The sequence below is a fragment of the Lytechinus variegatus genome, chromosome 8, assembly GCF_018143015.1.
Source record: "Lytechinus variegatus isolate NC3 chromosome 8, Lvar_3.0, whole genome shotgun sequence".
In the NCBI taxonomy this organism is placed as follows: domain Eukaryota; kingdom Metazoa; phylum Echinodermata; class Echinoidea; order Temnopleuroida; family Toxopneustidae; genus Lytechinus; species Lytechinus variegatus.
Window position 1 is genome coordinate 26,366,277 of NC_054747.1, and position 72,089 is coordinate 26,438,365.

Here is a 72,089-nt window from a genome sequence, read left to right on the forward strand (position 1 = left end):
CGAATCCAAGCAATCCGCGAAGTGACGTCTACGGATTAGATCAACGCCTCGAGATCGAAGACTAAATACAGCCGTTCCCAGTATTTTGAAAAGCGGTGGGTATATTAACATCGAAATGTGACTGAGAGACCTGTAATGACATTTGGGAACAAATTTTGGTGATGAGGTATGCTGGTATTCGGCCGGTGCAAAGCTGAATTAGCGCCACTTTTCTCTGCATAATTATTGCAGCCTCTGTAGAAAAATTGAATTGGAATCGTTTGTCACTCTGTCCAGTCACAGTTCCACACACAAAGTGCACATTTCACCATTGAAACAGTATGTGCCATGAGTGGTGTGTACAGTATAGCTTTATTATAGGAGCTGCGTAGCCTTTATCATTTTTTGAACTTTAGGACCCCTACCATGTTTCACCTCCATTTTATCTCATTTACCAACATCTATCAACAACAACAAATTAGGCCTATAGGCCTAATTCCAAAACAATATTTGTCGGCAAGTTTTCAATTTCAGTGAATGTCTTGACAATAGCATTAACAAATCATTCATTCATGAATTCAACGTATTCAGAGATGGTTTTTGTAAAACATTGACAATAAACATCAGGCAATATGAGCGAATTACTAATCTATTCAATGCTCGCCGAACTAAACTCGGCCAACACAAAGCATAAGCACTCCTTATGCCTTATCGTCATAGCCACGTCCCGACCCGTAGAGCAGCCGCCAGCGCCAACGGGGCAATGGCGGTGGCAGTGCAGTGGTCGTGGCAGTACACCGACATATAACATTTTGAGACAATTAATTGAGAAATAAATCAAAGAAAATTGTTATAGAACTTACTGTTTAGCCTTCTACAAATGACTTTGAAGTCGCTGTCCGAATCTGACCAGTGTTCCTTTAGTTTTTGATGAATTATCGACGGACTTATCAACAGCAAAACGGTGGTCCCGGTAGATGGAGTTTTCTTTTTCAAATATTGCAATTGGCGGTTAGACGTGCGCGCGCGTGCGTGCGGTAACAACACGTATAATATGCGCTAGCGTTAGCAAGCAGCCTAGCGGCCCTGCTTGCCAACGCATATGGGAGGGGGGGGGGGTGAATTAAAACCAAATCAGGGGTGTCTTCTTTTTCCTCTCGATTGGTTCTGGGTTGCAAACCATGATGGCATGAGTGCCACTGTTTTCCTTGGATCTTGGAATCTATGAAAAAAAATTTCGATCCCTTCACTTTTTTTTCCTGTTCTCTCTCTTATTTTCGTTGTCTTTTTTTTCTTTTCTATTAATCTTTGCCTTTTTCTTTTCCCGTTTTTTCCCCTTTATATATATTTTTTACTTATTCCTCTTCCCTTTTAATTTGCTTTTGTAATGATTGAAATTGAGATTTCATTCAGTAGATTTCTTTTCTGTTACATTGTACTATACCCTGTATGGCGGCAGGGAATTTTGATAGGGGTGAGGGAGCAAGACAATATGGATAAATCATTTCAATCAAGTAATGACCGGCCTATAGAATAGCTCTCCTCTTTATAAACGCCGTCAAAAGTGGGAAAGAAAAATTAGGGCCTAAAATAGAATTAGAATTTTGAAAATATCATTTGTAAAAAAAAGAGAAAAATAATTTATGATTGGAAGCAGCTATAATAGCGTACAAATGGGTTCAGAGGGGGCTTTTGACGTTGCAGACAGACCAAATCAGGAATTTGATAGAGGTTGGGGGACCAAGACAACCAACAGTGAATTCAATTTGAGCAAAATAATGACCTATGGGCATTGCAAGAAACTTGCAATCGAAGCAATCGAACGCAAATCAATTTCAGACTCCAAAATCAATTGAGAGTCATACTTTTCATTGCAAACTTGCAACTGATCCATCAAAAAATCCAAATTGATATGTTCTATAAACTTAATGTATCATCACCTGTAAATTTGCATCTGAATTTTGGGATTGATTGCAAATATCTTCTTGGAACACTCCATATATAGTTTTTATAAATAGCGGCCATAAATAAGCAAAATGATTATAAATATAGAATAAAAAATTATTAATTGAAAATTAAAACCCTTTTTATAAAAAAAGATTTCATTGACCGAATGATTTTATTTTTGCACCCATTGCATCATATTTAAATTTAGAAGGTAATATGTACAATTTTAAAATATTACAAATTTATAATATTGCATTAAAACCACTGGATCAATAATATTTAAACACATATAGACCTTTTACTTAATAAGGACAAAGACAATTTAAAAAGATGCAAGAGACTATGTTTACAATCATGAGCGATTACACTTGATTTGGGGAAGCTGCTCGCATAAAAGTCACAGCTCAAATATTTAATTAACTCTAAATACCTTTTAATCTTTGATATATTTTCTTTAAATCTTCGGAATTATGTTAATGGGTAATGCAATTGGGCATACCATTCACCATTAACACAAATGGCATTCATAAGGCAAACACCACTAAACCACTATGGCTTTACAATTATCCAACATGATTATATATACCACTAGGCACATACTACTAAGACACCATATTGGGTATATGGTATACCATTGATACCAATCATACCATTATAGAGGCACATATTACTGAGACACCATTGAATACCACTGAGACACCATTGCATACCACTGAGACACCATTGGGTATATGGTATACCATACAGTCATACCATTAGAGGCACATACTACTCAGACACCATTTGACACCACTGAGACACCATTGGGTATATGGTATACCATTCATCATACTAGTCATACCATTGTAGAGGCACATACTACTGAGACACTATTGAATACCACTGAGACACCATTGTATACCACTGAGACACCATTGGTGTATGGTATACCATTCACCATACCAATCATACCATTATAGAGGCACATACTACTGAGCACCATTGAATACCACTGAGACACCATTGGGTATATGGTATACCATTCATCATACCAGTCATACCATTAGAGGCATATACTACTGAGACACTATTGAATACCACTGAGACACCATTGTATACCACTGAGACACCATTGGTGTATGGTATACCATTCATCATACCAATCATACCATTACAAGCACATACCACTGAGACACCATTGGGTAAATGGTATACCATTCATCATACCAATCATATCATTAGTCACATACCACTGAGACACCATTGGGTATATGGTGTACCATTTACAATTAAATAAACTACCAATTACCATTAACAACTTACCATTGAAACACCACTTAAATACCATTCGCGTACCATTTACCATTCAGATCACCATTCAACTACCATTCGGCACCATTCAAATACCATTGGCGATTTTTATAAGGGCAGAACCACTACACCACGGCGCTTAGCGAATTAGGAAATCCCTCGCTTCGCTCTGGAAACAGCCGCCATGGCCTCGACAAGAGGCTAACCTTTTACATGCAACCTGATTGCTTTCATTTTCGCTTTGACTGAAAAGGGTCAATCCGTCACTTGGAAGTCTGTTGCTGGTCGAAAGCAACGCCGCTCCATGCTTATTTTTATTGAGATAGCTCAATAGGCGTGACAGATGGTATATTTTGATACATTCTGAAAATTAATCTGGACTCAATATACAGGAAGCAGGATGAACTTCTCAGTTCATGTATCGGTCTTTAACCTCTTCAGTGTTTCTAAAACATGTGGGATGAATGTTTCTACCTTTCGGCAGAACTCGGATATTATCCCGGTTGTTGGAAAGAATATAACTCTAGTTTGCGCCTTTAAGCCCCCATCCAAACATCGTGTTTTGTCTTTGCTTCATGTGGAAAACAGAAACGTGGTCATAGCAAGGGATACAGGTGACGGGACAGAACCTACACACGAGAAAAACATTTCAGATGCTTCGAAGTACAGTTTGATGTCTGATTCCTCCAGCGTAAACCTAACAATAAGTTATCTAGGGGTAGGGGACAGCGGCAGATATCGTTGCTTGGTTGCCATTATTGCTGATACATTTCCAAGTCCAATTAAACTGAACATAATGTTACCAGGTAAAACATTTTTACAGGTTTTTTGGGGGGTTTTCTGAAAGTTTGAAAATTATAGCCATATCCGTATTGATCAACATGAATCAAACAAAAGGGACAACACAATATTCCACAAACCATCGTAACGTTCAGAATAAATCATTATGCATGTTATGAAAGTGGTATTAACTATCGGATCATAGCAATGCATGTAGAGTTTGAATTACGACTGAAAATTGTTTCGTCTCGCTTGAACCAAGTTCGGTAGAAACCTAGCAATCACTTTTCCTGTTGGTCTGTTAGTCCGTTAGTCTGTTCCAAAATGTTAAATCTTCCTGAACTTACTCTTTTTTCTTTGTTTCTGCATAAATTTTGTTGACACATGATCTTAGGGTAATACCAAAGAGTTTTGAGGAGACCCTCTGCTAATACTACATGCGTGTACACGAGGATGGTGTGGTCAAATGTCATCTAGGGGTCAAAATTTCAAGAATTTGTTCAAAGTGCTCGCATTGATCTATTTTTGCATCAACTGTCTTTACAATAGTTACAAATGACCAAACGGTATAGCACACGTGTGTCCATGAGGATGATGAGGTCAACAGATCATTTTGCAAAATTTATCGATCGCGATATCAGGCTAGACTCGTGGTTCGTGGCCCTTAAATCACCTGTGTTTTTTGCATGATGCACGATAATCCGGCTTAAGTGACATTTTATTTGGTAGTAAACACTAAATTTTACATACAGATAAATATTTCCATGACTATTCTCTTTTACTTTCAGCCACACCAAGTTCGGTGGCGATTAAAGACAACCGCTCGGTCTACACTGATGGAGAATCAGTAACCCTTACCATTGGCCAAATCCACAACCTAACGTGTACAGTCGAAGGAGCTAGACCACCTCCAGAACTCGAGTGGCAAAATCATGGAGGAGTAGCGATTGAAATAAAGGGTCAGTACGACACTGTTAACGATGATACCTACACGTCTCGTAGAAGTATTTCTATAACACCGTCTAGAGACGATGATGGGAAGATTCTAACTTGTCTTACTTCACATCGGGAACTGGATCGTAATCTCAATTCATCTATTTGTTTAGAAGTACAGGGTGAGAAAAATTAAACTTAAAGGGCTTTCTCCCCGTCACAAACAACCACACACCCAGTCACACGATCTAATTATATACTTTTGCGTCTGTCTTATAATGTTAAGTATTGACATATGAAAATGAACATCGGGATTTGTTTGCTTTACTATACATAAAAAATCATTCAATTTAATTGACGGATGATTCTTTTGGCAAATTTGATTAACACACCTTCGCGATGTTCAACTTTAGATGATAGAAATGCTTGATAGTGTTTCATTGATCTTCACTCTGTACAGTCAAACTCAAGGGTCAAGTCCATCTCAGAAAAATGCTGATATGAATCAATAGAGAAAAAAACATATAAGCATAATATGGAAAATTGCATCAACATTGGATGTATAATAAGAAAGTTATGATGACATTTAGAGGTTCGATTTTTTTTTACAAAATAGTTATCTGTATAATTTAGTCACATGCAAATGCGAGAATCGATGATGTCCCTCACTTACTATTTCTTTTTTGGTTTGTTTGAATAATGCAATATCTCTTTTCTAAGATTTGACAATAAAGACCAACGTGACTGAATCATAAAATGTTAATCAATGGTCATTCAACATGTTCGGTGAGAAATAAAACATTTTATTCACAGCACGATAATGACAAAATTATAATATTTCCTATTTTATATCATGAAATACAAAAGAAATAGTGAGTGAGTGATGTCATCACCTCCCTCATTTCCATACCGACTGAGATGTAAATATAACTGCTTTGTGAAATTAAGCGAAATTTAAAAGTGTCATGACTTGCATATTTTACATTCGATTTTGATGACATTTACAGTGTTGTGCTTGTTCGACTTTCCTCGTTTTATTCAAATAAATTTTTTACTGGGATGGACTGTCCTTCAAACACAGTTTGATAGAAACGGATATCACACTTTTCTGCTGTGTCCCTGTATACCCATGGGTATACAGAAGCCTGAATCTTTCATCCTAACACTGTAAAGAGAAATTTCCATGTTGCCTATGGTTGTCTGGTTGTCTTGTCATTCAACACTATTTTTACATAAACATAATTCAACGAAAATATAGGGAGATAAAAACAGCACCAGAATTGTATTCATTTTATAAATGATATAGATATGAAAACAGAACAAGGAATCAAATTCATTTTTGTTTTCATTTTTTATTTCTTTTCAAAATACAATTTATTTTTGTTCGGAGAAGTTTACACTTATTGCACATTTAAAAGTCAAAACGTATTAGATAGCCTGTGATAAATCTTATTTGATAGCAAGATTAAGGCTTTTCGTTACATTTGCAATACGGGTATTGTTTTCTATAGATATTAACTATAATTTATTCTTTTTAAAGAGCGATTAAATGTCGGCATTACATAGCCAGTCATCTGATAGCAACGTAAAGGACTTCTTTGAATTTTTTGTCCACTAAAGTTCATCAAGAAGATACCCCGATTTCGAGTGTGTCAAACATTAAATGTTTGACACAAATGTTTTCTTTTTAAATGTATGTAAACATTAAATGTTCGTCAAAAGACGATATCAAGTCTAAATGTAATGACCACAACATCAAAACTTCTCAACTCCATACAGCCATCCCAGATCCACCTTCTCGGCTTATCGTAGACCAAAACAAGACAACATCTTCAAGCCTCTTCTTCGCTTGGCAACCAGGTTCGATGGCGGTTTCAACAGACGTTCAACCTTGAATACTGTCCAAAAAACACACTGGCGAAGGAGGAAGAGTGTGGTGTTGTCACCAACTTGACACAAACATCTCTCAGTCTTGATGGACTGAATCAATTCACATGGTACGAGTTGTCTCTATGGGCACAGAATAGCGCAGGAAATAGTAGCATGTTGACAACAGTGGCTTCTACAGCTCGTAAGTTATGAAGTTACCAGTTTTACCACCTACTTCGTGTGTGAGCTTAAATCATTTATACACGTAGCTTTAAGGCTGATATTCTCCTATGGAAAGCTGGAGATGTGTATTCCCTTGCATATCTCAGGTACTGAATTATGTTAAGTTTAGACTCTGTTGATAATGTTCGTTTTAGACCAAATATTGCAAATCATCTTGAAGACCTTTTAATTCTTTCTGAAAGTTGTCATTCCGAAAGTTCATATGCATGTTTTTTTTTCTTTTTTGGGTAAGAAACTTTTTCCTCCCGAAAGTGTGTTCAGAACGGAAGCTTGTGTTTCATTATTGGTTCTACCTGAAATGTATCAATAATTATGTTACCCAGTATCAATTCTGACGCTTGGTTCATGAATAAGAAATATTTTACGTATTACTTAGACATGCATACAGTAATACACTATGTGTAATTTCTAGCGCTATTATCTGCATTATGAGTAATCTATGCATTAGCTATAATACACTTCATTCGAGTGTGATTAATAATAGAAAGAAAGACATACATTTGTTGTTTCAGTTAAAGTGATTGTTTAACATTGGTTTGACTTTTAAAAAATCTGAGCTAGAAGGTCACACTTGTCACATGTGTCTAGGATATGTTACAAAAATGAAGCCCAGAAAAAATTGCGTTTGAAAATGATTATTTAGTGCTTCAAAAATTGAAATATAAAGTGACCGGAAACACCATCTAAATTTCATCCCATAAACTTATGTGTACTATTCAGGCGTCTACAAGACGCCTATTTACAAAATCGGGCTTCCCCTTGTAGTTTTAGCGTTTCATTCTCAATAATGGTTGTTTTTAGGGTTTATTAGTTCTAATACATGCACCGATACACAAGTTTCATCTTGGTTTGAGAATTTTTTAAATCGGCTGCTCACAAAGTTAAACAATACCTTTAATGATAAAGCGCGTCTACTTGATATTTCCATCTCTATCATGTATATAGTCCATTGTAATGGAAAGATAACACATCATAACCTTACAATATTAAAACCGCTTATGAATTGTCATTGAATCACTGTTTTTATTATAATTTTCAGCTTTACAACCAGAGAACTATGGTAAGGATATGTTTTTTTTTATCATACTTACACAATAAGTATTGATATGCAAAATAAGTCAATACTAAATATTTTTGATATGCAAAATAACTTAGATAAAATAAAAAAAATGGTATGACACCCATCATCTTACAATTAATGTTGATAAGACAAAAGTCATGATAGATCCACCGATAAACTTCACTTATTCATTGACGATAAGCCAGAAGAGCAAGTTTAAACTATTATATATCTTGGGGTAGAAATCATGAAAATAGACGAAAATCTATAATGGAATTCACATATTGCTATGTTGTCTAAAAGTTAAGCTTATGAGATATTTTCACTTGGTAAATAACGACATATCCTTAATGAAGACCTATTAAATATATTATATAAATCCAATATACAACCCTGTTTTGACTATGCCATATCGTTCTGGGGAAATAAAATAGGTTCTAATGCCCTCTCAAAACTTCACAGACTTCAGAAACGAGCTGCCCGATACGTTACTGGTAATTTTGATTTTATAAATTATAATGGGGAACAGATCGTTAAGGATATTAAATGGACATCTATTGAACAAAGAAGGGATCATTTTTTAGCAAACTTAATGCATTAATGTATTCATGGAATGGCCCCATCTCGTTTATGTAAATATATTGAAAGGGTATATGAAAGACATGATGTTAGAACACGTAATTATAATACACTTAATGTTGTTCACCCTAAACCAAATATTGAATGCTTCAAAAATTATTTTATGTTCTGCGCCGCACGGGTCTGGAACAATTTACCAGATTCACTTCAGAATGCAGTTTGAGTAAATTCTTTCAAATTATCCATTTAAAAAAAATGTATTTCCTATGATATCATGTCAGTTTTCGACTCACAATGGCTGCCACAATCACTATGAGCATATGATTGCATCTCTATTCTTCACCTCTCCTTACTTTCATGTTACCATGGTTAATACCGATATTCCTATACTTCTAAATTCCTTTCAGATAGTATTAGTAATCCAATGATTTCGTCCATAACAACCCTTACTTATATTTCATTTGTTGTAACATACAATTCCCCTATTCCTCTTTAACATTGATGTTACGTTGCTTGTATTTGTAATGATCTTAACCCTTGATATCTTATAGTTAGACATACATTTATTTCACTCGATTTTTTTGTGCCAGAATTATTTCATTGTTCATTGTTTTTATCAGCAAATAAATTATACAATTAGTAGTCTTATAATTAGTTACTGTTCCCTTTTAATAATTTAAAATATTTTAGTTTGATTCATATTATCATTTAAGTAACAATATTTGTTTATTTATGTTACTAAGTATTGTTATCTTTGATTTAGATTTTGACTTTATTTTCATGTATACTTTGATGATTTATGTTGTTCTTTATGTTTTCATCAGGTCATTGATGAAAAACAGTTTTATACTGATCTTTTTACCTGATTAAATATGTTTTAATAAATAATAAATAAATAAATAGGTTTTTTATTTTCTTTTTACTAGGAAACCATTCGCTTTCTAAATACACATGTGGTCGTTGCTTTAACATGGCCTTTGTAATTCATTTAGAAAACTATGATCACCTTTAATTTTCTTCAATAAAATTGCTTCTGTCACTACTAAACCTAAATCAAGCACATTTCTTTTTTATATATTTTTTCAAATCAATCATTTTTTGTACGGGGAAGTTTACACTATACTCTACATGTATTATCTTTAATTTGAATTAATCAATAAGGCCTTGAGCAGAAAAAGTTGAAAAGTTTCACTCGACTTTAGTTTGACATATTTGTAACCATTGATGGTTCCTCTTTATTTTGTGTATGCGATAAACTTTATTTCAAAGACAAGTCCATCACATCCTGTTAATAAGGGTAAAGGGAGCGATTTGTATTTTTGTGTTCATTTCGTTTGAACCGACACCTGTACATTAAGAGCATAAAACAACTTGCATTACCTTCTTTTGTAAGGACTCGCGTGTTACAACATTAGATTATACCCTATTCTATGCATCTCCTTTGTTAAAATGTTCAGTTTTATGTTTGCTGAATTATTCCTGTTTTTATTCGAATCAATTCTTTATTGGGATGGACTTGTCTTTGAAATAAAGTTTATTAGAAACAGAAATCGCACTTTTCTCCTGTGTCCCTGTATCCCAAGAAGCCTTAATCTTTCATCCTAATGACCATGTTGTCTATGGTTGTCTTGCCATTCAACACTATTTTGACATAAACAGTTTTCAACGAAAATATATTGCGACAAAAACAGCACCAGAATTGTATTCATTTTATATATGATATAGAAATGAAAACGGAACAAGGAATCCAATTCATTTTTGTTTTCATTATTTATTTCTTTTCAAAATACAATTTCTTTTTGTTCGGAGAAGTTTACACTATAAGAACTTTACATTTCTTCATCTTTAACTAGCATTAAACAATAAGACCTTGGGCAGGAACAGTTCATACAAGTTTCGATAGACTTTATTTTGACATTAAATTTGTAATCATTGATGGTTTCCTCTTCATTTTGATTGTGTATGCGATATCCTTGATAGCAAGACATCTATCTCCACTTTCAATAAGGGGAAAGGGAACGATTTGTAGTTTATATATTTCCTTTATTAATATGTGTTGCCAAATGCGGAATGAGCCATTTTATTTTGTGGGGTCTTTTTTTCGGGGGGGGGGGAGGAAGGGAGCGCCGCCCAAGCACCCCACCCCCATTTATAACCTCACATTTGTTTTGTTCAATGTCTTTCTTTTTTAATAATACTATAAAAATATATCTTTCTAGACTTTAACATTTGAACTGAAATTCTTATTTTAATTAGTTAATGATTGTAACAAAATAAATCTTCTTAGCTAAACTTTAGTTCTCTAAATGATAAATTTCTTCTAAAATAGAACAGATTGTATTATTTGTTATATCACATTAATATCGTAGTATTGAGGAATAATTGGACCTATAACATAAAATAATCTCTTTATTACATCTTACAGGCGTAACAGTCGCTCGACAAAAAGAGGGCCAATTACTGCAATTGTCAAAGGCGAATCAGTCATTGGGTGATGCCTGCGTCATTCGGAAGGCCTCCAAAGAAAGTTGTCTCCTCGTGGATGAATCATCGTGCATTGACCCTGGGACAGATATCAGCATCGACCCGGATGATGACGTGGTTGTGGTGACATATGGGAGAGGTTTGTGCAGTGAACCAGCCAATATAAAAGGTAAAGACATATAGTCACCATATCTATTCGTTTTTCTATCCCTTCAACCTTCGCATTTTCATTAGAGATTTAATGATGTAACATGTTTAAAGAACACTTTGAAGTCCCATCGATCACTGAGTGAAAATGGAAGAATTAGATTTGAAAGGAACATCCGAATAAATGGTTGCATTTTTTATGTAAATGCATGTCAATAGAATGAATGTAATGTAGATGGACAATGGACACATATTAAACAATGACTGTGTCATTTAACCCCAATTGGTACAAGAATTAACAAAATATGCAGATGGATGTATGTGTGTGGGGTGTGTGTGTAGGTGTATGTGATTTTTAATTGAATGTTGACACGCATGTGCATTTGCTAAAGAGTGTTTGAACAACACAAAGGCTCATGATCTGTACTCTCGGATGAAAGAATTTTATGTACAATTCTGAACTTCCTGACTAAGATGAGACTTTGGCCTCTTCAAAATGTGTAATTGAACTTATAATTAAACTATAATGGAAATTTATACACTTGTACTGGAGATTAAATTGCTAAGATATCATTGTATTGGGACAAGAGGGTGTTATCTCTCCCTGAACAGATGCTATTGGTGTTTTATTGTTTGATTCTAGATCAACCGCGTCAAAAAGGTTCATCAAATATTCCAAGCAATAATTACAAAACAAATGCTCTTGTTCTTATTGCCCTGGTCGGTTTCATGATACTAATGTCAGTTGGTCAGATCCATTTATATGGAAAGTGGTGTTTTACCAGGCGAACATGGCGAAAGAAAGGTATGTTCTAACTACATTATCTTTCCCTCACATTCGTGTTTATTACAAAAGTAAAATTCATATATCAATTTTCGAAGTTTCAGTAATTTCTACCATTGTGGATTCATAATTCTCAACTTTCCTATTAATTTGCAATTTTGTCACTCATTTCACTATTTAGTTTGTTTTGTTCTGTCACTCCATTTCCATTCTTTTATTCAGGGAATTCCAACATCTGATAGAATTTAAATTTGTCATTGCCAGTAGACATTTTGAGCGTGTGTGAGTGCGTGTGGTTTCATTGAATATAGGGTATTTTTAACATCCTACACTGCGGTGACCACACATGTGTGTTTTATCGATACAAGGAACGTGTGTGTGTGAGGGTGTGCGTGTGTGTGGATCATTCAGGGTGTATTTCCACAAATCCGTGACGTAACGAAACGTTTATATATTTACATATATAAGAATATCAACTTTTACATACGATAGATGAGAAGGACAAGCATTTTGAATTACGAAGGTTTATAAATGAAATGTTTTGGTGTAATGATATGAGAGGGTGTGTTATTCTCAAACGTTGAGAGTGTGTGTGCCAGTGTGTTCTAATGCATTGTGTGTTTTCTCTGTTTAGGGTTTACATAGTTTTCTTGATCTGGTATTCCCCTTGTTCTAATGGCTTTTGACGATTTCAGATTGTTATTTGTTTATATTTCGATCTCTTTAGCTTTCCATCTGATTTGCAATTATGTCTTCCAACTTCGAATACAAACTGTTCATTTAGCAAGGAATAAGTAAACGTCTTAATATCAATGATACATGTAGTTGTGTGGTAGTTTGGGGTTACAAGCTTGTCAGAGATATAAATATATTAATTGATAAAAAGTCGAGACTCAAGATTCATATAAATAGGACATAATAATAATAATAATAATGATAATAATAATACATAAGATTTATATAGCGAACTTTCCATCTTGATTAGATGCTCAAGGCGCTTCAGAGCAGAACAACAAAAACTATTTACATATACATGTAATACATGTCTGAACAATAAGTCAATGTGTATCTAAAAAAACACTTTAATACAGGTATGTTTTCAGGTTGCCCCTGAAAGTGGTCACTGAAGTCTTGGTTTTCAACTGTGTGGGAGAGAATTCCACAGGCTAGGTCCTGCATGAGCAAAGGCCCGCTCCCCGCATGATTTCTTAGCAACTGGAATTTGTAAGAGATTAGATGAGGATCGTAAATTTCTTGAGGGTTGGTAATGATGCATCAAAGACCTATTGTTCCATTGACTGTATGAAAAATCAAAAGAAGGATTTTAAAGACTATGCGTTCCTTCAGGGGCAACCAGTGAAGAGTTTTCAATATAGGGGTGATGTGGCTGCGCTTGCTAGATAGAGTTACAATACGCGCAGCTGCATTTTGCAACCTTTGCAATTTTCCAAGTTGAGAATCTGGTAAGTTGTAAAGGAGGCTATTACCAAAATCGAGTCGTGAAGAAATGAGTGAATGTACCAGTTTCTCTGTTGCTGAGCGAGTGAGATATTTTCTTATGAAGCCAATATTGCGCAATTGATAACGAACTGATCTGCAAATGTTTGTAATTTGGTTGGACATGGACATGTGAGCATCAAAAATAACTCCAAGATTGCGACATGATTTTGACATTTCTCTCTCAGGCAATGTCATTGCCTGAGATAGAAATGTAATCAATGTTGAATTTGTTAAGTTGAAACTTTGAGCCAAAGAACTAAAAACTCACATTTACTATGGTTTAAAAGTAACGAGCTAGACATCAACCAAGTGTCAATGTCCATTATACATCTTTCAAGATTACTCAGGGCTTGTGTGGCACTAGTTTGATCGGGTGAAAACGTTACAAAAATCTGAATATCATCTGCATATAAATGATAGTGAACAGAGTGACGTCTAAAAATATCTTGAAGCCCTGTCAAATAAATGGAAAACAAAATGGGCCCTCCAACAGTGCCCTGGGGGACACCGCAGACCAGTGGCCGAGATGAAGAGATAACGCCATTTATGAGGACTGACTGTGAATGGAATGAGAGATAAGATTTCAGCCATTGTAGGGCCTTGCCCTGAACACCTAAACTAGTCAGAATTTTAATAAGTAGGGTGTGGTCTACGGTGTCAAATGCGGCCAACAAATCTAGCAGTACCATTGCTGTGACAGATCCACCGTCCATTTTCTGTAAGATAAAACAAAAACATTAGTGAGGAGCGTCTCGACACTGTGATGAGGTCGGAAGGCAGACTGAAATGGGTCAAATAGATCATGTTCTAACAAATAATTTGTGAGTCTTGAAAAGACAACCCTCTCAAGAATCTTGAACAAAAAAAGGAGATTACTAACTGGTCGGTAATTTTTGAGTGATTCACAATCTAAAGATGTTCTTTTTCAGTAAAGGACGAATAAGGGCTGTTTTCAAAGCTAATGGGACAGTGGCCTCATCTATGCTTCTGTTTACAATATCAGAAATTATTGGAGCGAAAGTAGAGGCACAATCTTTTCAAAGAATTGTAGAGATCGGATCTAATTGGCAAGATTTATATAAATGGGATTTATTCAACCCTTTTCAATTGTCAGTTGTTGTATTCATGAATTCATGTCTAGTATTTGTTTTTGCATTCCAAAACAGCTAACCGAAATGCAAGTCAACTTCAAGACAATAAGGTATGTTCATAATTATGACCATATTTTTTTTTACATATGCTGAATAATTGCTTTACTATCAGATATTGTTCTAGTTTAAAAAAAACATGGACAAGGAAAATCATAAATCATATAAAAATAATCTGACCTAATGTGACTACATGTATATAATGATATTTAAAGTTTAGATTTTAATTTTTTAGAGTTTAATCTGCAATACAAAAATGGATTGTATTAGTTTCCAAAATGTTTAAAAATCCTCAGTATATGTCCGACGATTTCATTTCTTACGGCATTGGACATTCGTCAATTACTGATTTCCATTGAATATCAATATTATTTAATTTATATGATTTCACACGATATTTCCTTTTCTTGACATTTCCCCCCTCAGGATTAAACCAATTTGTACTAGGTTATCAGTTGACAACCTGCACTCCAAAAACATATTGTCAAGGTTAACTAAGTTAAAAACTGAACAGTTGTTATTAGAATGCCACACTCAACCCCTCGTAATAACATAAAAAAAGAATACCCCCCCCCCCCAAAAAAAAAAAAATAATAATAATAATTATAATCATTTTCATTTCATTATCATGTTTGTTTTGTAGAAAGGGGAGGGTAACTATACTGAACTCACAGAGGACAGGCCATCGCATTCCTCAGGGCCAGGTAAAAGTTATTACATGGACCTGAAGCCTACCAATCCTACATCAACCGCCGAAGCGACCTCCGAAGGCACGGGAGACCATAACTACGATACTCCCGAGGGTTCTAATGCTTTGTATATGAATACAGACATGACAGATGGGCCAGTCCTCGAGGAGAGATCTGACCATGTTTACGTAAGCCCCGGTTCTTTTCCCAAGGGGTCTGAATGTCATTACGTGAATGCAGACGTGATGGTGTCCAGAAGCGAGTCAGATGACCATCTATATATCAACCAACTCCCGTCCGAAGGAAAAGATGGGGATTGTACTACGGCTCATGTTTATATGGATATGAAACCTATGCAGATTCCTTCAACTTCTCTTAGTGAGTATTCCATGGAGGATGACCTTCCGGATAAAGAAGAAGCTGTGTATGCCAACACATGAAAAACGATGGGAATTTGCGATTTTATGAATTTTAGGATATTTTGTTCTTTCGTACGAATTAAGAAAGTGTAACTCACCTAAGATTTCCTCTGGATGGAAGAAGAAACTTAAGGTAAAAAAAATATAAACAATTTTTTTCCCCAAAAATTAGTACCTTTAAATCATTATTTGTAGAGTTATAAGGGAATTTTACTTAAATATACTATTTTTAATGCTCCTTTAAGCCCCCACATGCTGGTTTCATCGTGTTGTGGTTCTTGAATATTAGACAATACTAGTTAAACAGTAGCAAGCAGCTTATATAGCTGTATCCTTTTATTCCTCTAAATCTTGGTTTACACTGTATAATGTATAGCCCGAATGGATAATTTGCTTTTTATTTACTAAGATATATTTCGCAAATATCTGTAAAACCCAAAGTAGAGGAATGAAAGTAATAAAGCTATAGGAATTTGCTTGCTATTGTTCAACTTGTATCATCTAATATCCAAGAACCCAGGACCGATGAAACCTACTTTATGACTGAAAAGGGGGCTCTAAAATTGGGTAAAACTAGTTAATATTACCTTTCAACTCTACAAATAATGGTTTATAAGTACTAATTATAGGAAAATCTAATCGCCTGTCCCCAAAACATATGAATAGACACCAAAGCCAGAGAAAAAGACCACCCAATAAAATATTTTGTGGCAAAAACTTTGATTTTTTTTTTTGGGGGGAGGGTGGCGTCCATTTTGGATTTCTGCCCGGCACACTTTTTTTCTGACCCGATACAAAAAGAAATATCGTGTTGAGATACATTGCAAGGGATTACAATAAAAATGTTGCCATATTGAAATGACGAAAAAAGTATGTTTGACCAATTTATAGCTTTCTTCTTATATAAGGAAAAATTACATAAATGAAAGGCAAACCTTGCCAATAAAAATAATACATTTTATTTTTAAAAATTGCAATATTTTGAGAGATTATTGATCGTTTAGTAGGCTTGTTTATTTTTTCAAAATTATTTTAATTTAGTTTCTTACATTTAGTGTTTAATATCCTGTTTATAATCTCATCTTTTAATATAGAATGTACTACAAGATTATTATAACCACTCTGTACAATTTCAGTTTAAGTTTTTTTAGATATTAATGGATTATTATTCATGCTATTTGTATTGATATGTTGTAGCATCATTGTATTAATCTCTTATGTATATGAATTTAATTTTATTGACAATTTGATGACGATTCGGGGTCAATAACAACATATTTTTTATGTAAAAAATTGAAAATAAACTATGCCTAAAACGATAGATCATAATATTTGTTTTGATAAGATTAGATGCTTCACTTATCCAAACAGAAAAAAAAACCTTTTGAATTTGTATTGCTGGCAAAGTTTTATAATGTTCCTTTCAGAGATTCAGAATATTTCATTTGATGCTACATATTTCTACCTTTGGAACAAGTATATAAATACATCTTACATCTAATGAAGAAAATCCTGTTTTCACATTCAATCTCATTTTACACCTAATTTTTCCCATGATTGAATCACATGCATTTTATGATACTTTATTAAGTTTACGATGAGGAACAAATTCCATCCGTATTAATTCTATTGATAGTGCCGGACACTTTTTCTACGAATTTGCTGATAAGAAAATGTAGATTATGACATTGTTTTAATTTAATTTAATCACACCTGCTTTTCTGTATAGAAATCCTTCGATTGTTCATCTTAGTTCGTTCACTTAAGGGTAAGGTACGATATTCAGAATAAAATTCATTTTGACGCATCAATGTAAACGTGTATATAGAAAGCACACACACACACACAATTATTGTCTAAATAAAGACGCAATGGGAACATGTTATGGTTTCGAAGGAAACTGATATTCGCATAGAAGTTTTTACTCACTTTGTCTTTTCATGCAAGTCATAAATACGTAATATAATGGTGAATTGTAATATCATTATACTGTACTTCCATGGGTTTACAAGACCCCTTGTATCAACCTTTACAATCTATTTTACGTTGATTATGAATATTATTTCGAATTATGATTCGTGCAGATCAGTTCACATTTTACATGAATCTATTGTAGATAAATTTCTATTGCAGAAACAATATTTGTTATAGTTAACTTATCCAAAAATCATTCACTGTATTACATTAATCAATATAGTCATATTGACAAAGAGGATAACTACAAATCTGTTTTTAATGAAAACAACTATTCAAATTAACATATTGAATTATCATAAACACCACCATGCAAATAGACAAGATAAAAGCTTATAACACACTGTAGTTTTAACTTTTCGATTATGTATTCTATTCATATGTCTCTATCATACTGGAGTTGGTAAAATTTTGATCATTAATTCATATAAGGAATACGATATGAGGTGAAAATCGTTGTTTGTCTAACAATGCCCAGTGTCAGATCCACTCTTTTCCTCCCAATTGGATGCGAAAGGAATCACCCTTTCTACTATTATTCTTTGACAGTCATGAAAATGTGATTTTTTTTTCGAATAGATTCAATTTTCCAGTAATGATTCTGAATATCGGGAACGAAAAAAAATGAAATTAGAAATAAATCTCCGTAGCGACTGTCCAGTCCTAAATGAGCTGTGAGCCAAACAGATGCAAGTACTTCGTTAGCTTATAACAACTATTCCGTAAAATCACTTACTATATATATGTATCAGTTTCATGAAATGTTACCCTGTTCCCCATCAGGTATGTCTGAGAAGTATATGTTCTATACTAATGACTTAACATTTTGATAATATGCATGCATTGTAACCCGATTAGTAACTTCCGTGTTTTTTTACTGGATCAGTATCGCTTAAGATATCCAACATATTTTTTAAAGATAATACCATTATCATGTGTGACGTACACGTAGGCCTATGTAAAACACTCAAATGCACTAATAAAATTTCCAAATTTCACCTTAGAAATATCCAAATGACTAATTATTTGTGTTGACTCATCCAATAAGTTTCCTTTGTACCGAAGTAAATTTTAGCAAATAGATTATATTTCATAAAGAAATTAGCATGCTTTGTTTACCATGTAAAGAGATTTCCAATTTGGATTGGAAATGAAAAAAGGTGCAAAATAATGATAGATAATAAAACTATCTGTAAAGATAAATCCAAATGCACTTATAATAATAATAAACACAGCATTTATTATGCGCCATCTATCTAGTGAACTATTCCGAGGCGCAGAGGGATTGGAAATTACAGATAAAATAATTTGCATGTGTATGGGTGCATGAATTAATGAAATTAGCTAACAATATTTAACAAAAATAAGAAGAAAACAGATAAGATTTTAGGTATTTTTTAAATGCTTTAAGTGATTCTGCTGATCGGATCCTCAGTGGAAGAGCATTCCAGAGAGATGGAGCTGATGAGGCAAATGCCTATTCTCCCAGAGTTAAATTCGTTCTTTGTACATTTAGCTGTTTATTAGTAGAGGATTGGAGATTTCTTACGGGAATGTATTCAGAGATTAGATTTTGAAGGTATAAATGAGACTGACCATGCAATGTTTTCCATGTGTGGAGTAGGATTTTGAATTCTATTCTTTTAGATATCGGTAACCAGTGAAGATTTTTGAGAATTGGAGTGATATGGGTGAAACGAGATGTTCCACTGAGGACCCGAGCAGCAGAATTTTGAGCACGTTGCAGCTTGGCAAGTTGATACGATGTGATCTTAAACAATAAAGCATTTCCATAATCAATACGAGATATTACATATGAGTGAATCACAGATGCTGCAACTTTAGATGACAGAGATTTCCTTATGCTATGAATATTACGTAATTGTAAGTATACTGATCGGCAAGTAGCTGTGATGTGTGATGACATTGACAGCTCAGAGTCAAAATGAACACCGAGATTCCTTGCTGCTGTGTAATCTTGCAATCTTGGCAAGAGGGCTTGCATAAATACTGAAGAATGATGGGCCCAGAACGGATCCTTGCGGCACTCCGTACGGAAGTTCAGCTTCAGATGACACACAATCGCCGATCCTAACAATCTGCGAGCGGTTGCTTAGATACGAAGAAATCCATGCGAGTGCAGATCCAGTCAAGCCTATCGAACAGAACCTTCTGATTAGAATATCTTTGTCGATAGTGTCGAAGGCTGCCGACATGTCGAGAAGGACCAAGAAGACAGCCTGCTTCTGGTCAAGTGCTTGAATGATATCATTGTGAACTTTGACAAGGGCAGATTCATTGCTATGATGCTTCTTATAAGCTGACTGGAGCGGTTCACAAAAATCATTCTGTTCCATATAATCTTGAAGACGCTGGGCTACAACTTTTTCCAAGACTTTTGAAATAAACTTGAGATTAGACACCGGTCGGTAGTTCTTCAGGTTATCCGGGTCCAGTCTTGGCTTCTTCAGAATAGGTTGAACAACCGCTTCCTTGAACGAATTGGGAAAATACCTGTTTCAAGTGACTTATTCACAATAGGTGTAATGCTTGGCAGAACAAGATTTAGATGTTTTCTTTCAGAATCCACGTAGGAACTGGATCCTGTGAACTAGAAGTGGATGGAGAATTATTAATAATCCTTTTTACTTCCTCCTCAGTAGCCAAATCAAAGGTGTCAAGATGTTCATCCTTCCCAGTAGAATGATCAGTTATTATATTAGTGCCAGCTACCATTTCAGCATCAAGCCCTTCTCGAATGTCCTTAATCTTTGTGGAAAAGTATAGGCAAAACTTTTCCGCAAGTTCTTGGTCATTGCGATGTGTAGGTAGAATAGATTTGACGCGATTGTGAAGCATCTTGTCTATGACTCTGTACATTTCTCTTTGACCACAGCACTCTGAGATCTGCTCCTCGTAATAAGAGGCCTTTGCATGGTTTACCATGTCCCAGACAACCTGGCGTTGAACTTTGAAGCACTGTCTATCCACTTCAAGTCTGATCTTTCGCCACTTCCTTTCTAACCTCCTCCTCAGCTTCTTTGCCTCACTTCTATTGAGAAAAGAAGAATGATGGAATAGATGAGCGACCTGGAAATAATGAAAAAAAAGAAAGAAACGAGAGAATATAGTGATTACTTTTCATTTCGGGGAATATATAGCTACAGGGGAAGCATGAATAGAGTGAGTAATCGAAAACTGAAAGAAAGAGACAGAGAGTGTGAGAAGGAGACAGAAAGAGAGGACGTAAGCTCATTAATCCGAAAGCGAAGTTTATGAAAGACTAAAAAACTGAACCAAGCAAATTAGGTTTGATTTAATAATAATAATAATACCCAATTTTTATAAAGCGCTTTTCCCAGAATGGCCCAAAGCGCGTTACAGCATATTATTACCCCGGTCATTGGATTCATTTCAATCCCGCACGAAAAGTGCACAATTTCCACTTCCTGGGGAGCATTCCTTGCATTCATCGCAGCCTCATTATGGCGCTGGCAAAATCAAACAACAATATCTTTCGCATCCTACCGGGTACCCATTTAGCACCTGGGTCGAGAGTGGCAAAGTGTGGATTAACGCCTTGCCAAAGGACGCTAGACCGTTTATGTCAGCATTTAAAAAGGTAATTTCTACAGGCTAGAATTGCCCAGTAGAAGCGCAAATAAAAAATTGCAAACGAATAAACAGTTTCATCAACAACAAATTGAAAGTATTGAGAAGTTATTTTGCGAGTGCATGATTAGAAACCTACTATGTCATTAACCATGGGGTATCCTATTATTTGAATTGAAATCTTAATCGCTAGCGTAGTTGCCAAGGAGTTATTGTTTTTCATTTTATTTATTCAACTTTTAAGTGTTAACACAATAATATATACATCTATATGTTTGCAATGAGTACAATCTAATTAGGTATTGATACATTAGATATGTGCCCCTTAAAACAGAGAGCTTATCACCAGGGGTCCCAACTATATTTATATGTTTAAATTAAGACAAGTAACAAAGAATGAAACAATTATCAACAGGAAAGCATTGGTTTGTGTAACATAACAATACGTGTAACAATATATGAAAACAAAACAATTAAACAAGTCATATAAGAAGAAGGCGAATACCCTAAAGGCTGAGGCTTGTGGCGGGATATACGCCTATAGACAAAAATGCAATTCAATAAATAATACAAAGAAAATGGCAGAGAAAAGAAGAGAAGGGAGGTGAACGATAGAGGGAGCCGTGAGCGGGGAGGCGGGCATGAATTAATAAATAAAATCGAATGCTCAACAAATGTATCATTGGGGGCAATATATAAATGCCGCAACAACAAATTGTCCATGGTTCATGTTATCATGTTTACACAGTGGCGTACCGTGGGTCATGGCATTGGGGGGGCACCAGCAAAAATTTAAGTCACCATTGAGGGCGCGAAGCGCGCCCAGTTGCCAGGTATACTGACCTAATAGAGTCACTTTAAGGACAGTGCCATTAAACGGATATGTATTTCATTGATCAAATAATGCGAGCGCGAAGCGCGAGCTTAAAATTTTTGATATTCAGACCTAAAAAGGGACACTATAATTAATCTTTCGTAATCATGATACGTACCTATCTCACTAAATAATGCGAGCGCGAAGCGCGCGCTGAATTTTTTTTTAAATATTGACCCCAAACAGGAAGATTTGAAGTACTTTATTTTAGGAATCCATAAGAGTATACACATCTCACCATAGTCATCTAATGCGAGTGCCAATAAGCGCTTGCTGATTTTGTTAGAATTACATCTAAACATGCACATAATGCACTTGTAATCATGATTAACATACCCATCTCACTAATCAAATCTTGCGAGCGCGAAGCGCGAGCTGAAAATTTAGGAAAATCAGACCCGAAGAGGGGCATTGTTTGTAGGAATTCACGAAGACCATACGTAGTTCACTTACCATATGATGCGAGCGCGAAGCGCGAGCTGAAAATTTTTGATATTCATATCAGAAAAAGGGACATTTTAAGGACTGATTCTAGGAATTCATGGAGAGCAGACATATTTCACCAATCCACTACTGCAAAGGAAATGTTTTTTATTAAGACCTTAAAATGGGGCAATCACTTTAAGTAGTCTTGAAAAAGAAGCATACTATTGTACATAAAACAATAATCACTCGAAGTGCGAGGAAATATATTTGGCAGTATGTTGTATATTGACTTGAAAACGGGAGGATTTAGTATTACAGGATTATATATCTCGTTAAACAGACAATGCGAGCACCAGGAACAATGAAGACATGGGACCTGAGCAAATTATGTTTCGTAAAGTTATGAAAAAAATGTTTCTTATGTAATATAACAACATAATTACGATATAATATAACATTATAATGAACAATAGTATCTTTTTCCCACTACGTTTATCTTCCTTTCTCCCTCTCATACCAGCATTTTTCTCCTTTTCCCCGTTTTTTTTTTTTGGTCAGCTGATTGGGGGGGGGGGGGGGGGGGGGGCGCGTGCCCCCCATGCCCCCCCGTAGTTACGCCACTGTGTTAACATAAAGTCAAAAGGATATGTAAGATGGAAAATTATTCATATATGAAATGAGAGAATCAATTTTTTTTTATTTTACACCTAAAGCTAGTTTTCGATAGATATTTTGTTTATGTAATCCGGAATTTTGTTCCATATTTTGGGGGAATTATAACGGCAGAAGTGATAAGTCATCAATCAATAGAACTCGATCAGTCAACTCGGTACTCATTGTTAGATTTCTATCAATGTCAAAGCCATTGAAAAAAAAACATTACCTTTCGTATAAAGGGATTGCATGTTCAAACACCACTCCTCATTTTCTATGACAGAAACGCTATTTTTTTATATAAAATGATCAGTACTTGGAAGCGCGATAGCTCAGTCGGTAGAGCAGGGGTTTCGGATAGACCTTTTGGCGGGGAAGTAGAAAGTGTTAGTACATTCATTATATTCATATATACAGTAAGTATCAAAAAAAAAGTTTACACTTTCAAAAAGCCATGGGAATTAACAAATATACAACATGTGGGTAAATTTTTCACATATAATTATGGGTTTGGGTCTCATCTATCCAATGACAGTAAAAATTTTGACAGAATGTTACACTTGAGTGAGCACTGTCCATTTTTGTAAAGCTGGCAGAAATCTGTTTGCGCAGAAATGCTTGTTTTCACGCTGTGTCAAGGGGAAAGGGCGAAATCAAACTTACCCTGCGAAGCATTTCTCATAAATTTCCCTAGCATTTTTAGCCAATTGACATAAAACGGATACATTCAAGCATTTTGTAACAATTTTGCCGCCCAAATTTGAAATTTCAACACTTGGTAAGCACAACCTTTACCCTTTATGTGCCAGCTGGATGTGAGGACATAACTGAATCTGAACAAAAGTTTATATCAGACATCTCCAGCATTTTTCACTAAGTTTTTATCATTTAAAGTTTTACATTTGATTTTTCATTTAATACTTGTTTCTCCACACTTTTCCCAAGCTTGGCAACGATTAACAAAATGAAAATCAAGCCTAAGCCATTTCGTGTAAATCACAGCTCAGTGTAAAGCAAATATCGTCACGATGGACTCGGTGTGTGGGGGAGTGGGGTGGGGCGCAATGCACTCTTCGAAGTGTTTTGGGCAAGGAAATAAGTTTAAAAAGGTAAAGATATCTTCAAATCAATTTTACTAACTAATTTCCACGTGTTCTTCATGATTAAGGTCTACTTTTATTCGCATAACTATTTCAAATTTCTGCGCAAATCATTTTTCACCAACTTTTCAAAAGTAAGTGGTGCTCGCTCAAGCGGAAATATTTTTCGACAGTTATATCGTCATTTGCTTAAATGGATCTGTACCAATGCTAAAATGTGGAAAAATCGTCAGGATATTACAAATATATAATTTTACAGGATTTTTTCTAAGTGTAAACTTTTTTTTGATACGCACTGCATATATATATATATATATATATATATATATATATATATATATATAAGTCACAATGACCTTTGTCCCCCGTCACGGAAAGAATATAATAATCAAACTAAATGAAGAATAGTCAAGGAATGCTAAAATATTTGAGCATTCTTTGACTATTCTTAATTTAGTTTGATTATATATATATATATATATATATATATATATATATATATTAATGAGGCAAAGTGGTATACTTCCAACTGAGTTTATTTTGAAGTCCAAATTTTAAACACAAGTCTTCTTCAGGGATACAATAAAGCTCGCAGTGACAAGAACTAAAATAATAACATTCATGATTGTGGTAGTCATGGGACCGCGCACAAAACAACATAATTATCATAATAATAAGAAAAAATAATAAGAAAAAATAATAAGAAAAAATAATAAGAAAAAATAATAAGAAACAATAATCGCGTTGGGACTTCATTGTCACAATCACATATTAAGACGCCACCACAATCATTAAAGTGCAAGAATTAAATGGATAAAGGCTTATATATCAAGAAAATAAATTACGATAAAAGGGAGGTGACAATGACCTCCTAAATCACTCAATCTTGAAATCAACTGTTAATATGTATGGAGGAGAGTAGAGCAATAATAATAATAAAAAACCTATGAGAAATTCCTGAAATTATTTATAAAAATGGTATTTGTCCAGCCAAGACAGATCCTTGTTTGTGTCCGACCCCTTTACCCCCCCCCCACACCCTCGCGGCTAATTAGGAATTTATTTGTCTAATTTTCCTTTAATGTGCTTTGTGTTTGTTCTTGTTTTTTTATTATGCAAGTTCCTTTCTCGTTTGGCCTTTGAATTTCTGTACTTTCCTTGCATCCGCCATACTGTGGTGACCATTGTACCTTATAATCAGTTTTACGATTATCTATACTTTGTGCTTGTCGATATCTTTTCTGGTGTATAAGCATTTCATTTATAGTATTGTCAGAGATGTGTAATGAATGAAATTGCGCCAAAAATACATAAGCTTCATAATCGCAAGGTATCTAATAAAATGTTTTCATTTTTCCCCCTTTTCCCTTCAATTCGAAATGGATACTCTTGCTTCAACTCATAAAGTTTTGAACATGATTGGTTCTACTCAATTGTCCACTGACGTACAAAAAAGAAGAAAACACACACACACAAAACAACAACTTTGCGACCAAGAACAAAAAAAAAAACAGTAAAAATAAATGAAAATAAGTAAAAGGGGCAAGTGAAATATTATTCTGTTTTCATTTCAGTTTATATTTGTCACAAAATGGATGTCGCGTACCGGAGGAAGTTGTTGTAGTTTCTCAATTTGTTGTGATACTGCTTATGTTTTATCTTGTAAATCGATTTTTATTAGTCTAATAATGCGCCCTCAATCGGTAAATTCAAATCTAAGATTTGAATTTACCGATTGAGGGCGCATTGTTATCATGACTGATCATAGAAAGCGTGTCGCTTGCCTATAGTTGTTGCTTAATTTCTTTGATTTGGTGATACGAGCCAAATGACGTGAGTATTATTTGTATATCTTAGAGTTTATTAGTTATGTTATCAGATAAGCCGAGTGGCATGCTGAAATATGGTTCTTAAGTAATGAAATTAATGGGTCATAGTTATGTAGGCCGAGTGAAGTAGTTCAAATGAAAACGGCGTATACATGTACATGCATACATTACGTAAAGGAAAGCGTACAGTTATACGTGGCGTAGTTGTGTATGGGAGGCAAGCAGCTTGAATTTGGCGCCTTCGGGAACGTGATGAACTCATTGTTAATTGATATGTTAACATATGAACGACGTAAACATAGACGCTTTTTAAAGACGTATTTAGTTTACTAGCAGCAATTGCCCGTGGCAGCACAGGGGGTAGGAGTCATCTTCTTTATCAAGGTGTGTGCCTGTGAGTGTGAGGGTGTGTGTGTGTGGAAGGGGGGGGGGGGGTGACATGTATGTACAGCTAGACTGCCTTTTTACACTGAAAGCCAAGCAGTCTTTTGATGAAATGTTTTTGAACAACTGATTCATAGCAGATTTCTCTTTCAATTAATATAGATAGGAGGTTCAATTAAGTTTAGCATCTTAGGTTGAACTGGAGGAAGAACTTTAATAATCATTACAGATCCATCTACCTATAGAATTGAAAAAAGGTATAAGGACACGGTGTATTCAGTGAGCAGTCATACTACATGGGTATTTTGTTAATCACACAGAAATAAAGTTTAACACATGAATTAGCCAACATAATACTAAATATACTTAATTTATCTGAAAATGAATTTTAGAGACATTTAAATTTTGTTCAATGTGTGTAGCAGAGAAAGAAAATGACATTGTTACCAATGCACAGAACTGAGAAAATCTGATCAAATTTACCCTTCAATAAAAGGTTAATAGCAATTAACAAATAATAATAATTTCGGAGTTTTGGATCTTAGCACTGAGTTCATTGTCTGACTCAACCAAACAACTTCATCAAGTTGGAATTAAGTATGTGTGTATGTGTATTTGAGTTTTGTCAGACGTGTATCAATCAGATATGATTATTTACGTCTGGGACCGACGTTTAACGTCACCATCCGAAAACGTGACCAGGGCTCGAACCTCTGCATCAATTTGTAACTTCCCCACAGCTTGGATTACAGGCGCACGCCACAACGCCCAGTTTTAAGATTTAATCCCTTACTGTGGCATCAACCATTCAAAATAAATGTTACGTTTTACGTCCAAATTTCTAACCACCGAACTGTGTGCAAGAGAGCAATGACACAGCTTAGCCGTGTGCTTCAGGTAACGGAATCTGTTAGAATATAGGATTAAATTTAAACGATGTGTTAGTGAAACTGGGCAGGTTGCTAGGTCATTGGATTGACCTAATTATTAAGAAAATATAACTTTCTCAAAGATTCATCATGAAGGTTTTATCTCCCGATTTCACTGATGTTGACATAGATTCTAGGCCTACATATTATATTCTCATTTCATTCTCACCTGATCGGCAAGCAGGTGACAGGGAATGTCAAATGTCAAAGAAATCGAGAGATAAAGCCTTTGTGCTGAAGTTTTGCAACATGTAACGTCGCAAGAAATACCACAATACACATTGCTTGTGTTACGCATTTGCGATTACTACCGCTGCAGAGTATAAGTACGAGTGTAGCGGTATCCACAGCGGCGCCTAGTATTGGATATAACCACACGCGTGTGGCCACATGCATGTGACTGTATACACTGTATATACTCCGAATGTGAACTGCCCTGTAACATTAATGGACAATAGGATTATTACAAATGTAAAATAATCTTAGATTATTTTATATTTGTAATAATCGTATTTATGTCTAAAAACATGATTGACATTGATCTTTGAAATTCTAACCATTTCCTATTCAATATTGGAATCCAAACATTGACACCAATCTGATCCATTGAAGTTTAAACTGCTAATGATCATGGGCCACGGACCGGTTTTGAAGGGAGGGGGGGGGGGGACTCAGCATCCATACGAAGAATCATAATAAGATGATAATTTTTACGTTTTTGTTCAAGGTTTAAGAAAAAGCGCGGGGGCTGAATTCCCCGCAGCCCCCCCCCCCCCTCCGTTTCCGCGGCCGCTGATGCTGATGTTATTTCTAGTGTGTGCTTCATTTCAGATGGTAATGTTGAAAAAAAATATCACCAGCACCAGCTGTCAATGTGTAGCTCGAAGATTTTTAAATAGCTGTAATCTATACGATCGTTCTGCGAAAGGGAATGGTGACCTCTTGGACAATAAATGCTGTAGATATTACTTATCTAATGTTAAATAGCACACGAAACCGGATCAGGAGTTAAAAAGAAAACCAGTAGCACTCGTCTTACACAGTACCAGCGATATTTTCCCCAAAAGTGTATAGCACGTGGGAGTCTCCTGCAAGTTTGACTTTATAAGAGTCTATTTGCCTTTGTTGGATTTCATGTCATTCTGAAAGCAAGTTTTCGTACAGCCAGATTCGGCATGATGACAAGCGCTTGTGGACACGCTTTGGTTGTTTTTGTTCTAACGCTCTTCAGTTGTGGTAGGTTTACGTTTCGATTCATTTCTAAATCTGGTCCATTTTCCGTTAACGATGAAATGGTTTCTGTAATCTACATCAAGCTTACCGTAAGTACAGTATGTGATGAATTCATTTATTCAACAATACCACATTACAACGCATCTACACGCGCTCAAATAGGTTCTACATAGTGACTTATTGACAAACATGTATTTTGGAGAACATTTCAATACAATAAGAATATGAGCAAGGGAGAAATTATATTAGCCGTCATTATTAAACGGTGAGCGTCTGGTGATATATAAAACTTCTCTTACTGACTTCGGAAAGAAATTCAATCGATGATACCAATTAATCAGTGAATGAGGTATTATAGCAGTTATGAAATGAATTACTAGGGAAATAAATTGATAAGTGGATTAAAAATTGAAAAAAGGTAAAATGATAGAATGGGCAGTAAAATTATACATTCATAATGATACCCCTTACACACTGACTGAAATTATTTTCATTGCATTAATTCGGGAGAAATGACGCCAACTGATTCATCTTCATTGGCAAAATTGTCTATCTCGCAGAAGCCGGAGGATTTAGTGTGACCATCAACAGAGGCAAGTATCTTCCAGTCATAGGCGAAGATCTTACACTGGTCTGCACGTTCACACTACAAGTCAGAAATATGGAGATCACGTGGCAGAAGGATGGTAAATCGCTCGCAACACGCGATTGTCAGGAAAATCGGTCCTGTAGGTTTACTGTTCTAGACCAACGGAAGTTCAACTTGGTGGCAGATTACTCCAGTGTTAATCTTACGATAAAACAACTGTTTGGTGACGACGGTGGCCATTACAGTTGTTCTGTTCGCCAAACTGCCTCTCCCTACAATACAGTATCAAGGAGCATAAACGTAACGCCATTTCTGCCAGGTGTAGTAATTGTTTAAAAATAATATTCAAATGAAAATCAACTCGATTTGGACAATGAAATCGTTAGACTCAAAATGCAAAATGCAGTACGATTTTATCATGGCTATATTCAGAAAATAATTATTTATACAGATTTTAGAACTACGTGAAGCACGATCACTCTAGGATAAATTGGAAACTGAGAAAGGAAAGTTTCATCAGCGGAAAACCATAACCAGACTTAATATAAGAAAAAAAAAATAAAACCCATGATTCTTTTTTTATACGATTTGTCGATGTCATTACTTTACTGGAAGCCAATTCCACTTGTGTGTTATTATTGTGCATATGAGATAAATACTTTTTAACCTACAATATTTTCAAATAATGTATAATGGAAGCTTAATCGGCATCCACAAGTTCTTTTATTTAACGTAAAATAATCCAAATAGATAATTTATAATTATCTATTGAAAATGAACATAAAATGTTGCCAAAAAAATAGTGACGTAACTGTAATTGTAAACTCCTCATTAATTTTCTCCCTTCTTTCACAGCTTCACCTACAATCGTCATAGTTGCCGAAAGATCGAGCCGTCACTGTTCCAATAACTCCACTGTAACGGTAATGGCCGGAGAGCCAAATATCTTAACATGTAAAGCAATGCGAGCAAGGCCTCCTGCAACTGGGTTGTAATAGATGATCTTATTTCAAATCAACAACTTCAAACTGATGTCGTAGAAGACAACAGCTACACGTCTCGGAAGGTTGTTACTATCACGCCCTCAGCGAGTGATCAAGGAAAGCATATTAGCTGCTCGACTTCTCATCAAACACTCCCGAGTTATCGTCAGTGTAGCGTTTACTTAAATATTAACGGTATGTCAACGCCACTGAATGAAACTAAAACAGAAGTCCAATATGTCTCTTCCGGTATCTAGTAGGGCCTTAAATCAAAGGGCAACAAAATAATTTCCCTGACCTTTTAATCCACAGTTTGGAGGGAGATTTACTGTTGTTAGATGAGTCTGTGTTTTTCGCAATCTACTAAGGGTTCTTCCATAAAATCTATCCCACGTAGTTCAATTTCTATTGATTGAATTGATCGATGTCCAAGTTCAAGTTTGATTCTCATCATTACACAATGCATATTAAATTTGTTGCATGTTATAAACACAAGCAAATTAAAATTGAAATACACTATACCCTCTTCCATCTTTTTAAAATTTTTCCTTATAAAGTTCTTCCCTCTAGCACGACAATCTTTCAATCTGGAAATGACAAGGACACCCAGACATCACCAACAGTTATTTACGTTCAAGAAGGTTCTTCGGCTTCGATCAGCTGTCAAAGTATTGGATCACGACCGGCAGTTGAACTGACATGGAGAATTGACGACCCTGTTATTCCTCCTGGAAGTATTAGTCGGTCGAAGACTCAAAATGCTGTAGACGGCAGTCTGTTTGATACCTTTAGTACTTACAAGTTCCATCTGTATAGGAAGTATCAGGGGTTGATTCTCTGGTGCTTTGTATATCTGAGTGAAGATTTTATCGAACGACACTTTGTTACAATATCAACGTATGGTAAGTGTATATTTCATCTCTATTATATATACATGTACATGTGTGCGCATGTCTCTGTTGGCATTTTACAGACGTCTCTGGGGGCAGTTAGTGACTGAAACGTTACTAAGCTATATAACAAGGGAGGTGTGTATGTGTGTGTGTAGTAGTAGTAACAATTCGATGTATTTTCGTTGTGGCCGATATATTTATGATCTTCTAGAATGGGCGTTTGGGAAAGCAATATATTGTAATTATTTAGGCCGACATGTTTATTTTTGCTACATGAAGCTTCATCAAGCAGAGCACCCATGGCCGCTAATGTTTTTGATGCTTTAATAGAACATGTCACTTTTTGCATTTCTCTTAACATGCTACAGCACCACCGGATGAGGTCGTTATGACTTTACCTGCTGAATTAAAAGAAGGGATAGAAGGTACCGTGATCTGCAAGGCTGCCAATGGGTACCCAGCTCCTCGCATTTACTGGTACATAGGATCAACAAATATGGCAGGTCATTCATCCCTGAATATTATTGAAAATGATGCAGGTCGATATGATGCTGAGAGTACTTTAACTTTCGTACCAAAGATGTTGGACCATGGGAAACATCTCCTGTGCATGGCAGTTCTACCTACATTATCCACCACTTGGTCTGTGAATGATAGCATGGTTCTAAACGTAACAGGTGCCTAGTTATTCAATATGATTTTCGATGCTTGTACATTATAGGAAGTCCATAGAGTTTTGAACAATTTTAGTATATGTTTATAACTTTTGTGTAATATCTGATTGGTAGATTTTGTTAATATCTGTAGATTATTTATGGACAACAGAAATGTTTCTGGGCCAGCTCAGTTATCGTCTTTTGAATTGATTTTTAACTGAATTTTCTTAATGACATAAGTATAATCCACCTGTTGTGTCTATAGACTTACTTACATGTAGATAAACTACTTAGCTAACTATCAATTATTTTTAAATAAATTAACTTTACACTGTAGTTAGACCCGATACACCTTCTTGGTTCATCGTCAGTCAACACCAGGCGACATCTTCGACTATCCTCGCTGCCTGAGAACCTATGTACGTCAGAGCTGGACATACAGATATAATGTCGCTAGGTCGATCAGATTGTATTTTAAAATTTTATTGTCATATTTCACACATGGATAACAGAATATCAACACAATACAAACGAATGCCTTTGACAGTAATGCTAAAAGATACAGTGGGCTAAAATAATGAATGACTGTATATGTTTATAACCACCAATGAAAATCTGCAATGAAGGAGACGGGACACACACAAACACAAATTCAGACTAAATTGTTTTGAGAGAGCCAAAGACAAGAAGGCGATATCATGAATCAGATTCGTATATCCAGATCTCTTCATAATGTTCAGCAGTTCTTTTCTTTTTTCTCTGCTGGTACCGGAAGCCATCACAACCAGCGAGTTGTAGAAATTAATTCGTAGGAATAAAACAAATATTTTTTATATTAGACAGAATGACTGGTATGCAGTTGCGCTTAGGCAACATAAGGGTAGATGTGACTTTCCCTGATCCAACTTTCAGAGGTCACCAAAATGCAAAAAAAAAGTGTTTCGATAGAAAATTTGAAGTAAAATGAATGAAATCCTTTCTTCAGGTTATCAAAGTCATCTCATAAGAAGCGCATATGTGTCAAACATTCAAGGAAGGGTTGGTTTATGGTTTGCGCCAGTTGAAGATCGACAAGGCATGTCAGGTAAGATCGCGGTGCGATGATGTCATTGCATAAGGTCATCCCGAAGGGTATGTGTCGTGGCAGTTCTCTGAACGCCTTCCCAATCCATTGTATGCTCGGTTAAGCAACCTCGACATCTAACCGGCTATGGGAAAGAGCACACTCTGTCGTCCGAACAAATGCAGCTATATATTTGATATATGAAATATCGTACTTTCATTTTCGACCGCTGACAAACTAAGACATAAAGCCGAACATGCCCTTTTGAAATGTGCTTAACGGCATAGGCTAGCGAAAGTAAGCGAATAAATCTCACCGTCATCATTATTACATCAATGTGTTTTAGACACATCGGGAATGTCTTAAAAAACAATTTGTCTCACCTACTGCAACTATCTTGAATTTTGATATTGAATGTTTCTTTGTTATCAGGATTATTGGATGGGATACTATCACTCTGATCTCAAATGGCTTATCAAAATTGGTGCTTGTTTGCTCTTCTTGTTTTTGGCAAAGGTACGTCGAATTTGATTAAATTTGAATAAAATTGAATCTATACATATTTGGATTGTAGCCGTTTTTTCTTCTCTTTGTAAAGGTAGGCTGTTAATAAAACAAAGAATATAGAAAGTATGACTTCTTCCGTTACTGTATTATTATTTTCAGTGAGTTTAAGGTCAAAGCAGACTGCTGACCAAAAAAAATGTCTTCCCATTCATGCTTGCCATCAGCAGGATCAGATTTTTTTTTCTTTCACTTAATTGCGTTGTTCCCGTCTGTCTCGGAAATCGCTTCCTGGGCATATATCCATCTAAAGACCATGGACTGTGTTACGCATTTAAGGTGCACGAAGGGTGTTATCCTTCGCAAAATGGTACAACCTGCAGCAAAACTTGAACAAGTGCAATTTTGAACCCTTTTTGACATGTTTGAGTAAAAGTAAAAAAAAATCAACGCAAATCTAAAAGGATGCAACTTTTAAACCCTTGAGAGTCTATAATAGATGCCCACCCTGTATAGTACTATGAAGAAGCAATACTTCTGCTATCACTAATAATTGACAATATTGCTACACAATCCATTTACAGGCTCCCCCTCTACCATGTCTACAGCCACGATATCTTTTCAACCAAGACAGTCGCTACCCGTCATAGGACAAGATTTTACGATGGAGTGCACCTATTCCCCTCCTTCGGATGTTCGCACTGTCAAGTGGAAACACGAAGAAACACCAATTGCGTCTGAGTGGTGCACAACTGCAAGTGAATGTACACCCAATATTTCAAATCCTACAAAGTACAAGTTATTGGGAGATGACCGCAGCACATCCCTTACAATAATCAATTTGAACACTGGTGACAATGGGAGATACACATGCAATGTATTTGACCTACATGGAGAACGTTCAACGACTGAACTACTGAAAGTACTAAATCGAGGTAAGAACAAAAGGGAGGTTTGACAGCATTGGTGACATTTCATTCCACGTAGCTCAGATTTTTGTTTAACCACGCACGCTATTTTGCGACGCATAACATCATTTTAATGTTAGTAATTTCTAAATCATGACCATGTTCTTACTGAAATTAAAAAAAAAAAACATCCCTACGAAGTAGTTAACCGCAATGAGCGTGATGATATAAAATTAAATATCTACGAATGCGTATGCCTAATACTCATCCAGTATTGTGCCATCATTCTTACCCACTGAAAATACATCTTAATGAAATATCTAAATAATTTTACCTAGAGCCCGAGACTTTTCGCTGTTTAAGCAGTAAAAAAAATAAACTTGAATAAGGATTCCGGTGTAAAAATTAAGGGTAATGCCTTTTTTTAGCACGTGTGAAACCAAACTTGAATCATGAACGCTAATCACAATCACGAAGTCCAATTCGACTCCGGAGGAAGTTCCAGTAAAATTTTACCCAAATTACGGTACGAATCTTCTGTGTGAAAGTTCAAGTGATTCTAAAGATGAATTCAGGATTAAAGTGTGAAAAGGCCTACGATCAAACTGCAAAAATTCTATTGACGATGCTTTTTTTCACCAAACATGTGAAAGGTGATTTAATTGTAGATATTTTTAGTTTTACATAACCTCCGTCACCTCCTGCTTTCTGTATCATTTCATATAACGGGCTCTTTCCGACGTGTTATTTGTAAGAAGTTAATAAATATGAATACAGGTTATACATAATATAAATAATATGACTGTTTTATTGTTTTTTATTATTTATTTGTTTATTTAGCCCTTTGAAAAATTTGCATGAGTTCATACTCGCCAACAAAAAATCATTCAGTGATTAATCATTTAAAAACTGAAATGGTAAAGAGCTATTTGGGATGAGGATGTTTATTTCTAATGTACTGTGTTTTTCTCCAGTTCCACCCTCACGGGTTTTCATTTCTGACGCCGAATCGGGACGGCAATACTTGAACAACGCCAATATAGGTATAACTGCTGGAGAGTCGTTTAGCATCACATGTGGAGCAAATAGGGCAAGGCCTCCCGCAGTACTGCAATGGCCAGTACCAGAGGACGTGCCCATTGTTCATCAGGATCAATCTGATGTCATTGAAGACGGATCTTACATCTCCCGGAGAGCCTTGACGATCACACCCACGAGAGATGACCACGGAAAGATTCTCAGCTGCATCGCATCACACCCGGAAATACAAAGGAGTCTTAGATCCTCATTTCTTCTGAATGTTCATGGTATGTGTCATTCAGGGAATCCTAGATTTTCAGTTCTTGCAAAACACTCAATTCATTCACCATAGCTTAAGCATTGGACAAAATATGCTAACACTTTACGTCGATTTAAGCTCCATTTCAATCTATTTACATGCATATCTACAAAAGGACGAACGAGCTGTTTCCAAGCATCATTCCGCAGTCCACACGATTTTTCTTTATCTATTTTTTTATATTGAGATCATCTCTTACTTATTTACACGCAGTATCATTAAGTTACAAAACCGCTTTCCACAAAGGGCCTGTCTGCATATCATACAATGCTTCATTCTTCTTTCTAGTACTTTCTCTTACGATTCTTCTCTTGTTTGCCATGCATACAGTTCTTCCTTCCAGTGTGCTGCTCTTTCTAACTGGAGGTAACCAGTCACTCTCAACAGTCCTACACGTTCAAGAAGATTCACCGACTTCAATCACTTGTAAAAGTATTGGGTCATTCCCAGCAACTGAACTATCATTATGGTTAGTTGGTGACTTTGGCAGGACTCCGATCCACGCAAATGTATCAAGTAATAGGAGCGTTTTAGACGACACTTTGTTTGACACTGAAAGTACCATTACCATTAGACCAGATGCCACGAACAATGGAATGCACATTGTATGTTTCTCGAATATGGACGATGTTTTCTTTGTTAAAGTACTGACAGTTAGACTATTTGTTTACGGTGAGTTGTTTCCTTCAATATCTTTAAAAAATAGAGTCAATATTGTTAACTGATAAAAGATCATCAATGAAAATTCATCTCGAATAGCCTAAGCAAACCTGAAAAGAACTAAAAGATAGCTACTCATGTGTTTTTTTTTTTCAATAAATAAAATCATTTTTGCTGTTAGTGATGGTTTAAAATTATTTCGTTTGATTCCCAATATACTGTCCGGGCTATGTATAATATAAAAGAAGCTTAATTCTACAGCTGAAGTTTGACTATGACCAATAGCTTTTTATGTTTGTCTGAAGGTCTACCAGATAATGTCGTAATGATTGTCCGTGGTGATATGCTCGAAGGCTCTGAGACCAACATAACATGTACAGCTCTTAATGGATACCCCGCTCCTCACATCCACTGGTATATCGGGTCAAGGAACGTCACAGGCAATTCATCTGTGAAGACATCCATTAATCGTGCTGATCGATATGATGCTGAAAGCACTCTGGAAACATCATACCAAATAGGTTTGACCACGGCAAACGTCTTCTCTGTCAGGCAACTCAACCTACTTCATCCACTTTGTGTTCCGTGAATAACACACAGGTTTTGAAAATATAATTTCAACCTTAGATCAGGACGATGACTGTAATGAAAACAAAAAATCACCAGATTATTCAGTTATAAAAAAATGAATAATGAAAAAAATATACATAATTATTGACAACGGAATTCAAATGAATTTCCACAGTTCCACTCGACAATGCTCCATTTCGATAATTAAAGCAAGGTTTATCATGGCCGTACCCATATTTTTTCTCGGGGGGGGGGTGTTACACCCACAAATGTAATAATCGCCCACAAATGTAATAACGCCCACAAATGTAATAACACTTTACCCACAAATGTAATAACGCCCACAAATGTAATAACACTTTACCCACAAATGTAATAATTTTTGATCGCCCACAAATGTAATAACACTTTACCCACAAATGTAATAACGCCCACAAATGTAATAACACTTTACCCACAAATGTAATAATGCACTTTACCCACAAATGTAATAATGACTTTACCTACAAATGTAATAAATTTGAAGTGATTTTTGGCGAATTCGTTCTAAACTAATATCCTATAGTAATGCGTTCATATAGCACAAAAGTTCAAAGTCTTTTTTCCAGACCCGGTAAATGAAATATTACAGTACAAGTCCAAGTCTTTTTCAAGACCCGTTTTTTCAAAATTATAATATACGTCCAAAGTCTTTTTACCGGATCCGGTTGTTTCAAAATTATAATATACGTCCAAAGTCTTTTTTCCAGACCCGGTTAATTAAAAAATTATAATGCAAGTCCAAAGTCTTTTTTTTCAGACCCGGTCGTTTCAAAAGTTATAATATACGTCGGTGAGGGGTAAAGACAACACTCTAAGCCCAAGCATTTTAAGTGGGTTTAATTTTTTAAGATTGGTCTCATCAGCTGTCAATTTTTTTTTCAATATTTCTTTATCTTTTAAATAACCGGGTCCAGACGAAAGACTAAGCATAATACTCGTATTATTCCATAAGAATAAGAATTTGAGTCTTTTGTTTTTAGGATTGCTTAAATCATTTTTAAATCACCGGGTCTGGAATAAAGACAACGCTCTAAACGTGTGCTTTTCTACATGCATGGTCTTAATTTGGAGGATTGTTGGTTCTTAGATTCGTTGTTGGGGGTTGAGTTTTATTGATTTTTTATTCCTGAAATAATTGTGTCTGGAGGAAAGTCGATCTTCGATAATCGGTCTTCATGTTGTTCCACAGTAATTAGATTATTGGGTATTCGTTTTAGAATATTTGTAAAAACTATTTTATTTTTCAAATAGTAACCAAGTCTGGAGAAAGGATGTCTGCTTTACCCACGCGTTATTACAATGTTTTGTAGGGGTAGTAGTATTATTTTAAAAAAAAACATATTTTTACTGGGTGAAACTTTGGAAATTTGGTCTTAGATTCGAAGTTTTTCAGTTACTTTTTTTTAATAGCCGGGTCTGGAGGAAAGAGTACGTTTTAAAACTCGTGTTATTCCACGAGAATAAGAATATAAGGTCTTATGTTAGAAGATTTTTTTTTCGTAACTGTTTTAGGTCTGGAATAAAGACAACACTCTAAACCTCTTTTAAAACAGGTTCTTAGGTTGAAGGTTTGTTTGGTCTTAAACTTTGATTTTTTTTAATTCTTACTATTAGCGTTTTTTTAAAGAAAAAAATGGTCGGGCTGAAAGACTACGCTATATATCCAGCATTAATAAGATTATGGGGTCTTTATACTGTTTTTAAACTGTTATTCATAATGATTAAATAACAGGTAACCGGGTCTGGAGAAAAGACTACGCTTGATTCTCAATTTACTAATATATATATTATATATTAGTAAGCTAAAACAACAACAACATTTACTCTTAGTGCATTTATTCACAATATACACCGTATAAGTTGAAACAACAACAAAGACATTTATTCCACCAGTTTTAATTATCTGGGACTGGAGAAAAGACTAAGCTCGATTCCCATTTTTTTCCACAGGAATATCATTATCGTATCTTAGTTTGGACTTATATTATAAATTTGGAAATAACTGGGTCAGGAAAAGACTTTGCACTTATTAAAATTCTTGAAACAACCGGGTCTGGAAAAAAGACTTTGGGTTTATATTATAATTTTTGAAACAACCGGGTCTGGAAAAAAGACTTTGGGTTTATATTATAATTTTTGAAACAACCGGGTCTGGAAAAAAGACTTTGGATTTATATCACAATTTTTTAAACAACCGGGTCTGGAAAAAAAGACTTTGGACTTTTATTATATTTTTTTAAACAACCGGGTCTGGCAAAAAGACTTGGAATTTATATTATAATTTTTGAAACAACCGGGTCTGGAAGAAAGACTTTGGACTTGTACTTTGATGTTTTATTAACCCGGTCTGAAAAAAAGACTTTGCACTTTTGTGCTATATGATTACTATAGGATTTTAGTTTAGAACGGATTCGCCAAAAATCCCTTCAAATTTATTACATTTGTGGGTAAAGTCATTATTACATTTGTGGGCGATCAAAAATTATTACATTTGTGGGTAAAGTGTTATTACATTTGTGGGTAAAGTGTTATTACATTTGTGGGCGTTATTACATTTGTGGGTGCAACAGGGGGGTCAAAACGCATGAAATTTCTTAGGAATGTTTCTCAAAGTAATTATTTTATGTTTGCACAGAAAGTGATCATGCTGTTATAATCTTGAATATTGTTCCAACCATACACGTGACTTCATATTGTTAACTGAGTACCCCCAAGTACTCCAGTTAAAAATTGTGATGAGGATTAACACTTCCGTAAATAATTGATCCTCTATGCACTAGGCAGACGATTTAACTAGATATTTATTAATCCATGTCTAACATTTAATGACCAGTATATCAATGGTGACAAAACAGTTGTTGCATCTTTATTTCAACAGTGGTCTATGCATATGGCATATGATGTATATACATATATTTTTTCTCATGTTGTTGGATTGATTTAGCAAAAATATAAACAAAAGGGATAAAACCTGTTTCATAGTTTTGTTCTGTCTGATGTTGTGGATGGGCAGGGTTGACAAGAATGATTCAAGTAATTCCTGCTATGAATAGCTTGCGTGGGAACGTGTTCATGGTAATAAAAACCCCGCCAAGTACCATTTCAAAATACACATAGAAAAAAAGTGAACACTCTTGTTAACAACCTCAACGATGATTTTGCTACATTTAACTAAAGGTTAGTGAAGAATAGATTGGCGGTGCATATAGACACACGCAATTTTGGTTGATTGGGTATACCCGATGTTTTCTTAGGACCAAATGTAATCAAAAGAGTAACTTAAATGGAATAATGAGAAATCATGACTATACATTGACAGGTGCAATACACGTAAACGTGGATGTCAGAGAAGTGAAAGCTGCAGATTACCAACGCATGCATTTAATTGGTATCAGCCTCTAGATGGAGCTGCGATGACGCCAGTAAATAAGGTCTTTATTAAGTTAATGACATGTGATGTAATAAGTAATTTCAAAGTTGTGTGTATGTGTAGGGGGTTATCTGCAGTTTATGTAATTCATTTAAATGAAATCCTAATAAAAACATGTTGAAAAAAAGTTATGGCATGGAGTGGCTAGGTTGTAAATTGACAATTTGTTGTGTATTATTTGAGTGCCGATTAACGGCAGTGGCATGCTAAGAGTTAGCGGTGTCGATTAGGATCAATAGGGTGAACTTTACACACAATAAATGTGTTCAGGAACACTTTCACTGAGTTACCTCTGATTGTGTTCGTTTGGGCACATGTGTCGTTACGGTTCTCTGGACGCCATCCCACTCCATTGTTTGATGTAAGTAGGTTATGCAAACTTCAACCTCAAATCGGATAAGAGAAAGAGCACACTCTCTCGCCAGATCATTGAAATGCCGCCATACACTTAATATATCTAATATACATAACATCGTACTTTCATTTTCAACCGTTGACAACTTAAGACATCATGTCGTTTTTTCGTAATGTGCTTTAACGGCATGGATGATTGAAAGTAATCGAACAAATTTCATTGTCATCACTATTGCTTCACTGTGTTTGGGACACATCGTGGATGTCTTCTAGAAACGAAATTTGTCTCACCTACTGTAACTGTCTTACATTTTGATAATAAATGTTATATTGTTACCAGGATTATTGAATTGGATGCTATCCCTCTGATCTCAAATGGCATGCCATATTTGGTGCTTGTTTTCTCTTCTCTTCTTTGGTAATGGTAAGTCGAGTAAGATTAATATCCATGCATGTTGGCTCGTAGCATTTCTCTTTGTAGTTAATATAGGCTATGAATAAAATAAACAATATTACAATAGAACTTCGTCCGCTATTCTGTAAGATAATTTTAAGTGAGGTTATACGGCCCACTACATTCAGATGTCTGTAAATGGTTGTTTTCCAATTAAAAAAAATCTTTCTTCCATTTTTAATTCCGCTATTTGTCTCTGTATGAGCCTATGCATCTGATGATGACGTTTAAATTGCATAAAATACAGGAACATAAGGTCACAAAAGGTGCAATCAGCAAAGAGTGCAATGTACATGATAATTCTTATAAACTTTGTTTAAGAGAGACCAATTGTAAATCCTTTTTTATTTGCGCTCACGATTTATCATCTAGAGCTGACTACGTTTTTTCTGTATAAAGATGTAAAATATCTGAAGAAAGAAATCTTCAGCAAAACTAGAAAATGTGCAAATTTGTTCCCCTTTGAGTCAAATACCAATACGAATCTTGAAGAACGCAACCTTGCACATATTGATATTCTAAACCAGGTGCAATCTTGTAAAGTACTATGGATAAGCAATACATTTATTATCACAATAATGAAGAAAAGTTCCTACCCAATCCATTTGCAGGCTCCCCCTCTGCCTTGTCTTCAGCCCCGATTTCTTTCCGACCAAGGCAGACCCTGCCCGTCAAAGGAGAAGATTTTACGATGACGTGCATCTATGCGCCTCCTTCAAATTATCGTGCAGTATATTGGAGACACAAGGGCATCCAGGTAGCTTATGAATTGTGCAGTTCTATGATGAGTAGCTGTACAACTTCTGTTCCTAATCCTACAAAGTACACGTTATTGGGAGATGACCGCAGCACATCCCTTACAATAATCAATTTGACCACTGGTGACAATGGGAGATACACATGCGATGTTTTTAACCTAGATGGACAACGTTCAGCGAATGAAATACTGGAAGTAATAAATCCAGGTAAAGAATATGGGGAGTGTAATTATACTCAAAAGTTAGACAATCAACAAGCTAGACACTTAATAATTAATATTGTGATTTATTTTTGTTTATTGGTAAATCACCTACCACTCTGAAACACTGAAAAACAAATCTATTACAGTACTCGTCAAAGTAAAGTCATAAGATGATATACAAATGCGATTTCTACCAACATCTCTGAATATTTTATATTTCCTTGCGAATTTCAGAAATATCAAAATCAAAGTCCCGCATTCTTTCAAAATCCTTCTTACGAGACATTCATCACCGTGCATTATTTTATTGTATGTCTATGCAGACAATTTATTGCAACAGTCAACCCACCATCCCCATCTTACGACTGTCATTTCAGACATGTACATGGCCCTGTCTCCTATTTGCTAGCTATAAGACGTTTATTTCTACACAAATAAATGTCTATGATTGTTACTCATTCCTGTTGAATAGTATGTCTTTTAATGAAAAAAAAATCAGATTAGCCATACCTTAAATAACAAGACACACGACTATTCTGAAATAGAAATAAACTTCACTCAGTATGATAACATTATTACTGTCTCTGGAAAAAAAAGTTTAACATAAATGAAAAATAAAACTGAAAAAAAAATGCAATTGATAGTCTACAAAAGTACATACAGTCACTATGAAGTCCAGTCAAGAGGGCATTATTGGGGCTTTACCTCTGTCCATGCCATTGACAGTGCCAGTGCAATCCAGTAGTAGTTCTTCACAATCTACTTGAGATAGCAATTGGGATCTATGTGTTGAACTGTTCGATCTCCCTTAACTCAAAGCAAAGTGTTAAGCTATCAATATGTTATACAAAACTTTATAAGAACGTCATGAAGATTGCAAAAATAAAAAAGTCCATTATATTAATCATCGAAGTCTTGTTTGTCCGTCGATGCAACGAGGACCATCAAATCATCCTGGGGCTTAATAATTAGCTTGATGGGTCTGCAGATGGCTAGTCAGGCCAATCTGTGCCCTAAATAGTCTCTGGCAGTGTGGACAGGGAATATTGGCTGTTGCTACAATGGCTACGGCCACTACGGTCCTATTGGACTCACATGCTTCAGCACCATTATGTGCTGTTCGCCATGCTCCTCTGTCTTGGGCTTTCTGTTCCAATGTAATTCTGCGTGATAAATGATAATAAGCATTAAATATACATTTGAAAGCGTCATTCCAGCATCGTAAGCGATAAATGCTCTTAATGCCGAGCTATAGACTTATCAACTGTTGTTAAACAAACCTATCACTTTGCATAAAACTGTTTGAAGCATTCTCACCACCGATTTCTAGCAGACCACGCCCAGCCATAGCAACGACAGTGTAGAAATGTAGTCGCGCTATAGGGCACACATAAGTATTACATACCCCCATTCACTCACGTGTATCATAGCTCATCAAAAAATCATTAAAAATCAATCCTTGATAGATTTTGCTTTAATTCACTGACATTAGTCACAATTAACAGTACATTAAGACTCGATATGTTAATCAGGTACTTGCCCAGCTCAATCAAACGTTGAATGGCCTGAAATAAGACTAGCCATAATTTCTGCCGGTTCATTGCCAGAAAAACCAGAACTGCATTGTGGGTAATAATAATTAGAATGAAATCCAAAAATGCAGTCTAGCCACCCGAAACGCCTTGATAATGAAAGAATATGAATATAGCATTATCTCTATCGTTTTTCTTTTGGTATACAAACATTTGATCTAATTTTAATGAATTGTTTTAATCAATAAAGTCATGTGATCTTTACTTACGCCTGTCCGACATGCTTTGAGCGCAGATGAATTACTCTCGTGTGCCCTATACGATCGTGATGCAAGGGGAAATGGCGACCTCTTGGACCATACATGCCGTAGATATTACTCATTAATGTTAAATAGCACACGAAACCGAATCAGGAGTTGAAAAGGAAACCAGTAGAACTCGTTTGACACTATACCAGCGATTTTTCCCCTGAATGTATAGGAAGAGGGAGTATCCTGCAGGTTTGACTTTATTAGAGTATATTTGCCTTTGTTTGAGTTTTTAGTCGTTCTAAAAGCAAGTCTGCGTACAGTCAGATTCGATATGATGACAAGCGCCTTTGAACATGCTGCGGTTGTTCTTGTTCTAACCATCTTCAGTTGTGGTAGGTTTACTTTGGTATATCTGTATTTGACCCATTTTCCGTTAACAATTAAACGAGCACCGTATCAAAAGATTCACTGTGTGTATATTATAAGTACTTTTATATGACAATATTATTTTGCAACACATCTTTATGTGCTCATATTCAATATGTAAAGCGACTTACTGACATATTTTGAAGAACAGAATCCTTCGATTTCGTAAGAGGGTGACCAAAGGACAAACATATTCCCGGTCATGGATTCTGGTGATTTTTACACACCCCGTCCTTCTGAATAGAAACACGCGGCCTTAATTAATCAATGTATAATGCATCAAAACATTTATAAAACGATTAAATAGTGAAATAAATTGATAAGTGATTAGAAAAAAAGGAAAATTAAATGATTGAATGAGCAGTGATATTGACAAAGGAATGATCTATAATGAAACCCCTTACAAACTCACTGAAAATGAATATATTGTCATATCATTAATTCGGGAGAAATCACACCAACTGAAATATCTTAATTTTCCAAATTATTGTCTTTCAATCTCGCAGAAACAGAAGGATTTGGTGTGTCGATCAACAGAGGCAAGTATATTCCAGTGATTGGCGAGGATTTTACATTAGTCTGCACGTACACACTACATGCCAGAAATAAGGAGATCACGTGGCAGAAGGATGGTGAATCACTGGCAACATGTGATTGTAGGGAAGATCGGTCCTGTAGATTTACTGTTCTAGACCAATGGAAATTCAGCTTGTTGGCAGACGACTCCAGTGCTAATCTTACGATAAAACAACTGGTTGGTGATGATGGCGGGCATTACAGATGTGCTGTTCACCAAACTGCCTTTCCCCACAATACAGCATCAAAGAGCATGCTCGTAAGACCATTACTACCAGGTGCAGTAATAGTTTAAGATATAATGATCAAAGACAAGTCAATCCAATTTCAACAATGAAAGTTTAAACTAAAAATACATTACATATTTCATCACGGCTATGTTAAGAAAAAACAACAACATTATGCAGATTATTGAAGTACGTGAAACGCGATCAAGAAACAAACTAATAAACAAAGCTAAACTAATTCATCAGCACATAACCGTAACAATTATGACAAAAAAAATGCAAAAAAAAACAACGTTTCGTTCACTATTTATTTTGTTGATATACATCGTCGATCTCACTAGTTTACTGGTAATCAATTACACTTCTTTTAGGAGAGAAATACTTTTTATTTACAATAATAGGAATGTGTCCATTCATAATTCGATTCAAGCTTTATCGACATCCACAAATATACGTACTTTTATTCAATGTAACATACTCCAAGAATAGATAATGAATGATAAATTTGACGCAGAAATAAAATCGTAGATCGTAGCCCATGATGTGACCCCCCCAAAAAAAAATAATAATTCAAAGTTCTTGTTTCTGAAAGAGTCGTTGAAAAGACGTGTATTCATGGGCATCCGCATTGTGAAGCTCATCCTTCTAAGAATATTGTTTACCTGCGTTACGGTTGTATAGCAGGTAAATGTTGTTTGTTTCGTTAATGTTCGTAAACCTTGCAGGAACGCATAGTCAATGGGGTTCGAAGCCCTGGGGTTCGAAGCCTCCGTGGAATGTAATTACAAGTGCATTGGTGCATTGGAGCTAGTCGTCGGGCAAGCTATATCCATATATTGTGGTTAGAAAGAGTCTCGTGTATAACCAAATCAATGAATGAATGAATAAATGAAAGAATGAATGGATTTAGGATGTGAGAATTTTACAGAAATTATAGAACAGACATCAATAAACACACACACCCCACAAACATTGAACCGTTTTAAATTGTGCATAATTGAGTATAGCTGTAATAATATACCCCTCATGAATTTTCTATCTTATTTCACAGCTCCGCCTTCAGTAATCATAGTTACCGATAGATCAAGCCGTCTCTGCTCCGATAACACCACTAGAACGATAATGGCCGGGGAGCCAAATGTGCTAACATGTACAGCATCGGAAGCAAGGCCTCCTGCAGTCCTTAACTGGATTGTACCAGATCATCTTACTTCCAACCATCAAGATCAGACTGATGTCGTTAAAGGCAACAGCTACACGTCTCGGAAGGTTGTTACCATCACGCCCTCTGCGAGTGATCAAGGAAAGCATATCAGCTGCTTTGCGTCACATCAAATACTCCAGACTGATCGTCAGTGTATTGTTTACTTAAATGTTCACGGTATGTTAACAAAATTGATGAAAATGAAAAAAAATAAAAATGATTTTCCTGACATTTTCCTCAGATTAGCAATTATATTATGATGTTTAGATAAGTCTTTATTTATTGTAAACCACGAAACGTTCTCCCATAAAATCTAACCCATATTATTTCTCCGTCACTACACAAGACATAAAATGGTATTTTGTTTTAAGCCCAAACTCTTTCAAATTGACATACAGTATATCAAAAATTCTTCCTTCTTTTCTTCACCTTTCCTATAAAGTTCTTCCGTCTAGCACGACAATCTTTCAAGCTGGAAATGACAAGGACCACCAGACATCACCAACAGTTATTTACGTTCAAGAAGGTTCCTCGGCTTCGATCAGCTGTCACAGTATTGGATCAAGACCGGCAGTTGAACTGACATGGAGAATTGACGACCCTGGTATTCCTCCTGGAAGTATTAGTCTGTCGAAGATTCAAACTCCTGTAGACGACAGTCTGTTTGATACCTTTAGTACTTACAAGTTGCATCTGTATAAGAAGTATCAAGGGTTGATTCTCTGGTGCTTTGTATATCTGGGTGAAGATTTTGTCGAACGACAGCTTGTTACAATATCAACATATGGTAAGTGTATATTTCTTTATGCATATATGTATGTCTCTGTTGGCATCTTACAGACGTGTCAGGGGCAGTTACTAAAATGTTGCTAAGCCGTATAACCAGGGAAATGTGTGTGGTATTCGTCGATATAACCATTGGATGTCTTTTCGTTGTGGTTGATATTCTAGAATGATTATGATCTTGTAGAATTGGCGTTTTGGAAAGCAATTCATTGTAATTATTTAGGCCGACATGTTTATTTTTTCTAAATTAAGCTTCATCAAGAAGATCACCCATGTCCGCTAATGATTTTGATGCGTTAATAGAACATGTCACTTTTTGAATTTCTCTTAACATGCTACAGCACCACCGGAAGAGGTCGTTATGACTTTCCCTTCTGAATTAAAAGAAGGGATAAACATCACCGCGATCTGCAAGGCTGCTAATGGGTACCCAGCTCCTCACATTTACTGATACATAGGAACAACAAATATGACAGGTCATTCATCCTTGAATATTAGTGAAAATGGGGCAGGTCGATATGATACTGAGAGTACTTTGACATTCGTACCAAAGAGGTTCGACTATGGGAAACATCTCCTGTGCCTGGCAGTTCTACCTACATTATCCGCAACTTGGTCTGTGAATGATAGCATGGTTTGAAACATACCAGGTGCCTAGTTGTTCAATATCGTATCAATGTCATTTGCGATGTTTTCCAATTATATTTTTGAAGTAAGGAACTCCATAGAGTTTTGCAGAATGTTATGATATGTTTGTAACGTTTGTGTAAGTCTCCGTGTTTCTGGACCAGTTGAGATATCGTCTTTTTAATTAATAAATTCGTAATTGACTTTTATTAATGAAATAAATAATCCGTCATGTTGTGTCTATAGAACTATTAGGATAAACTACTTTGCTAGCTATCGATTATTCTTAAATTACTTAATTTCAAACTGCAGTTAGACCCCATTCACCTTCTTGGTTCATCGTCAGTCAACACCAGACGACATCTACGTCTATCTTCTCTGCCCGGAAACCTAGATGCACCAGAACTGGACATGCGGAAACAATGTCAGTAGGTCGAATCAGATTTTATTGTAATATTTCACAAAATAAATAACAGAATGTAAACACAATACAAAGCATTGCATTTAATGATTGTGATACAGAAGGCAGTGTGTAAAAATAATGAATGACTGTATATGCTTATAACAATAACTGAGTAGTGAAATGTAAATGAACTTTCATAAAAAGCAGAGCTTGTGAAAATATGAAATCAGCAATGAGGGAGACACACACATACAATAATTCAGACTACATTGTTTTGAGAGAGCCAAAGATAAGAACGCAATAGCATGAATCAGATTCACCAAAAAAAAAAACATGATGGGAGCAATCTAATACCTTGTATACACTCTACTTCTAGTGGATTAAAGAACGGATCACTCCACGATATATTGACGGTATTTGTATTTACAATATACCGTGCGTTCATTATTATGTGGAAGTATTTATGAAATATTATACCTGGCTATACATTTTACATTTTAAAGAGTGAAATTCATTATTTTGAAGCAAATTGAATCAAAAGGCAAGTGGAAACATAGTATAGACATGGCGGGATCTAAACAAATCAAAGAAACTTTACCCCAGTAACATATAAGTCATATACATGTAGGCGAGATAGTATATTTGATTGTGATGATATTCATAACAAATGAAAGTAACCTTACTGAGCATTGTAACTTGAAACCTGGTGATCAGTCATGGGAATCATTTTTTTAACGTTTCACCATACATTAAGAACAGTGCAATCATTCAAAGAAATCAGGCCAGCGATCAGTCAATAAGCTTGTCGTTCAGAGGCAATGATGAACTAAACGAACATTTTTTTGTCGCCATCACAGCCTTTACAAGCTAACCAGAAGAGGTACAAAGACACGGATTGAGGTTATAATCACGCTCCGATCCCTCATACTTCACAATGATCCTTGCCTGAATGATATATATATATATGAGTTTCTCCACGTGACTACGTGCATACAACCAGTCAGCGCAGTGGAAGACAAATTTCTCTTTCCCCGATTGTGACACGACAGAAAATTCCTCCAAATCCGACTTCAAAACGATATCACTTGTTGACAAGACGTTTATTTCACCAAATGCTTGGGTACTCTGTATTGCGATGGTACTTGTTCTTTTCGAATCGGTTAGGCTGATGACATTGATATTGCACTGCTTGGATTGATTGGCGAGGATCATCCCATTTCTGTCAACATCAACGTTCTGCCAATTATTACCGGCAAAGCTGTCATCCTTTGGACAGGTAGACATACACTGACGTTTTTAATCACATTTGGCCTTTCTGTCGTAGAGACTGATGCATTAAAAAACTGGTTAATTAAAAAAAAATGCTATTGACAACGAATTTCAAATGAATTTTAACAATTTTAACAATTCCATTCGACAATGCTTCATCCAGGCGGCCACCTGGTTTCCACTATTCATAGACTACAACTTCAGCGATGTGATATACATGCTCCGATCTTCATCGATGATTAATTAGTGATTCCTGTGATGATATTTGTTGCATGCATGGCGTTACTGTCCTCCTCCCACACGAACACTTCTTCATCACTGATAAATCCACGAATTCCCGGTTTCTCGACGACCGACGATATATGGCTTGACTTGACAAGCTCCCATTTGCCGATGTACCCATCAATTATACCATAGTATTCTCCAAGTTCTCCCTCTACAATCTTCACTCTCTTAATCTCACGATATATTCTGTTAAGGATGTTGCCAGCGTCTTGATGCACATTCAAAATGTTTCATCAGAAAATGTTAGTACCTGGTGAGTTTGATTCAATTTATTATATTCACCAATCTTTTATCCCGTTTGGTAATTTGTATGACAGTCTACTAAATATTCTTCAATGTATAAATTTCATGCATAATTCGGCTAGTAATATCCTTGATCCTTTTAGAAATGATTTCGCTAATTGTCATCACATCTGAAAAGGAGAATTTCTTCTCGGTTTTCGATGATTCTCTCTCGCTTTGCTGTTTAAAACCTTCCATATGTCATGTATGTCGACACGTTCCTTCCTATTTCCTCTTGTAGTAGAGATTACCGGCTCCTCTTCATCGATGATTACTTTGATCATTCTGTTCTCTTTTTCCGTGCTCTCTTTAACTTTTCTTCGGAAGCAACCTAAAAGTTATCGTTGACTGCCAGGAGATGCTTACTTATTGAGGCCTCGGCGGACGCGATCGTAGATTCAACGTTTTTTAAAGACTGCGCTTCTGCTTCTGCTCTCTTGTGCTGCTTCTCACCCAAATTGTTCCTGCAGTCGGAGGTTGCATCCTGGATATTCTTTACCCTACATGTTTTCTTGTGATTTCCCGTAGCGCATAGACTGAAAAAAGGAATTTCTTGTTGTCTGCAGTATCTTCTGATTGGTTTATAATCTATATCGCATATCCAAATCTCAACTTGATGTTCCCGAGTTCTTTTCTCTTTTCTCTGCTAGTAGTGGAAGCCATTACAATCAGGAAGTTGTAGAAACTTCGGTTGTTGAATTCGGTAGGAATGAACCAAAAAAATATATATTGTTTTAGATTAGACAGACTGACTGGTATGCAGTTGCGCTTATCAAATATACAGATAGATGTGATCTCCCCTGGTCCGATTTTAAGGGGTTCACAAAATGCATAAAAGGAATCAAAATAAAAAGATATTTCGGAAAAAACCCGAATTAAAATGAATGAAATCCATTTTAAAGTCTATCAGATCAATCTCATAAGAATGCATGTGTCAAAGATTCAAACAATGGTTGGTTTTATGGTTTGCGTCAGTTGAAGATCAACAAGGCATGTAATGCAAAGCCCTAACCCTATGGCGGTGCGATGATATCATTGCCTAAGGTCATCCCGAAGAGTATGTGTAGTGACAGTTCTCTGGACGCCTTCCCAATCCATTGTATGCTCGGTTAAGCAACCTCGAGATCAAACCGGCTGTGAGAAAGAGCACACTCTGTCGTCCGAACAAATGCAGCTATATATTTGATATATGAAATATCGCACTTTCATTTTCGACCGCTGACAACCTAAGACATTAAGTCGTACATGTACTTTTAAAATGTGCTTAACGGCATAAGCTAGCGAAAGTGAATGAAAAAATCTCACCGTCATCATTATTACATCAATGTATTTGAGACACATCGGAAATGTCTTAAAAAACAATTTATCTCACCTACTGCAACTATCTTGATATTGAATGCTTCTTTGTTACCAGGATTATTGGATTGGATACTATAACTCTGATATCAAATGGCGTACCATATTTGGTGCCTATTTGCTCTTCTTGTTTTTGGGAAAGGTATGTCGAATTTGATTAAATTTAAATAAAATTGAATCTATGCGTATTGGCTGTATGATTATTTTCAGTGTCTCGAAATCCGCTTCCTGGGCATGTATCAATCCAAAGACCATGGACTGTGTTACGCATTTAAGGTGCACGAAGGGTGTTATCCTTCGCAAAATGGTGCAACATGTAGCAAAACTCGAACAAGTGCACGTTTGAACCCTTTTGTCACGTTTGAGTCAAATATGAACGCGAATCTTGAAGGGTGCAATTTGCAGCTCTTCATACTAGTCTAAAATAGATGACGGTCTTGTAAAGTAATATGGATTAGCAATACGTCTATCATTACCAATCATTGACAATAATACTACCCAATCCATTTACAGGCTCCCGCTCTACCATGTCTACAGCCATGATTTATTTTCAACCAAGGCAGACCCTACCCGTCAAAGGAGAAGATTTTACAATGGAGTGCATCTATTGGCCCCCTTCGAATCTTCGCACTGTCAAGTGGAAACAGGAAGAAACACCAATTGCGTCTGAATCGTGCCCAACTGCGAGTGAATGTACACCCAATATTTCTAGTCCAACAAAGTACAAGTTATTGGCAGATGACCGCAGCACATCCCTTACAATAATCAATTTGAACACTGGTGACAATGGAAGATACACATGCAATGTATTTTACCAACATGGAGAACGTTCAGCGACTGAAATACTGAAAGTACTAACTCCAGGTAAGAACAAAAGGGAAGTTGGACAGCATGGGGACATTTCATTCCACCTAGCTAAGATTGTGTTTTTCTATTAAAGCATGCACGCTATTCTGCTACGCAAAACATCACTTTAATCGTAGCAATGTCTAAATCATGACCATGTTCTTACAGAAAGATGAAAAAACCCATCCCTACGAAGTAGTTGCATTAACCACAATGAGCACGATGACATGCTTTTAAATATCTATGAATGCGTAGGCCTGCTTATCCAATATTGTCCAAACATTCATACCCACTCAAAAGACATCGTTATGAAAGCCCTAACCCATTTTACCTAGAGCTCGTGACTATTCGCAGTTTAAAACAAAAACAAAATAGTAATTTTAATAAGGATTTCTGTGAAAAATAAGGATAATGACGATTTGTTAGAACGTGTGAAACCAAAATAGAATCCCGGACGCTAATCACAATCAGTGACGAAGTCAAATTCTACTCCGGAGGGAAATTCCAGTAAAATTTACGGACGAATCTTACAATGTGAAAGTTCCGGTGATTCTAAAGACGAATCCAAGATTAACGCGTGAAAAGGACCATGAGCAAACTGCAAAGATTCTATCGACGATACTTTTTGTTCACCAAACATGTGAAAGGTGAATTTATTGCAGATATTTTTAGCTGTAGATAACCCCGTCTTCTCCCGCTTTCTGTATCATTTTATATAACTGGCTCTTCCGACGTGTTATTTGTAAGAAGATAATAGATATGAATACAAATAAATGTCATTGACGGGGCATAAATGTATGTAGCAAGGTTATACATAATGTAAATAATATGACTGTTTAATTACTTTTCATTATTTATTTGTTTATTTAGCCCATTGACAATTTTGCATACTCGCTAACAAGAAAATCATTCAGGGATCAATCATTTAAAAAAATGAAATTTGGGATGAGGGTGTTTATTTCTAATGTACTGTGTTTTTCTCAAGTTCCACCCTCACGGGTTTTCATGTCTGACGCCCAATTGAGCCGGCAATACTTGAAAAACGCCAATATAAGTATAACTGCTGGAGAGTCGTTTAGCATCACCTGTGGAGCAAATAGGGCAAGGCCTCCCGCAGTACTGCAATGGCTAATATCAGAGGACGTGACCGTTGTTCATCAGGAACAATCTGATGTCATTCAAGACGGATATTACATCTCCCTGAAAACCTTGACGATCACACCCACCAGAGATGACCACGGAAAGATTCTCAGCTGCATCGCATCACACACGGAAATACAAAGGAGTTTTAGATCCTCAGTTCTTCTGAATGTTCATGGTATGTCTCATTCAGGGAATCATTACGTGTACACGTTTTGATATCAATCCTAGATTTTCAGTCCAAGCTAAATTTTGTAACACTCAATTCATCCACAATAGCTTAAAAAATTGGACAAAATATGCTAACACTTTACGTCGATTTAAGGTCCATTTTAATCTGCTTACATGTATATATCTACATAATGACGAACCAGCTGTTTCCAAGCATCATTCCGCAGTCCACACGATTTTTCTTTATCTATTTTTTTATATTGAGATCATCTCTGGTTTATTTACAAGAAGTAAGTATCATTAAGTTACAAAACTGCTTTCCACAAAGGGCCTGTCTGCATATCATACAATGCTTCATTCTTCGTTCTAGTACTTTCTCTTACGATTCTTCTCTTGTCTGCCATACCTACAGTTCTTCCTTCCAGTGTGCTGCTCTTTCTAACTGGCGGTAACCAGTCACAATCAACAGTCCTATACGTTCAAGAAGGTTCATCGACTTCAATCACCTGTAAAAGCATCGGGTCATTCCCAGCAACTGAGTTATCAGTTTGGTTAGCTGGTGACTTTGGCAGGACTTGGATCCATGCAAATGTCTCAAGTAATAGGAGTGCTTTAGACGACACTTTGTTTGACACTGAAAGTACCATTACCATAAGACCGGATGACAGTAACCATGGAATGCACATTTTATGTTCATCGTATATGGACGATGTTTTCTTTGTTAAAGTACTGACAGTTAGACTATTTGTTTACGGTGAGTTGTTTCCTTCAATAACTTTAAAACCTAGAGTCAATATTGTTAACGGTAGAACTGATAAAAGATCATCAATGAAAAGTCATCTAGAATAGCCTAACCAAACCTGAAAAGAACTAAAAGATAGCTACTCATGTGTTTTTTTTTTATAAATAAAATCATTTTTGCTGTTAGTGATGATTTCAAATTATTTTGTTCGATTCCCAATACACTGTCCGGGCTATGTAAAAAAAAGCTTGATTCTACAGCTGAAGTATTTACTATGACCAATACTCTTTTTGGTATGTTTGTCTGAAGGTCTACCAGACAATGTCGCAATGATTGTCCGTGGTGATATGCTCGAAGGCTCTGCGACCAACGTAACATGTACAGCTCTTAATGAATACCCTGCTCCTCTCATCCACTGGTATATCGGGTCGAGGAACGTCACAGGCAATTCAACCCTGAAGACATCCATCAATAGCGCTGATCGATATGATGCTGAAAGCACTCTGACCATCATACCAAATAGGTTTGACCACGGCAAACGTCTTCTCTGTCATGCAGTTCAAACGACTTTATCCATGTCACAGTCCTTGAACAACACAAGGGTATAAAATACATCATTTAAGCCTAGATCAGGACGATGGCAGTAATGAAAACAAACATCGGCAGATTATTTAGTTTAAAAAAAACCTGGTTAATGAAACAAATATTGACAAGGAAATTCAAATGAATTTCCAAAATTCCGATCGACAATGCCTCCTTTTGATGATTGAAGCAAGGTTTATCATGGCCGTACCCGTATTTTTTTTCAGGGAGGGGGGAAAACGCATGCAATTTCGTAGGAATGCTTTTCAAAGTAATTATTTTCCTTTCGCACAGAAACTGATCATGCTGTTGTAATCTTGAATATTGTTCCAACCAAACATGTGACTTTATATTGTTTTCTGAGTTCTGACTTCAAGGACTCAAGTCAAAAGTTGTAATGAGGATTAATACTTCCATAAATAATTCACCCTCTATGCACTAGGCAGAAGAGTTAAACTATATGTTTATTAAAATGTCTAACATTTAATGGCCAGTATAACAGTACAGTTGTTGCATATTTATTTCAACAGTGGTCTATGTATATATCTATATGATGTAATATCACGCTATTTTTTTCTCATATGGTTGGATTGATTCATCAAAAAATAAAAACAAAACGGATATTTAAATAAAACCCGTCTCATAATTCTGGTTTGCCTGTTGTTGTGGATGAGGAGGGTTGACAAGATTGACTCAAGTAGTAAGTACCATTTTCAAAATATACATAGAAAACATGTGAACACTCTTTTTAACAACCTCAGTGGTGATCTTGCTACATTTAACCGTGGACCTACCACTCTGAAGAGTGGTAGGTCCATGATTTAACTAAAGGTTAATGAAGAATAAATTGGCGGTGAATATAGACAAACGCAATTTTGTCTTGATCGGGAGTATACTCGATGTTTTCTATAGGACCTAAAATAATCAAACGCATGTATTAAAAGGTTAAGGTATCGACCTCTCAGACGGAGCTGCGATGAAGTCAGTAAATAAGGTCTTATTAAGTTAAATGGCAGATGATGTAATGTGTAATTTCAAAGTTGTGTGTGTGTGGGGGGGGGGGGGGTCTGACAAGGAGTTACTTAACTCGCAAAGTGTCAGATTGGTTACAAGTTGATAATTTATTGTGTATCATTTAGTGCCGATTTGCGACAGTGGCATGTTAAGAGTTAGCAGTGTTGATTAGGATCAATATAAACTGTACACACAATAAATGTGTTAAGGAACAGTTTCACTGAGTCACCTATGATTGTGTACGTTTTGGAGCCAATCCTGAAGAGTATGTGTCGTGACGATTCTCTGGACGCCATCAAACTCCATTGTTTGCTATTAGTAGGTTAAGCAAACCTCAACCTCAAATGGGATAAGAGAAAGAGCACACTCTGTCGCCAGATCATTAGAATACAGAAATACACTTCATATAATCAATATACATTACATCGTACTTTCGTTTTCGACCGTTGACAACTTAAGTCGTACTTTCGTAATGTGCTTTAACTGCATGGACAATTGAAAGTAGTCGAACAAATTTCTTTGTGGTCATTTTCCTGCATTGTGTTTGGGACACATCGAGGATGTCTTCTAGAAACGAAATTTGTCTTACCTACTGTAACTGTCTTACATTTTGATAATGAATGTTTCCTTGTTACCAGGATTTTGGATTGGTTAAAATCACTTTGATCTCAAATGGCGTATCATATTTGGGTTTGGTTTGCTCTATTTTTCCTCGGTAAAGGTAAGTCGAATTTTACAAGCAATAATAATCCATACATATTGGCTAGTAACATTCCTCTTTGTAGTAAAAGTAGGCTATGGGTAAAATCAAATAAAAAAATCACATGGGGGACCTCACCCGTCACACCTTAAGATGATTTGAATAGAGGTTATGACCCAATACATTCAAACTGTCTAGTTTACCTGCACTTGTAACTTCATATGAAGATGTGAATACATGAATAAATAAATCTGCAGTAAAAGAGCAGTTTTGCACTATCTTGAGTCAAATGTTAAAGCGAACCCTTTAAGGTGCAACTTTTCACCTTTTAATAGTTTCAATCAGTCCTGTAAAGTGCTATGACTTAGGAACACTTATATCATTACCAATAACTGACACTATTTCAACCCAATCCATTTTCAGGCTCCCACTCTACCGTCTATACGCCCACGATTTATTTCCAACCAAGGCAGTCTCTACCCGTGAAAGGAGAAAATTTTACGATGACGTGCATCTATTCGCCTCCTTTAAATGGCCGCACCGTACATTGGAGACATGAGGGCATCCAGGTTGCGTATGAATCGTGCAATTATATGAGCAGCTGTACAACTTCTGTTCCTAATCCTACAAAGTACAAGTTATTGGGAGATGACCGCAGCACATCCCTTACAATAATAAATTTGAACACTGGTGACAATGGGAGATACACATGCGATGTACTTAACATAGATGGGCAACGTTCAGCGAATGAACAATTGGAAGCACTAAATCCAGGTAATAACGAAGGCGGAGAGCCCCAACTTTCATTACCAATTAAAAAGAAATATAGAAATCAAATTCCTGCATACTTTCAGGATTGGTCTGCTTATACGTTTCTCGCTAATGTGGGTTTTAGTGTACTTCTATGCTAATCCGGACAGTTTATTGCTACAGGAAACCATCATCCCAATCTCCCCAGTGTCATTTTATAAAATAACCATGTTCTCTATCTGTTTCTTATAATAATATTACACACACGTTGAAATTCTTGTTAACGTTGGCTATATATCCCTGTCGAGAGGTTGGTTTAAATATGAAAATTCACATATAAGCTTTATATGAAATGTCAAGACACACCAATCTATATCGACATAGAAGTAAACTTCACTCTCTATAATAAATCTATTATTGCTTCGGGGAGAATTATGAAAACTAATCTATGAACATGACAAAAATCGAATGTTGCCATGCTTTCACAATGCCACTTACATTCTTCAATAGTGCACATAGTTTGTGATGAAAGCCAGTCAAGAGGACATTCCTGTAGCTTTACTACTGCCAATGCAAAGTTCAACGCCAGAGCAATACAACCGTAGGTATCCACTATCTACTGAAGATAACTGTTGGGATCTATTCGTTGAACTGCTAGATGTCCCTAGTATCAAAGAAATTTCGTAAGTTAGACTGTAAAAGACACGCAAAGGTAGCTAATTCAGATTGCCAGAAAACCAATCAATAATATTAACTGAAGCACACGATATGTAATAATAGGAAAGTTAGAAGATCTGTTACAATTGGATTTTAATCCTGAATAAAAAATGCCTTTTTTATCCAGTTCCACCAGCAAGGGTCTTTGTATCTGATACCCAATCGGGCTGGCAGTACTTGAACTACGCTAACATAAGTATAACTGCTGGAGATCCGTACAACATCACATGTGGGGCAAATAGGGCAAGGCCTCCTGCTGTTCTGCAATGGCTAATACCAGAGGGTGTGACCGTTGTTCATCATGATCAGTCTGATGACATTGAAGACGGATATTACACATCCCGGAAATCTGTAACAATCACATCCACCAGAAACGATCACGAAAGGATCATCAGTTGCATCGTATCACACCAAGATCTACAAAGGACTATTAGATACTTAGTTACTCTGAATGTTCGTGGTATGTATTTTTCATGAGGAAAACTTTCATACATACACACATGATGTTGACATCCCTAGATTTTCAGTACTTGCTGGTTTTTTTGTAATACACTGTTAATCCAAAGTAGTTTGAATAGGCATCATTTAGCAGATCTGTGATACTGATTACATTCATTTGACTAATCATATCATCTTCTGTTTTTTATTATTAGCATGGTATCATGAAGTTTCTAAACTGCTTTCCGAAAAAGGCCTGTCGCATATTACAACAATACTTCATTCCACATTTCTCCCTCTTTCTCTCATCCTTCTTTTCTATTTTGCCATGCATACAGTTATACCAGCCAGTGTGCTCCTCTTTCTAACTGGGGGTAACCAGTCTCAATCAACAGTCCTATACGTTCAAGAAGATTCACCGACTTCAATCACTTTTAAAAGCATCGGGTCATTCCCAGCAACCAAACTATCATTTTGGTTAATTGGCGACCTTGACAGGACTTCGATCCATGCAAATGTATCGAGTAGTAGGATTGTTTTAGACGACACTTTGACACTGAAAGTACCATAACCATAAGGCCAGATGTCACAAATCATGGAATGCACATTCTGTGTTCATCTTATATAGACGATGCCTTATTTGTTAAAATGGTAGCAGTTAGACTAATTGTTTACGGTGAGTTGTTATCCCATAATTATTTTAGATACTAGTAATAATATTGGAAAAATAGAACTGATAAAATAGTATGATCATTCAATAAAAATTATTGTAGTATAATTTGACAAACCTGACGAGAATTGCAAGGTAGTAGTTTACTTAAATGCCTAAATGAAAGGAATTCTCATCATTGTTATTGATAATTAAACGTTAATTCATTCGATTCCCCAATAAACTGTCCGGGCTCTGTTAAAAAACATGGTTATTTCTTTAGGTAAAGATTAATTTTAAAAAATTGTTTCCTATGAAGGGCTACACGAAATAGTAATGACTGTCCCAGGTGATATGCTCGAAGTCAGAGAGACTAACGTAACCTGTAGAGCTCGTAACGGATACCCGGCTCCGCTACTACACTGGTACATTAGATCAAGAAATATTACGAATAGCTCATCACTTAAGATCTTGGTCAACAGCGCTGAACGATATGATGTTGTAAGCACTCTGATCTTTACACCAAATAAGTTTAATTATGGGAAACGTATTTTCTGTCAAATAGTTCAACATATGTTATCCACTGTGTGGTCTGTGATTAACTTATGCAAGCTTGGGAGATCATCGGCAGTAATGACACATTATTATATGGCAGATTATTAAGGAATTACAGAAAGGGATGGATGAGAAAAATATCGACAACGAAATTTAATTGGAATACAACAATTCCAGTCAGCTATGATTCATCGTCATTCTTATGGCACGGTTTATCATGGCTGTAGATATTTTGTTCCGGGGAGAGGGGCAAGACGCATACAATTTTTCGGAAAAACTCGAAAGAGGGGAGGAGGAAACTTGTCTAAGGAAGGTTTTGACATGTTTAAAATGAAAATGAAGGATTTCAGTTTTGTTAAAGTCTGTGAAAAATATTAATAAAATGTAAGTTTTCTAAATTTCAAGGGAGGGGAGGGAGCAACTGCTACCACTTCGGCGCACGGTTCTGAATATAGTAAACATAATCTTCATTGTTATGCAGGGTGCCTTACTTTCACATTGAAGGGGTGATTTGGGAGAGTTGTTTGAAATTTCCAAAGTGCACGTTTTAACTGATTATTCATTTACCGTTTCGTAGTTTTTAACATTAACATTAATAATGTCCTGAAAAGATACATTTAGGGTCTCTGCCCTCTAGATACAGAATAGTGTCTGATACGCAAATTTAACATATATTCAAACGGTTTACTTATTTCTTTTTACTTCTGTATAAGAAATACTATTTTGAACTTTCAATGTATCATTTTTTAAAGCATGAAAATAATTGTCCATGCATGCATTATTAGTAAGATAGATTATTGTAACAGTTTGCTGTATGGGCTCCCCTCGTCTCAAATTCGGCGTCTTCAGCGAGTACAGAACGCATGTGCACGGCTGATTTGTAGTCAATCTAGATTTTCAAGGATCACCCCTGTCTTAAAGAATCTTCACTGGCTTCCAGTTCGCCAACGAATATCATTCAAGATTTTATTAATCGTATACAAGGCACTAAGTGGCCAAACCCCTAGTTATTTTTCTGAGCTTTTACAAAGAAAAGTTCACAGACACTCTCACTACCTGCGCAGTTCTCATGATAATTTGCTCCTTCATATCCCCTCCCATAAAACAAAAATAAATTTGGGAGATGGTGCTTTTGCCTGTGCAGCCCCAAAATTATGGAATGGTTTGCCGTATGTAATAAGATCCTGTCCATCATTAGAAACATTCAAACTTGAACTAAAAACATATCTGTTTGAATAATTCCCATACATCTTTTTACCCCCTTTTCTTATTTTGTTCTAAAGCATTTCACCGGCTCTTAATTGCAGGGAAGTAGAATATGAGCACATAGTTTCTGCGCTATATAAATCATTATATATTATTATCATATTATAATTGTTTGATTTTTGAGGTTGTGTATCCAATTTGTTAACGATACTGATCAAAGTAATTATTTTCTATTCGCAAAGAAACTGACTCTGCTAATAAAATCTTTAAATTTCCAGTCAAACATCAAATTTTATGCTGTTTAGTGAGTACCCCTACCAATTAAGACGAATTATAATACTTCTATGAATCATTCACCATCCATGCGGTGAATATTATCTTATTAGAAATTTTATGTTAAACATTAAATGTTAGGTCTGTAGCAAGGGTCAGCATATCAGTGTTCATAATACAATTGTAGTCTCTTTATTTCAACAGTGGTCTATGTATATGCCTGTGTGATGTTTTACTACTCTGTTGTTTCTCATATTGCTGAATTGATAATAAAAAAAACGACAAGAACGTTAAAATCCCGTTTCATCATTTTTATTATGATGTTGTGCAGTAGCAGTGTTATGAAAGAATCAAGCTCTATGATCCGAATGCAGGAGAATGTGAGAATGTGTTAACAAAAATAACGAAACGTTGTAAGTACCATTATCAAAATATAAATAGAAAATAATAAAGCAAACACCCGTGTTGATAATCTATTGTTTAAAAATTTCTAGCGAAGAATAGACTAACGTTTCATATAGATACATGGGAGTTCGGAGTGGACATCAGATCGTTAAAACAGACAGAAGTACCCAATGTTTTTACTGGCCCTAATGTAAACAAATTAGTAACTCAAATGAAATACCTAGGAATTAGAATCAAATTCCTAGGTACTGTAACAATCGTAGAGAAAAAAAAATTAAGCAAGACGTCACTTAACAGTACCCATTCAAGAGATTCAGACTACATTCATAAGTAAACCACAGCACTGGTATTTTATAAGAGTTTGATACAAAGCATGTTTGATTACCATGATTACTGTGGTGCAATTTGGGGAAACGAAGGAAAAGCACTTAGTGATCATAATGATAAAAAATAGATCCCTTGGGTTTATTTAGATGTGGACAGGATGTAGATATTATTAGAAATTTTATTTAATGAATTGGAAGTTAAATGAATAAACATCCTTTCGATATGTAGCAATGATGTACTTTGGACCTTGGAAGCCGCGGATTCCTATGAATATTTTTCGCAAATAACCTTGGGTCAAAAACTTAAAAAAAGATTTCACACAAGTTTTATAGGAATGATGCTTTTGTAGACGGGGTTATCGGGGAAGATGGGTGATCATGTCACCTCGTTGGAAGATGTTTTGTACATGTATTTTACGTCACAGTATCATAGCTTCCTCCCTCAGAGGATGAGGAATACACGTAAATTGAGTTGTCAAGATGGCCAGCTGAAGAGCAACAATGCATGTAAAGCAAATACACCAGCCTCTAAGATGGCGGCGCTACATGACGTCAATGTATAAGTTCTTAAGTCAAAAGACAAGTGGTGTCATGAGTCATTTCGAAGTTTGGTTGATTAGCAGTACTTAATAAGTCCCAATGACTAAGATTGCTCGTAGCTCTAAGAGAGTTTTTGTGTATTATTATAAGCCGATTGGCTACAGTGGCATGTTCATGGTGTTGATTAGGATCAATATGCTTTCGGAACATGTTCTCTGAAGTATCTCGGATTTATTGTGTATTGGAGCCCATCCCTAAGAGCCGTGTCGTGACATTTTTTTTGCACGGAATCCTCAAAGCTCAACCTCAATTGTGATAGGGGAAAGAGCACACTCTATCGCTAGATCATTGAAATGCAGCAATACAGTCAATATAATCTATAGACAAAACATCGTACTTTCATTTTCGACCACTGACAATACATTCAGTCGTACTGTTGTAATGTGTTTAACGGCATGGGCGACTGAAAGCAATCGATCAAATTCTCATCATATTCCTTCTATGTGTTAGGCACTCATCGATGATGTCTTCTAGAAACGAAATTTGTATCACAAACTGCAACTCTCTTTTGATATTGAATGTTTCCTTATTACTAGGATTTTAGATTGGTCAGTATCACCCTGATCCAAATGGCTTACCATATTTGGTGCTTGTTTGCTCTTCTCTTCCTCGGTAATGGTAAGTCGAATTTAAAAGATTCAAATACATACATATTGGCTTGTAGCATTTCTCTTTTTAGTAAATAAAGGCTGTGAGTAGAATAAACAATATTACACGAGGAAGGGTGGATTCAGCAAAAGACGAAATGTACACGTACATGACGTATAATCAATATAATAATTTATGTATGATATAATTCAAAGTACCCGAATGTAAACCAGCTCTAAGATTGTGGTCATTATTAATCGAAATGGTTTCTCTGTATACAGGAAAAAAAATGATTAAACAAATCTGCAGCAGAACTCAAAAAAGTGCAATTGTGCATCCTTTTAGGTTAAATATCATGAAGGGTGCAACTTTGCACCTCTTGATAGTCTAAAATTGATATCCGTCTTGAAAATATGCTATGAATTAGCAATCCGTCTGTTATTACCAATAATTGAAAATATTCCTACCCAATCCATTTACAGGCTCCCGCACTACCATGTCTACATCCACGATTTCTTTCCAACCAAGGCAGACCCTACCCGTCAAAGGAGAAGATTTTACGATGACGTGCATCTATTCGCCTCCTACGTATGACCGTACGGTACATTGGACACACGGAGGCAGCCAGGTTGCTTATGAATCGTGCACTTCTGCGAGTAGCTGTACATCTGAAATTCCCAATCTTACAAAATACAAGTTGAGGGGAGATGGCCGCAGCACATCGCTTACAATAATCAATTTGACTACTGGTGACAATGGGAGATACACATGCAATGTAATTTACCTAGATGGCCAACGCTCAGCAAATGACATACTGGAAGTACTAAATCCAGGTAAAGGATATTGGAAGTGTAAAACATATGAGCGACATTCAATACAGTCTTACTTAGATTTGGCTAATAAAAAATAAAAGAACATAAAAGACAAGGTCAATGAACGATCCTACTATAAATATAATTTATACTCAAAAGTTAGACAATCAACAAGCTAGACACAATAAGTAATCTTGTGATTCATTTTTGTTTATTGGTAAATCACCTACCATTCTGAAACACTGAAAAACAATTCTATTACAATGCTCATCAAACATATGATATACAAATGCGATTTCTACCAACATCCCTGAATGTTTTAGCTTTCTTTACCAATTTCAAAAATATCAAAACTGAAGTCCCGCAAAATCCTTCTCACGAGACATTCATCACCGTGGATTATTTTAGTGTACGTCTATGCGGACAATTTATTGAAACAGTCAACCCACCATACCCATCTTACGACCGTCATTTCAGAAATGTACATGGACCTGTCTCCTATTTGCTAGCTATAAGACGTTTATTTATATACGAATTAATGTTTATCGTTACTCATTCCTGTTGAGTGGTATGTTTGTTAATGAAAAAAAAATCAGATTAGCCATACCTTACGTAACAAGACACACTACTATTCTGAAATAGAAATAAACTTCACTCTGTATGATAACATTATTACTGTCTCTGGAAAACAAAGTTTCGTATAAATAAAAAATAAAACATAAAAAATGCAATTATTATTCTTCAAAAGTACATAGTTTTTATAAAGTCCAGTCAAGAGGAAATTCCAGTGGCTTTACCTCTGTCCATGCCATAGACAGCGCCAGTGCAATCTAGTACATCTAATAGTTCTTCACAATCTACTTGAGATAGCAATTAGGATCTATGCGTTGAACTGTTTGATCTCCCTTATCTCAAAGCAAAGTGTTAAGTTATCAATTTTTGTTTGTACGATACTGTATAAGAACGTCATAAAGAAAAAAAAATAGTCAATTGTATTAATCATCGAATCATATGAATAGCAAAGTGAGGAAACTTGTTAGACACAAGTTTTAGATATATCCTTTTTTTTCTTTAGTGTCACCATCAAGGGTCGTTATGACTGATACGCAATCGGGCTGGCAATACTTGGACAACACCAGTATAAGTGTAACTGCTGGAGAGCCGTTTGGTATCACATGTGAAGCATCTCGGGCAAGGCCTCCTGTGGTACTGCAATGGGTGACACCTAAGGGTGTCTCCGCTGTTCATCACGATCAGTCGGATGTCATCCAAGATGGATCTTACATCTCCCGGAGAACTTTGATAATCACACCGTCCAGGAACGATCACGGAAAGATTCTTAGCTGCATTATATCACACCCAGAACTGCAGAAAAATATTAGACGCTCAGTTAGTCTGAATGTTCATGGTATGTAACATTCATGAAATCATATACATATACATGTATTAATGTCACAGTGAGCCTAAAAAATCCTAGATTTTTAACCCTTGCTATTCCATTTATGGAAAATAACCTAATAATTGAACCAATAATGCTGCAATATCACGTGCATTTCAGATCCATTTTCTAGTCCCCGAGTCCGTTTAAATGTAAGACGAACAGGCTGTTTCTAAACATCATTTTGCAGTAATCATGGTGATATGATATTGTACACAATTTCTCATTTATTGAAACATCATTCAATTCCAAAACCGCTTTTCACAAAAGGGCATGTTCGTCTAGCATTCAATACTTCCTTCTTTATATATCCCTCTTTATGTTACTCTTATTTTATATCTTGCCATATTTACAGTTCTGCCGACCAGTGTGCTGCTCTTTCCGACTGGAGGTAACCAGTCACAATCAACAGTCATAAACGTTCAAGAAGATTCACCGACTTCAATCACTTGTAAAAGCATCGGGTCATTTCCAGCGACTGAACTATCATTTTGGCTTATAGTTGATGCATTTGAGAGGACTCCGATCCTTGCAAATGTCTCGAGCAATAGGAGTTTTTTAGACGACACTTTGTTTGACACTGAAAGTACCATTACCATAAGACCAGATGCCACGAAACATGGAATGCACATTGTATGTTCCTCGTATATAGAGGACGTCTTCTTTGTTAAAATACTGACAGCTAGACTTACGGTATACGGTGAGTGGTTATCCCCCAACGAATTTAGACCAAAAAATCAATATTGTTTACGGTAGAACTGACTGAAGAGTATGATTATTCGATGGAATTTCATGTAGTATAATTTGTTACAAAACTCAAATATATTGCAGTGTAGTTTCTCCCCTGTCATTCTTAATGAAACAAATTATTTATTGCTGTTATTGACAAATTGACGATTTAACGTTTATTTTGTTCGATTCGCCAATAAATTGTCCGGGTTCTGTTAAAAACCATCTTCCATCGTTTACTTGAAAGTTTATGAAGGACTAATTATTTGTGTTTTTTTTAAGGGCTGCCAGTTGACGTCACAATATCTATCCCAGTGACATGTTTGAAGGTGCAGAGACCAACATAACCTGTAAAGCTCTTAATGGATATCCCGCTCCTCTCATCCATTGGTACATTGGATCACGAAACCTGACAGATAATTCATCACTGGAGACTTCTTTGAATGCAGCTGATCGATATGATGCTGAAAGCACTCTGACTCTGATACCGATGATGTTTGACCAAGAGGGGCGATGTCATTAATGAAACAATAATTTTTGGTGGATTATTCGGATATTGCAATAATAAGAAAACGGGTAAATGAAATTATAATCGTCAACGAAATGTGGATGGATGACATCAGTTCTAATCAACAATGCCCCATCGCTACGTTTAAACACGCTTTATCATGTCCACACGCATATTTTGATCAAAGAAGGTCGGGAGTAAGGGAGCAAAGCGACCAAGCTTGTCATGGAGACATTTTTTGGCATTTCGCGCACACTTTTCGTAAATGTTGTGAAAATTGGAGTCAGTAAAAATGTGTCACTTTCGAAAATTTCGTGAGGGGGGGGATCGCTTCGTGCGGCTATGCACTTAATAAATATGAAAATGGCAAAATCTTGAAAACACCAAAAAAGAAACCCAACCCCCCAAAAATCGCCTTTGTTATACAGGCTACCTTACTCTTATAATGAAGGGTGAAAGTTTTTCTAAAAATTCAAGATGCATATTTTCATCTTTTTGTTTATTTTTATTTCGTAGTCTCTACATTTTGACCTAATGACTGACAAACCCATTCAATTTCAGATTATTTATTCAACCAATAATTCTAAATCTCAATTAACGTCTATGACGTCATGTTAATCATTTTTAAAGAAAAAATACACTTTCTAAATCTTACAAATACCATAAATAGTGTGCCAACGCCGGAAAACCCCTGAACAACAAATAACAATCTTTTTTTATTTGTTAAGAAGCTATGAAAACTACGTATTTACCATCTTTGCAGAGGCTTGAAAAAACAAAATCCAACATGGTCAATAAGTCACGGAATAAGAGATAATTTATATTCATTGGCGATTCGTGATTTATTTAAAAAAAATCATGAATAAATTTATTTTGCTCTTAATTTATCATTACTATTGATTTTATGCTAAATGATTTATACCTGATTTATTGTCTATATATGCTCGTTAAATGTATGTTATATTACATTGTTATGTAGAAGAAAAATCAAATCAAACATAAATGTGAATAATCATACGTGCATAACAGGTTTGGCAACTCATTCGATTTAGATGTGTGGTGAAAAATGTGGACATATATAATCATATTTGGTTTAGTAAAATAAAATCGTAAAATTAAAGAGGAGCCAATGTCTCAAAATTAGCTATATGCCGAAGCAGACTTTAAGGGACGAGGGGAAATTTGCATAATGACAGGACAAAATATGCTTTTGGGACACCCGATAAAAAGATAGACCTTTTGGCGGGGAAGTAGAAAGTAGAAAGTGTCAGTACATTCATTATATTCATATATCTGTATAAGTCATAATGACCTCTTAAATATATATATATATATATATATATATATATGTAATATATATATATATATATATATATATATATATATATACGATGAAATAACGAAGAAGGTCCCCCGTCACGGAAAGAAAATAATAATCAAACTAAATGAAGTATAGTCAAGGAATGCTCAAATATTTCAATATTTGAGCATTCTTTGACTATTCTCTATTTAGTTTGATTATATATATATATATATATATATAATATATATATATATATATATATAAATTAATGAGGCAAAGTGGTAATGCATTGCACTTAGTTTATTAGTTTAACTGAGTTTATTTTGAAGCCCAAATTTTCGACGTTAAACACACGTCTTCTTAAGGGATACAACAAATTTCGCAGTGACAAGAACTGAAATAATAACATTCATGATTGTGGTAGTCATAGGACCACGCACAAAACAGCATAATTATGATAATAATAAGAAAAATAATAAGAAAAAATATCGCGTGAGGACATCATTGTCACAATCACATATTATGACGCCACCACAATCATGAAACTGCAAGAATAGAATGGATAAAGGCTTATATATCAAGAAAATAAATTACGATTAAGGGAGGTGACAATCACCTCCTAAATCACTCTATATTGAAATCAACTGTTAATATGTATGGAGGAGAGTAGAGCAATAATAATGACAATAAACCTATGAGAAATTTTGGAAATTATTAATAAAAAAATGTATTTGCTAGCCGAGACAGATCCTTGTTTAGGCCATACTGAAAATTTCGGCTATGAATAATGGCTCGAAGTTAAGCGAGTTTCCTTCCACTGAAAATAAACCCTTTATGTGTCCACCCCCTTTACCCCCCCCCCCTTCGCGGCTTATTAGGCACTTATTTGTCTGATTTACCTTTTATGTGCTATGTGTTTGTTCTTGTTTTGTATTATGCAAGTTCCTTTCTCGTTTTGCCTTCGGAATTTCTTTACTATCCTTACATCCGCCATACCGTGGTGACCATTGTACCTTATAGTTTTACGATTATCTATACTTTGTACTTGTCATTATCTTTTCTGGTGTATAAGCATTTTATTTATAGTATCGCCAGAGATGAGTAATAAATGAACCTGACCCCCCCCAAAAAAAAAAATGCACAAGCTTCATAATCGCAAGATATCTAAAACATTTTCATTTTTTATCTTTTACCTTCAGTTCAAAGGGAAAATGTTATGTACATGATTGGCTTAGTCAATTGTCCACTGACGTTGATATGAAATTAGAAATGCGCCCTTCCCCCCCCAAAAAAAAAAAATAAATGAAAATAAAAATAAATAAAAAAATCACGACCAAGAAAAAAAAAACAGTAAAAAAATGAAAATAAGTGAAAGGGGCAAGTGAAATATTATTCTGTTTTCATTTCAGTTTAGATTTGTCACAAGATGGATGTCGCGTACCGGAGGAAGTTGTTGTAGTTTCTCAATTTGTTGTGATACTGTTTATGTTTTATCTTGTAATCGATTTTTATTAGATTTCGCGTACCGATTGAGGGCGCATTTTATTATGACTGATCATGGGAAGCGTGTCACTTGCCCATATTTGTTGCTTAATTTCTTCAATTTGGTAATACGAGCCCAATGACGTGAGTAGTATTTGTTTATCTTGAAGTCTATTAGTTATGTTATCAGATAAGCCGAGTGTCATGCTGAAATATGGTTCTTAAGTAATGAAATTAACGTGTCAAAATTATGTAGGCCGAGTGAAGTAGTTCAAATGAAAACGCCGCATACGTGATATGCATGCATTCCGTAAAGGAAAGCATACAGTCGTGCGTGGCGTAGTTGTGTTTCGAAGGCAAGCAACTTGAATTTGGCGCATTTGGGCACGCGCTGAACGCATTGTTAATTGATATATTAACATATGGAAGCAGTAATCATAGACGCCTTTTAAAGACGTATTTAGTTTACTAGGAGCAATTACCCGTGGCAGCACAGGGGGTAGGAGTCATTCTTCTTTATCAAGGTGTGTGTGGGGGGGGGACATGTATGTACACCTAGACTACCTATTTACACTGAAAGCCAAGCAGTTTTTTGAGGAAATATATTTAAGTAACTGATTCATAGAATATTTCTCTTTCAATTAATATAGATATAAGATTTAATCAAGTTTAGCATCTAGGTTTGAACTGGAGAAAGAAATGTAATAATCATGACACAGATCCATCTATTTTTTATAAAATTGAAAAATATTTTAGAACACGATGCATTCAGCAAGCAGTCATACTACATTTGTGTTTTGTTAATCACCCGGAAATAAATAAAGTTTAACATTTGAATTGGCGAACATATTACTAAATATAGTTAATTTATTTGTAAATGAATTTAAGAGACATTTAAATTTTGTTTAATGTGTGTAGCAAAGAAAGAAAATACCAGTGTTACAAATGTGCAGAACTGAGAATATCTGATCAAATTTGCCCTTCAATAAAAGGGTTAATAGCAATTAACAAATAATAATAATTTTGGAGTTTTGGATCTTAGCGCTGAGTTTATTGTCTGACTCAACCAAACAACTTCATCAGGTTGGAATTAGGATTTAATCCCTTACTGCGGCATCAACCATTCAAAATAAATTTTACGTTTTACGTCAAAATTCTAACCACCGAACTGTGTGCAAGAGAGCAATGACACAACTTGGCCGTGTGCTTCAGGTAACGGAATCTGTTACAATATAGGATTAGATTTAAACGATGTGTTAGTGAAACTGGGCAGGTTGCTAGGTCATTGGATTGACTTATTAAGAAAATATATCTTTCTCAAAGATTCATCATGAAGGTTTTATCTCCCGATTTCACTGATGTTGACATAGATTCTAGGCCAACATATAATATTCTCATTTCATTCTCACCTGATTGGCAAGCAGGTGACAGGGAACTTATTAGTGAGAATTGTTTGTATGTCCAAGAAATCGAGAGACAAAACCTTTGTGATGAAGTTTTGCAACATGTACCGTCTCAAGAAATACCAAAATACACATTGGTCATTTCACGCGCTTGCGATACTGCCGCTGCAGAGTATAGGTGCAAGTGACGCGTGTAGCGGTATCCTCAGCGGTGACTAGTATTGGATATAACCACACGCGTGTGGTCGCATGCATGTGGCTGTATACACTCCAAATGTGAACTGCCCTGTAATATTAATTGACAATACGATTATTACAAATATTAAAAAAATCTAACGGGTGATTTCTGTTAACTATTTATGTCTAAAAACATGATTGACATTGATCATTAAAATTCTAACCATATATTATCCAATATTGAAATCCAAACATGGACACCTATCTGATCCATTGAAGTTTAAACTGCTAATAATCAGCATGATCGGTGGCCGCGGAACGGTTTTGAAGGGGGGGGGGACTCTGAATCCATACAAAGAATCATAATTATATGGTAATTTTTACGTTTTTGTTCACGTTTTGGGAAAAAGCGCGGGGGCTGAATTCCCATCAGCCCGTCCCCCGTTTCCGCGGCCGCGGCCGCTGATGCTGATGTTATTTATAGTGTGTGTGCTTTACTTCAGATTGTAATTTTGAAAAAAAAAATAGTTTATCACCAGCACCAGCTGTCAACGTCTAACTCGAACATTTTGAAATAGCAGTAATCTATACGATCGTGCTGCGAAGGGAAATAGCGACCTCTTGGACCATATCACTCAAGTCATAAATGTTAAACAGCACATCACGAAACCGAATCGGTTGAAAAGGAAACCAGTAGCACTCGTTTGACACAATACCAGCGATTTTCCCCCAAAAGGGTATAGCATCTGGGAATATCATCAAGTTTGACTTTATAAGAGTATATTTGCCTTTGTTGGATTTCATGTCGTTCTGAAAGCAAGTCTTCGTACAGTCAGGTTCGATATGACAAGCGCTTTTGAACATACTGTGGTTCTTGTTCTAACGCTCTTCAGTTGTGGTAGGTTTACGTTGGTATATCTGTATTTGACCCATTTTCCGTTAACGATTAAACGAGCACCGTAATTTATAAAAGGTTCTCTATGTGTACATTGTAAGTACCTTTACATGGCTATTACAACACATATTCATGTGCTCACAT

General features: G+C 35.8%; 2 protein-coding genes across 2 annotated transcripts; both read left to right on the plus strand.

Moving 5' to 3' along the window:
* The first annotated feature begins 30,614 nt into the window (after positions 1 to 30,614).
* On the plus strand, positions 30,615 to 32,435 carry LOC121419585 (cell adhesion molecule 3-like). Its single transcript, XM_041614041.1, has 3 exons — positions 30,615 to 31,340; positions 31,700 to 31,830; positions 32,325 to 32,435. Exons 1-3 carry the CDS (start codon positions 30,863 to 30,865, stop codon positions 32,433 to 32,435), a joined length of 720 nt encoding a protein of 239 aa, XP_041469975.1. The 5' UTR covers positions 30,615 to 30,862.
* Positions 32,436 to 53,343: 20,908 nt separating this feature from the next.
* LOC121419930 (synaptogenesis protein syg-2-like) lies at positions 53,344 to 55,017 on the plus strand. Its single transcript, XM_041614416.1, has 3 exons — positions 53,344 to 53,660; positions 54,066 to 54,407; positions 54,705 to 55,017. Exons 1-3 carry the CDS (start codon positions 53,348 to 53,350, stop codon positions 55,001 to 55,003), a joined length of 954 nt encoding a protein of 317 aa, XP_041470350.1. The 5' UTR covers positions 53,344 to 53,347; the 3' UTR covers positions 55,004 to 55,017.
* The last annotated feature ends 17,072 nt before the right edge of the window (positions 55,018 to 72,089 follow it).

What these genes read in the sequence shown, in the direction of transcription:
- LOC121419585 (XM_041614041.1), top strand. Translation starts at nt 30,863, where the DNA reads ATGTCCAAGTTCAAGTTTGATTCTCATCATTACACAATGCATATTAAA. An exon ending in TGTTACAATATCAACGTATG is followed by an intron (nt 31,341 to 31,699) that starts GTAAGTGTATAT and finishes AACATGCTACAG; the next exon opens with CACCACCGGATGAGGTCGTT. An exon ending in ACATAGGATCAACAAATATG is followed by an intron (nt 31,831 to 32,324) that starts GCAGGTCATTCA and finishes TTTACACTGTAG; the next exon opens with TTAGACCCGATACACCTTCT.
- LOC121419930 (XM_041614416.1), top strand. Translation starts at nt 53,348, where the DNA reads ATGTCTGACGCCCAATTGAGCCGGCAATACTTGAAAAACGCCAATATA. An exon ending in AGTTCTTCTGAATGTTCATG is followed by an intron (nt 53,661 to 54,065) that starts GTATGTCTCATT and finishes CCATACCTACAG; the next exon opens with TTCTTCCTTCCAGTGTGCTG. An exon ending in AGTTAGACTATTTGTTTACG is followed by an intron (nt 54,408 to 54,704) that starts GTGAGTTGTTTC and finishes GTTTGTCTGAAG; the next exon opens with GTCTACCAGACAATGTCGCA.